At 36.7% G+C, this 72089-nt stretch overlaps 1 protein-coding gene across 1 annotated transcript; it reads left to right on the top strand.

Annotated features, from left to right (window-relative positions):
- Positions 1-36960: 36960 nt before the first annotated feature.
- On the top strand, positions 36961-38309 carry LOC113355739 (enoyl-CoA delta isomerase 2, peroxisomal-like). The gene has a single exon (XM_026598677.1). The coding sequence runs from the start codon at positions 37417-37419 to the stop codon at positions 38137-38139; it is 723 nt and encodes a 240-aa protein (XP_026454462.1). The 5' UTR covers positions 36961-37416; the 3' UTR covers positions 38140-38309.
- The last annotated feature ends 33780 nt before the right edge of the window (positions 38310-72089 follow it).

Raw genomic sequence — 72089 nt, 5'->3', positions numbered from 1 at the left:
CCTTCTCTTCACGGCCAAGTTGCGACAATTTCTTGTTTTAGGATTTCTACGCGTTTCTGCGCTTTCCTTTTTATTCTAAACTCTTCCTTAGATAGATACAAATCTTTGGGAAGGTTTACAGCGTTTTAATCACTCTAAAATTCCCTAAAACAGGTCACACACCTGACTTTCCATATTTTCTTGTTGTGAGAAAAATCCGTCATTTGAGCCCAATCTAATCGATTTAAACACCCATATCAGATTCCTAGACCCATAAGGAGTCTATCCTATGAAAATCATAGGTTTTATCGACCTCAAACTCCTCCAAATCACGATTGTCAAAACTGCCCTTTAACTACATTTTTTTCTCGCCAAAACCTGATTTTTGAATGTTGAAGATGGTTTCCCCTTATCCAGAGTAGGGGTGCGATTAGCAGATGCCTGGAAATGGAATGCCTCTTAGTAATTAGGTTACCCCTTATCCAAAGTGAGGGTCCGAATAGCAAATTTCCTCCCATGAACGCAAAAAACACTTTTCGAGCCAATTTCGCCGCAAAATCTTATTTTTCCAAAAACACCTACAAAGACATAAAAAACCAAAATAAATACAAAATCGGACACTAACAATATATACAATTGAGATTATATCAGACACAAAAATGTGTCTATCACGAGACGAGGCAAATAAGATCAAGAGCAAGGCAGCAGCTTACGAGCTACGAGAAAGCATCATATACAGAAGGTCATATCTTGGGACACTACTGAGATGCTTGAGAAAGGAAGAAGGACACTCGATCCTGAATGAGTTACACTATGGTTCCGTGGGAAATCACAGCTCGGGTCGAAGCCTATCGGCCAGAGCTAAGACCATGGGGGTATTTCTGGCCCTATATGAATGAGGACGCGAAGCACATGACATTAATTTGTGATGAGTGTCAAAAGTTCGGAAAAAAGATACATGCACCATCTTTTTTATTAAATTCAGTGGTGAGACCATGGCCCTTCACCAAGTGGGGCATCGATATTGTAGGACCATTACATGTCGGGTCGTGATACAGAAAGTACTTAATAATAGCAACAGACTATTTCACCAAATGGGTCGAATATGCACCATTGAGACATATTCGGGACAAGGACGTATTTCGGTTCACCTTTGAGCATATCATTTGTCGCTTCGGCATTCCCGCAGCAATCGTCTCGGACAATGGGAAACAACTACAAAGAAAGAACATTGATTTATTGTTCAACACCTATAACATCAGAAAAACCAAGGCCACACCCATTTACCCACAAAGTAATGGGAAGGTTGAGATCACCGACAAGACAATAGTAGATAATTTGAAGAAAAAATTAGACGGGGGTATGGTTAATGGTGTGAAGAACTGCACAATGTATTGTGGGCTTATGAAACCACCCGAAGAGAAGTTACATGCCTCTCACCCTTCATGCTCACATATGGGACTGAGGAAATTCTTCCAACCGAGGCCATGATACCCACAACCCGAACTGAAGCATAGAAGCGCAATCTGATGACTGATCTGATCCTTGCCAAACTCGATAATTTGGAAGATACCAGAGAAATGGCTCTGCAAAATATGGAGAACTATCAGAGACGACTGCAACGTGAGTGCAACAAAAAAGTTCGTCCGGTAGAATTTCATCCGGGAGAACTAGTATTGAAAGAACTACCCATCTACGAACGTGATAAAAAAGGAGGAAAATTGGAATCCAGATGGGGTGGGTCGTACACCATTGTTTCAAAAGCGGGTGACGGAGCATATAAGATACTAAATCCTGATGGGACACCAGAACCTACGCCGTAACACGCGAGATATTTGAAACTATACCACCCGTGATAGGTGTATAAGCAGGTATGATACTTTGTCATCTGAATCCTTTTGATATCCATGAGAGATAGAAAGGGTTATGGCATATGCGTCTAATGGTCATTCGTACTCGAGGCGATGGTAGTGTGCAAGTGCCGAGGCGACTTACACTCAAATGGTTGTTTCGAACCCGGGGAGATGGCATTTTGCAAGTGCCGGGGATGCTTACACTCGACGGGATATTCAAACTCGAGGCGGTGGAAGTGTGCAAGTGTCGAGGTAGTCCAAGGGTTCTGGTGGTTGGAAGCCAGTAACCGGTTATCAAGGCATGAGTACTTGATAATCGAGCATACAATATTTCTTCCATCGCAAGTGACCAGATTCACTTGCCCGGGATAGTTGGTTGATAACTAACCTGGGGTAATCGAGACATAGAATCTAGGAATGACCTAATACACTTCCATTGGGTCACAGCACCAATGATGAGATACCTCAGTCGGGACACGGAAGTGGGCCCGATGACCCTCCCTATTGAGTGTGTTCGACAGAATATGAATTTCTACTAACTTATGAATGTTGATACAAAATGCAGAAAAATGAAAGGCTACCAGTTATGAACTTCCAAGCTTAATATAAACACAATGAAAGACATCGTCAAAGAGTAATAAAATCCTGAAGCAACAAACCGACTGGTGACGCAACACCCCATAATGTAAGCTGAAGTTGCTCAAAAAGTAGGTGTTCAAGAGAAAAAAATTTACAGCCCGATACAAGGGGCAAAATAGTAGCGCAGCACTACAAAAGGCATGAACTACTCAGGTGGAGGGATCGATCCCGCGCCAGACTTCTTGGCTGTAACCATGGCCCTATTATTATCAATGAAATCCTTCACCCCTTCCTTGATCTTTGAAGTAAGCTCGACTTCGTACTTCTCTTTCGCCTCATCAAGTTGGCGGGTTAACTCGGTAGTAGCAGCATCGGCAGTGGCGATCTTCGCGTTCAGTCGACCATCATTGCCCTTCAATTGGTCAACCTTTTCCTCCAAGAGTTTAACCTTTTCTTGCTCGGCTATAGAGACACATATAACCTCATGATTAGTACAATAACCCGCGGACACAAAAGAGCAAGAAGACATATAGGAAAACGAAAGGCATACACAAAAACCTGAAAGCACGGGCAAAAATAATTTTAATATTTCTTCGGACTTAGAAAGAATGATTTCGAGGGCGGACATCTTTGACACCAAGTCAGTATACTGTTGCTCATTGAAATCATTAGTGGGACAATGTTGCTTATCTTTACTCCAAGAGGTTTTCTGTCGATCATGTGCTGACTGAATACCCGATAATTGGGCCCGAGTCCATTCCAAATCTCGCAAAACTTGGTCAAGCCCGAGAAGCCTCTCCCCTAGCTTCTGAATAGATTTCTCGGCATTATCCCTTGATTGAGATAAGCGTCTACGATCGACATGGAGATCCAAGTTTTGGCGCCTCAAACTACTACACTGGCTTCTTAAAGAATCGATCAACAACTTCCTATCTCCTGCAATTCTCTGCACCCGAGAAAGGTCGGCTCGAAGATTGTCTATCTCCTCGGGAACATACTCGAATATATGGTACCGCAGAAGTTCGGATCGAAGACCTTTAATCTCGGTGGCTTGACGGTCAATCTTATCATCCTTGTTGTAAATATTCTGTTGAAGAGTAGCGATGTGCTCTTTCTCAATGTTCAACTTCTTGGACATAGTACGGTACTCAGAAATAAAGTCCCGATCTAAACTAGATATCTCGGCTAGGAAGACAATACTAGACTCAGGATATTGGAACTACATCATCAATCAACAATAACAAGGTTACAGAAAAATACCTTTAGCATCAGCCAGCTGCCTCTCAAGCCCTCGAACACGCTCCTTCTCCCCCTGAAGCTGGGTCCGAAGATCAGCCAAATCCGCAAGCTCCTTTTCGTGGAGAGCAGCTTCAAGAAGCCTCATAGCGGAGCCATACATGGGCACGGCCTTCATCATCGCGGCAGGATAGAGGGAACTGAAACTAGGAGAAGTAAGAGCACCCAAGGAATCACACAGGGGACCCGAGAAAGTAAAGTAGGAACTCCCTACTGTTCCCTCGTTCGGAGGATTCTGGTTCAACAACTCGTCTTGGGTAGAGGTATTATCATCAGGGTCAGGAACCTTGGGTTCCTTCAGCTCCTCCCCTCCATCCGACGTATTGGTATCGTCTTCAGAACCGAAGACCTCATCATCATCATCATCATCGGACATCACCACAACTACATTGACACCAGAAAGAGTAACTTCTTTCTCAGCAGTAGAGACATTAGACGACGGGGACACATTCCTCTTCTTCCATGTAGCTCCTTTACCACCGGATTGTTCACCTACAATGGTAGATGAGACGTCAGAATCCTTCTTCTTCACCAAATTTTTGGGTATAAATTGGGATAAAGGCAACCGATCAACAAGATCCTCACCATCCTTCCCAGCCGAGCTCTCCACACCTTCCTCACCAGTCTTGGATTTCTGCAAACTAAACTTCGTCAGATCCATTCAAGGAAACAAATAGGGGAAAGTACATGTACTGAGAATAAAGTAGTATATTTGTTACGTTCACTGGCTCCTCCTCAGTCCTGGTACTAGAGCCTCTCTTTTGAGTATTGGGAACCTTCGGCTGACTACTCTGAGCCTTAGATTGATTACCTTGAGACTTTGGCTACAGAGAAATGGAGTAGTCAAAAACTTTGAAAACTTTCCTAAATACCCGATATAATAGAGATGATAAACCCGAAGAAGACAATAGCCTTACCTGATCAACATTAACTACCCAGAATGGATAGGGCTCGGCAGGAAAGTCTGGAGGGGGAAATTTTCCTCTCAAAATGGGGTCGCGGATAGCAAGTGGAACCCGATCCCAAACAGAATCATTGGTGTGTCGGGCATGCTTGTTAGTATTAGTGCTAGCCTCGGGGTCTTCATCAAGCATAAATTTTTCGAATCCACCAGTTGGAACCTTGAGGCGATGATGACTAGCAGCGAAACCAGCCAACGATCCGAGAGAAGAAGTCCCGCTGCGATAATTCCCAACAAAGCTAGCCGACGTATATTTTCTCACGTCCGAAGGATCATAGGTCGACCAAGAAGTCGGGTAACACTCGCTTTTTTCTCGCCTCTCCCAATCATCCATAAGACGAAAGGTGTTTCTATTCCATTGAGCCAAGGCCCGAGAAGGCTGAAGCTGCGACATCACTTCATAAGTAACGGGACGGATCGGGTCGTATAAAGGGAATCGTAACCCAAGTTCCAGCTGACCTTTGGTGATGATGGTCGCCTTAGGGGAATGGGTGAAACCCTCAACCAACTCTCTTCTCAGTTGGCCGTTCTGGCCAACCAACAGTTCCGAATCATACTCATGGAGATTATATTCATCCTTCAGTTGGTCAATAAACTGAGCATTAGTGAGATTGTTGTACTTATAGGTCTTCTTCTCAGTCCTACATGAAAAAATAGAAGAATCATCAGAAAAGAGCGAGTCAAGAGAACGACGACCATGATGGGAAGGGCTATCAACGATAAACAACGCATCTAATGGAACATTATCTTCATCAGAAAAAGTATAACTTACACACCTTTTTTCAGTCATGGAAGGAGTTGAGGAAGCCATCAGAAAATAACAAGGGGTTCGAAAAACGGAGAAACAATGAGGAATAACGGAGGACAAAAACATCAGCAGCAAAACAAGAGAAAGGAAGTTAAGAAAAAAGAGAAGAACGAAGAGTTGCAGAGGCGGAGAAGTAGATAATGTTTGTTCTTAAGAGAAGGGAATAAATAAAGAAAAAAAACCAAGGGCTTATCACTCACATTTATAGTCCAGACAGTTACAACTGGCAAGAGAGGTAAAGGGTCATAAAGGTAGAAGTAATGGGGGAACATCAAACCGGAAAACGCGGCATGTCCATAGTCGTGGGAGACGAAGCAGTTTCTTCCCCTCGTATCGGGCGCACGAGTGAAAGAAGGGGAAAAATGTAGGTGTAAATAAATTACAGATATAGGTGGAGCAATCCCGAGCCATGATACACTGAATTAAAGAATGATGCACATCACCAAATCATCCTCTATGACTCTGTAGGTATAAATAAATGACATATATAGGTGGAGCAATCCCGAGCCATGACACACTGAAGTAAAGAACGATGCACATCACCGAATCATCCTCTATGACCCAAGCACGAAAAAAGAGATACCAACCAAGTGTACATGAAACAAGCACGTGTAAATAAGATACTCGGACGTGATGGAAAGATACTCATTGGGAACAAGGACGATAAGTATCCTGGCAAAGCACGTGGGTGGAACAAAAGAGATCAGTCAAAGTGGGGTCCAGGGAATCATGCTAACAGGTCGGATCGGGAAAGAAGGAGATGTCGGGCCAAAGAGTACCAGAGCACCAATATCGGGAATAAGTGTATTAAGAACAATATCCATCGGGATCATGATAGGATCGACTGATAGATATCGGAAGGGACATCACTCTTCACCCGACGAGACCATCCAGTAGGATGAACTGTGCCTCACATTGTAACTTTGTCGTATGAACATGTTCGCCTATAAATAGAGAGATTTGTCAAGAGAGAAAGACAAGCAAGTTGTGAGTTAGTGAGAACATATAAAGAGAGTGTTATTGAGTATTGTAGAGAAAAAAACATACCTTGTATCTTTGTGAGAAGTAATAATATTAACTTTTCTTCCCGTGGACGTAAGTAATCATGCGGAACCACGTAAACTTTGTGTTCTTATGAATCCTTACTTATTTATGTTTGCTTATAATTTATGTGAGGGGTTGGATGCAGTGGTAGGATTTTCTACATCTACAATTTTAATTACCTATATGCTATATAAATGATGATGATCTATAATAATTACAGAGTGACTTCAATCACCATCAAATTAGATTGTGAGTTGCTAAGTGTTCAAGAACGGGAAGGAAGAAAGATTGTTCTTGGGATAAAACGATGTACGCAAAATTTTTGCATTTTTTTCTTCTTTTTTTGCTAGTTACTAAATACTCCCTCCGTTCCATTTTAGATGATGTTTTAGGGTTATTTTTTTGTTCCATAATACTTGAAAGTTATCATATTTTTCCACAAAACTACCACTAATACCCTAAAATTTTGTCTTGGAAGTATAAGTTTGTTTTAAATGCATTGATAACAATTAATAATTGAAGACTTTTTATAAGGGTATAATTGGAAAATCTTCATATCTCTCTCCATTTCTTAATCTGCGTAAAAACTCCAAGAACATCATCTAAAGTGGAATGGAGGGAATATTTATCATGAACCAATAAATTTATTTTCATTTTGTATTATGCCCCTTAATCTCTTAGTAATATGTCCAATATTTCATTTCTAATCACGTTATAGACCAAAAAGAAATTTTTATAACATAAAAACCCTCTGGACAAAACCAATTCTGCTGCCCCCATAATCGTGATGCCCCGAATAAAGGCTTTGCTTTCCTTCCGTCAGGGCCGGCCCTGTGAATATCGATTTGAAATGATTCTCGAATTCAATGGTTCAATGGGTTATTAAAGCAGTTAGAAGGCATGGGTCATGACTGAAATTGAGTTTTCAAAACATGAAATGAATTGAGACATTTTTCATTGTTCTTGGTGATCAATTTAGTGGGGCTTTGGTTGCTGTTTCCATTTAGTATAATCACTTTCTTTTACCAACTCATTTACGTATGATTGATTTAAATTATCTCTGGATGAACCCACATCAATTCCTACATTTTCTGATTTTTTTTTTGATAGTTGGTATAGTGGTCCATACACTACTCCGAAATCGCATTCGTTAGGAATTTTAGCAATTACAAAAGTTCGAATCCTGACCTCCGCAGTGGGAGGGAACATGAAAACCATCGGACCACTTGATAGTTCTCCATTTTTCTGAAATTTGGTGATCGGGTTTGTGATCCTTTCTCAACGGTGGTTGATAACTTGGATTTAGGAATTTGGGATTAGAAGTTTTTGCTGGTTAAGTGTGTAAATAATAATAAATTTAAGAGTATAATTGTAAAACCCTAAAATTTATTATAAAATCTGAATTAATACCTAGTCAAACGAAGATTTTGACGGTCAACTGCTACCAACCCTTAATATTTTAAAGGGAATAGTGATAAACTGCCCCATTCTCAATTTCGGTTTAATAAATTGTCCCCGTTTTTTCCAACTTTTCAAAACTGCCCCACTGTTAACTTTTCCATCTAATTTAGTTTTCCATCCAATTTTTTACTTATTTACCCTTCACTTGTCACGTTTATCTTCTATTTCATTTCTTCAGGTTCGTCGAGCTCGGTTCATGGATTTAGGGTTCGGGAATTCAGGGTTAGGGGTTTAAGGTTCAGGGTTCAAAGTTCATGGTTCTGGGTTCATGGTTCACGATTAGTTCAGGGTTCAGGGTTAGGGGTTTAGGGTTCATAGTTCAGGCTTCCTTGTTCATGGTTCAGGGTTCATGGTTCACGATATAGTTCAGGGTTAGGGATTTAGGATTCATAGTTCACGACATAGTTCAGGGGTAAATATGACTTTTTAACAGGTGAAATAACTGCCACCTTACATTTAACGGGATGGAAAACATTATTTGAAAAAAATGGGGCAGTTTAGAAAAGTGCAAAAAAGCGGGGGCACTTTTTTTATCGTAATTCAAAACTAGGTCATTTTATCAAAATTCTCGTTTTAAATGTTCGCTATCAAATCTATGCATTGGACATATGTTGGGTACCTAACGCTAAATAGCAATCTGATTCTAGTTCCCTTCTTGTTGATTATAGTCTCTCATGATAGGTGTTGATTCATTTTGCTATATTGATCTTTTAAAATGAATATTTCTAGTGAAAATTGTACTCCTTTAAAATGATTATAGTCTCTTTTTTAGTTCATTGTATTCTCAATTTTACTTCTTATCGAATCTTATTTATCTGATTCAAAGACAGTATTTGGTTTAAGTCTCATCTGTTAGCTTACTAAAAAAAATCGTTTTCTCTTCTAGCTCCATTTTGATAGCCTGTTAGTTTCTGTTTTTAATTTTGGTTCCTTTAACTTTTTTAGTTTGTTTGATGTACTTCTGTTATTTTAACGTGAGTTCCATATTCAAGTCCCTTTTCCGGTGTGATTTTTTCAACTCTGCTAGTTGCATTGTCTTCTTTCTTCTTATTGCGGAGTTAAGCTTGTTGATTTTTTTTTTTAATATAAACTGGAGATTGTTGTGTTTTTATTTTTGTCTTTCACCTTGGTTTTTCTATTCTATTCTCTCGTGAAAATCTTAACATGGAATGTCCAGTGCGTAGGGACTCCATTGATTAGGGATAATCTAAACTATTTGTGTCAGGTTTACAAACCTGACATAATTTTCTTAGCTGAGACTAAGACCCATTTGTCCCACATGGATATGCTTTTAAAAAAAATCTCATTTTCACGACGGGTTCATAGTGCCTTCCGTGAAAATAACGAAAGGACTAGCCATAGCTTGGCACAACAACATATAGATGAAGTTAATTGATTCGATATTTAATGTGCGTCACTTTGAAATGTCTCTAGAGAATAAGAAGATTTTAATTACTTGCGTTTATGGAGCAATAGAATCCGACGATAAAATCGAACAATGGTCATATATTGTTGATTTTGTTCTTCAGGTAAGTAACCCTTGGTTATTAATTGGAGATCTAAATGTCGTGTTAGAACCGTAAGAAAAGCAAAGAGGAAATAAAGCGTCTTCGAGCAGCAAATCTTTTATAGTTAAAACAATCGTGATAGAATTGATACCAAGGAGCACCTTTCACCTGGTCAAACAACAGACATAGAGAAGCAAACATCTGTGAAAAATTGATAGATCTTTAATCTCCTACCAATGGATACAGAACTTTCCAGACACGAAGGTATCTCACTTACCTAGAGTGGATTCAAATCATACTCAAATCATACTCCTGTTTTTTTTAGATTCTAACTCTGAAAAGAGGAAACTACAAAAACCATTCAGATGCATTGGATCTTGGTTAACCCACCCAACTTTAACATCAGTAGTATCGTCTTTTTAGAGACTCCACTCTGATAGCCATTCCAATACTAATATCCATTTGAATCTTAAACTCCTTTCTTCGGGTTTAGCTCATTGGAATCCTGATGTTTTTGGAAATATACACAAAAATATAAAAACCCTAAACAACAAAATAGAAAGTATTCACAGAGCGGTAACTTTTCTACAAACTTAGAAAAAAAAATTGCACGATGAGCTAGGAAAATGGTACGAAATAAAAAACGATTACTATCACTAGATTTCTAGGGATAAATTCTTTAGTGAATATGACCAAAACAACGAATACTTCCATGCGTCAGCATCAAATAAGAAAAGGATCAATTCAATCAATTCTCTTTGGGAGCCATCAGTGCTATGGTTATCTGATAGAGACCAAATCTACTCTCTTCTTATTAATCATTTTACCCAGATCAGTACCTCTCAAATCAACACTTATGATCTAGATCTTTCCGACATAATTGATCCTTGCATTTCTAAAGAAAAAAATCCTCTCTATGTGAAATTTCATCAAAGGAAAAAATTTAGGCTACTATTTTTAATATGAATCAATGGGGAGCCCCTGGTCACGATGGTTTTCAACCCGTTTTTTTAAAAACTAACTGCGACATTATGGGAAAAGATATCACTTCCGCAATACAAGATTTCTTTAAAACAAGTATTTTAAATCCAGAATTCAATCATTATTTTATCACTCTAATCCCAAAGATTACCACTCTTCAAACCCCGACGGATTTTAGGCCCATAAGCTTAAGCAAAACTACTTACAAGATAATTTCTAAGATTTTAGCTAACATGATTAAACCTATCCTAAACAAGATTATACTCCCCAACCAATCAACATTTATTTCGGTTTAGAAAAATTAAAAATAACATTATCATAGCCCACGAGCTACTTCACTCAATGAGATTTTCAAAAGCTAAGAAAGATTACCTAGATCTTAAACTAGATCTTTCTAAAGCTTTCAATAGAGGAAAGTGGGAATTCAGTAATAAAGCTCTTTTGTATTTTGATTTCAACCCCACTTGGGAAAATCTTATCCTACAATGCATTTCCACCACTTCTTTCTCCATTATCCTAAATGATTCTCCAGGAACAACTTTTATTCAACGGGTTTAAGACAAGGAGCCCCGCTCTCCCATTATCTATCCCAATATGTATGGAAATTCTATCTAGACTTCTGGAAAAAGCAATTTCGGAAAGAAAAAAAAAATCTCTGGCCTTAAAATCAATAAAGACACTCCAAATATTTCTCAGTTTTTTTTTACGCAGATAACTATTTTCTTTTCACAAGAGCAGATTTAGGAGAAGAAAATTTTTTATGAGACATTTTATCTTCTGTAGGAGACATAACGGGAAAAATGGTTAATCTTCAAAATTCGGGGATTTCTTTTAGCCTCCGCATTCATCCGTGACATTAAGAAATAATTGTTAAAATTTTAAAAGTCCAATATGTGACCAAAAATGAAAGGTACCTGGAGACTCCTCTATTTTTTGATAAGAATAGGAAGGAGAATTTTGAACCCCTTCTACAAAGATATTATTCAACTCTTCAAGGTTGGAAATTGAAACTCCTTTCTCAGGCAGGGAGGACATTGCTAATAAAATCTATTCTTCAAGCTTACCCTGCCTATCAAATGCAAGTTCTGGCTCTTCCAAAAAAGACGTTAGATCAATTGGACATGATTCAAAGAAATTTTTTGGTGGAACAAAGATGTGGTTAAAAGACAAGGTGGTTTATTAAAAGCTTGGACTGTTAGGAATTAAAAACCCTTACTGGTTCAATTTGGCTCTTCTCACTAAATTGGCCAGTAGACTAATCTCTAAACCAGATCAATTACGGGTCAAACTTCTAAAAGCTAAATACTTTCCAAATTCAAACCCTCTAGAAGTATCTAGAACTTCTAACCTTTCTTGGATTTGGACTAGCATCCAAAAAGGATTGAATCTTATATAAAGTAATTTTGTGTAGCAAATTAAAAATGGGGAGTCATCGAAAATTTAGGAAGACATATGGATTACCAATAAAGATATTATTCAAAAACTATCCGACAGAGGAGATATAATCCCAAAAATGGTAAAAGAGCTAATCACACCAGAAAATACTTGGGATATTGAAAAATTAGCAGATTATTTCACTACGGTCATTAAAGAAAAAATCCTTGTTATCTCAACTCAAAGTGGAGATGAAGATAAGATCAAGTGGGGGCATCACTCTTTGGGAACTTTTTTAGTGAAACATACCTATAATTTTCTCATCAATTAGGAACAAGAAATCGACACTATGGATAATTTTCCATGAAAAAATTATGGAAGATTAAAGCAATTCCAATAATTAAATTATTCATCTGAAAATTAGTTCAGAAAGCTCTACCAACTTAAAGTAGACTAGCTGCCATATGAACAACATCTATGCGGACTGTTAAATGTGTAACTCTCAAGTTCAAGGAGACGAACAACATCTTTTCATATCTTTCCCATTCGCGAGAGCCATTGGTTTGGTTTATGTTTAAGCCAGATTAACAACACTCCCTTCACCGACTCAATAAGTAAATGGGTCAAAAACTGGTTAGAGGATCCGAACACTACTCAAATATCAGATAAAATTGCTACCATACTATGGGTTATTTGGAGACACAGATGCTCAGTCGTTTTTGAAAGAAAGGATCCAAACCCGATATTGTTAGTAGAGCAAATAAACAAATTTTTATGCTCAACATCTTCAATCACAATCCCGAAAAATACTTCACATATAAATGGATTTTTATCAACTCCAAGTTGGACATCCTTAACCACGGACGCGATAATTTTCATAGATGCATCTTTCAAGAAAGAAAATCTATCAATGGTGTTAGAGTACTGCTCAGTCGAACTCGCAAGTATTCCTACTTCTGATAGTAACAGTGATACCAAGTATTCCTACTTCTGATAGTAAACTTCAAGTTCAAATTAAAACTAAAACTGAGATGATAATGATTCTGGTTCTTTTGCAGAAAAACATGAACCAATAATGACTGTTACTCCACTTCTTCATGCTGCTTCAAGCAATCAAACTCTTCGAGAATTTTTTGAGATTGTTCAATATACTTAAGAGGTGGTTATAAGAGAAATAATCAACATCACTAAGAACACACACTTGTAAGAAAAAGACTTATTAATACAAGGATAACACTTCTGGACATAACATGGAATATATGTATATGAGTCGAGGCATATGAAATAAAAGTGACTAAGACACATATTTTGTTAAAACAGTAGGTAGTACACACTTGATTGATAAGTGACTAAGACCCAAAGGTCTAATAAATCAATCTCACTAAAAAGATTATCATAAGCCAGATATTAATAGAGAAGGATAAAAAAATAGAGAGAAGAAGAAAAAGAAAGAAATATTATTCATGTGTGTATGTTTATAAAAGTTTAAGGATCTATTTACAGAGTTAGGTACTTGGTGCCCAAATAATAGGATCCCACGAAAACTACATGGTAAACTTTCGTTTATAACAAAATTGCGTTGTTAAAATATGAGACATATTTTTTAATTAAGTTAGTATTAACATAGCGGTTATATTAAGAAAACATGAATACCTTATTCGGTTTTGTTATCAAAAACTATATATTAACAAGGATACTACTAGCAAATATTTATGTGCAAAAAAGAAACGGTAAAACATAAAAGAAAATTAATATACAATAGTTCTCCACCGTACTCCATTTTAACAACAAAATTATCCTGCAAAAATACGACAATATACATTGTCTTAGAATATTATATTGCTCATTTAAGCACGATGGATCATTAAAAAAACGTTGCTATAGAATGACTAAATATAAAAAAGATTCACATAGAAAAGCATATGCAAGTAAGAACTCATCATGACTTTTATAATTAGATCTTGGAATAAGAAGGTTACTGAGATATATCTAGGTTGAATTATATAGTCTTCCAAATATAAGTCTGATTCTCGCAATAATCTACCAAAAAAAAAAAAAAATAATATAACTGAATTAACAAAAAATTTGAGTGAAAAAAGCCAAAAGAAAAGAAAGAACATATGATTATAAAAAATGGTGAGTTAATTTTTGGCTCCCAATTAAGGTTTTTCTGATTTTTCTTAAAACTGGGTCATTTTTCAACCAAATTGTCCCTTCGTTTTTTTTTTTTTGCAAGCTGGTTCTAGTTTTTTCGCTTCTCTACAATCTAACGGTTGATGACCTAATCACCGTCCGTTTTATTTTCATAGGCATATAAATTTTTTAATTCTCTAGGGTTTCGTATCCTTTTAGCTGCCAAAAAATTTCACTCTCTAGTTATTTGTATTTTTTCGCTGCGCTACTCATTTTTATTAAACTTCGGGTAATTTGAAAATTCTCTTTGTATAATAAGATTTAAATTTCTTTCTGTTTTTTGTTGTAGGATTTTTTGAAATCGGTTTCGATTGTACATCAATTTATCAGATCAGGTGGAAGTGAAGTTGATTTCATTCGCGATTTTGTGAATACTTTTCCAACACAAATGTGCATTTCTTCCAGACATTGTTCCATCCGAGAACCTTGAGGTGTAGTGAGACTGCAATACAAAATCAAGTATACAAATGAAATTATTTCTAAATATTATCCACATATGAAGATGAAAACCCAAATCACCACATCACCAAATTTCTCATTCCCTTACCTTCAGACTACATGGAATCAAAGTCATTTCTTGTTCCCTTACCTTCTTTCATCAGTCTCTCCTCAGCTTCTTGGTTTGTATTTCTCATTCTGAAAGGTGGAGTTTACTTCATCAACAACTTAATGGGGGGAAATCGCAGTCCAAGATATGTGGTAAGACCGTAAAACTATCTATCAAATTATTTCTATTTTTTTCCTAGATGATAATAATGAATTACACAAAAATCATTTGAATTTTTATAATAAAAATGAGAATATTTGAATTGGTTAAAAACGAAAGCTAAAACTAACTAAAAATTAATAACAAAAAAGTGAAGCAGGTATTTGAAAATTACTGAGGTGGCGACAGTAGTGATAGTATTACTGCATGCGGTATTTATGGAGTTGGTGGTGATGCACAAACTATAATCAGTTTAGACAACAAAATAAGAAGAAAAGAAGTTTTGGGACGACAGTATTTGTGTATCAAATAAGATAAATATGGAGAAGTAGAAAAAATTTGGCTAAAGGGAGAGAAAATAGAGAGGTAGAAGATACTAGAGTTTAGAAAATTGATAATGATATATGTTAGAGGGAAAACTGACTTTGGGTGGACTTTAAAAAATAAATTTTTCATCTAAAGCACGGAGTACTTGTTTTTAAGGAAGTGAGTTCGATGACACTAATTTTTATTTTATTTTATGCTAGAAAAAATAAATCATCGAAAAAATTGACCATCATAGTCAAGCAGAGAGTCAGTTTAGGATAAATCTGGGTATTCGCCAAGATCCTAGTTCTTCTGCAGTACTTTGTCGCAATATCATCCATAATAATGAAGTTTCTTTTAGAAATTCAACCTTGACATAACTAAATCCATTATAAATAAATTGAAAATCATTTATAATGGAACTATTGTACTAATATAATTGGTTATTTCTGAGACACGTAGTATGACTGATGAACACTGCAAAATTTTAAGCAATATATAACGTATCGCATAATAGGTTGGGAGCAATTTATTGTTCGACATATCGCATTTGCATTTTGAGTTCATAAGGAGTCGTCAAGCTAGTACGTTCACAAACTGATTTGCTCAGTTCACGAACTTGAACTTGTTAGAGCATTGCTCGGTTGAACCCGCCAAGCTTTGTTATGTCAAGTTTGGTTGTCATATTTTAGTTCCCAAACTCAAGGTCGCTTGATTAAATTACTACAGTCAACGCAAATTCGTTCGGTTAGACTAGGAAGTCTAAAAATGTTGAGACAAACTCGTGAAACTGAAGAACCTGAAGACATATTGACATCAACGAATACATCATCATTTTGTTAGAGGTTAGTAATACAAGACTTGACTTGTTTCCATTATATCTACGTTGTTTTCAATTCGTTTATATTGTTCACATAACATGCGAAGTTATATTTGAGAAACTCTTGTATTAGAGACTTGATCATTTCTTTATGATCAAAGTCTCAAGAAAGAATATACAATCTTAACTTTGATATACTGAATTACGAAGTACAACGTTATCTTTTGAACTTCGAAATTGCGACATATACACGATCGTTGTAACTTGTTGTTATATTGTGTAATGAACTTAGGATTAATTCCACGCCTAGAAAACTATGTTCAACTATATAAGTTTAAGGAAGGAAACTTACGAAACTTGTTTCGTAGTAAAAAGAAATCAATGAGATTTGTGGTCTGATTCCTATTAGGGATCTTTAGCGGGACCGACCCCTATTTAAGATCTATAGCAAGACCGGTCCCTATTGGGAATCTCTTGCAGGACGGTCTCAATAGCAATCTTGTATTTCCGGTTTACATATACTTTAGGGCTTACATGAATATCAGAATATAAGTTGCTATTAAGGAAAGTTTAAGATGTCGATATAATGTGTAATTTGAACATGTGGTAAAATCTTATTCTTTTATTGTTCAAAGATATTCCTTGATACTCAAGTTGAGATCCAAAACCGAAATATTTAAGAATCTTTTTATTGATATTTTTGAATTTGTATATTTTATTCTCCCAGTAAGTAAAATGATGAGTGCTAAAAAGTGCATATTTCTATATATTTTTCTTGGCATTTAACTCATCTTTTATGCATTAATTCTAGATTTTATCCCATATTCTGTATTTTCATTGTTTTCAAGAATAAATATTTTTCTTACTTAATTTTGCATTTTTAGGTAATAAATAAAGTCTGGATGACTTGCGGAGCGGAAAAGAGCTGAAGAGTAGTGAAAAGCCGGAAGAAATTACGCAAGGAAGCCGCAAAGAATGGTGCGCACAAGACCAAAAAGCTAGGAATGGGCTCAATAAGGAAGAATTGTTCTTAAAGAAGATATGGGCTTGGCATACCCAAGGCCCAAAACCCTTACCCAAACCCATTTTCTATATCCATACCCGCCTCCATTCTCAGCCGTTAGATTGGATCCATCTCATCATCCAATGGTCGCTTCTTCATCGTGCATCAAAATCTGAAGTCCCTGCAAAACACCATAGTTCCTAAATTCCAAGCCTTCAGATTAGATCACATTTAGATCCTACGGTCGCTTCTTTGCCTGTGCATCAAATCTCGATACTTCCGCTTAACACTACAACACCTAACTCCATCTGGTGTCGTTAATTTTGTTGTATTGTATAATCCAACGGTCTCTGCAGGATCCACTTCATCTCACCGTCAGATTGATCTTTCATCTCCACATCCCACGGTCGAGATTCGCCAAACATCAAAAATCCTTATCCTCGCTCAACACCCTAGCACCTAAGTTTATATCCCACAAAACAAACACGCCCTAGCCATCGAGCCCACCTTCTTCTTCTCCCTTCTTCCCTCTGCAGAGAACAGCTCTGCCATCACCATCACCTTCTTCCATCGCCATCATCCCTACCAGCCACTACAACCACCCTACATCAAATACAACCAAAACCCATCCTTCCCCCATCATCCTATGCTACCTATTTCACTGATTTCACACTCCCTCTCTCTGTTAGGGTTTTGAAATCGATGAACTAGGTTGATAGGCAGAGGAAGCTCGAGCTGGAGCGTAGCAGCATGGAAGACATGAAGCGGAGCAGGAAGAAGAGCAGCAGGAGTATGGGTGAGAATTGTCATGTCAATTTCTTTAATTTCAAAAACCCTAATTCACTGTTTTGGGAATTTGGGGGAAAGTGTAACCCTAATTCGAATTGTATAAATAGGAGCTGTGAGGGTGTTGTTGAGGTTATGTTTGGACTAGCCTGCATCCAGAACTTTCAAGTTCTGTTAAATGATCATTTGTTTGTGCTGTTAATGTTGTGTTCATGTGTAAATGTAACATCCTGTTGTGTTCTGTGTGTGATTGTATTATCCATGTTATGTTTGTGTTAATTAGTTTGTGTGTTTTGTTTCTACACATGATCCTGTAAGTCCCCTGTTTAACTCACATGTTCTTATTCTGAGTCTTAATGCTTGACAACCATGAGGACTCTTAACTGCAACATGTTCTGATTCCCCACTAGGGTGAGAAAACAACTGAACCATGATGGTTAGCTATTAGGATGGTTTTTGCTGAACTTAAAATAGCTTAGGCTAGTTAGAATCCTAAAAGCCCAACTGATTTGTGATTAGTGGTGCTGTAAGAAGACCACTAATGCTAGGGGTCAGTGGTGGCTCTAAGGAATTAATCAGCTACATTAGTTAGTAAGCCACTGCCTAGTTAGTCTGTGATTGGTTATGCCTTAAACAGACAGCCAATACTAGGGGTTAGCTAAGGCTGTAAGGTTGGTTAACTAGACATTTGACAAAAACTTAACCTAGGTGAACTGGCTAGGTAAAGGGAATTCTCACCCATCTCCTTGCACTCCCCATCCACAATTTCTTTCCCATGTTTTGTTTTGATTAAATTGTTCTTGAATTGTCTTTGTTTACTTCTCCTTCACTGCCTGTCACTAGCTCAGACTAGCTAGAAAACTTCAATAGCTCCCTCCAAGTCCCTGTGGACAAACCTTTTCTTCCCATCACTAACTACGATTGACCCTGTGCACTTGCAGGTCAGTTTGTAGGTTTCTTTCAAAACCCACCAAGTTTTTGGCGCCGCTGCCGGGGACTTGGCTGCCGTGTTTTTGAAGTTTTTCTTGCTGTTCTTTGCATGCTCATACCTGCTGTGTAGTTCTGATAAGCATCTTAGTGTACTCATCTTGCATATTGCATCTGTAGCTGTAACTTAGTACCACCTCTAGTGCATCTGCATCATTTGCATAATCTCTTCTCCTTTGCTTCAACTGCATCATTCTGGGAACTGAACCTCTTCTCTGAGTTGCCAGGTGCTTGTGGTGCTGCTGTTGCAGCCTGTTGCTGCTGAATTGCTCCTGTTGCTGAAGCTGTTGCCCCTGCTGTTGTTGCTGTGACCTTGCTGTGAGGCTGAGAACAAACCTCTGGTGCTGATGTGCTGCTGTGAAGTCCAAATAGAGCTGAGCTGCTTCTCCTGCTGCTGCTCCTGATCCTGCTGTTGTGCCTCAGCTGTTGCTGCTGTGCAAAGGCAAGCTGCTGCTACCCCCTGCTGGTCCTGCTGTTGCTATGATCCAAAGCCCAACTGGGCTGATTCCAAGCAGCTGAAAAAGAACAAAGCCCAACTGGGCTTTGCAACTGAAATACCCAACTGGGCCTCAGAAAAGCCAAAGCTTAGGATGATCTAAAGCCCAACTGGGCTTTTGCAACCAAACTGAGCAGCTGGGCTGTGCTTCAAAGGTAAGCCTAAACCCATTAAGAGAACCCAACCTGTGGGCTTCCATTTTTAATTTGTGGGCTTGTAATTTAAGTTAACTTTTGGGTTTGTATTTGAGCATTAACTGTGGGATTGTCCCTATCAAAATTTTGGGTTTCAAAAACCCAACAAACAACCTAAACAAGGTTAACTGAACCTACCAACTCAGCTGGGCTTCATTAGTTTCTGGGCTTGCTGAAGTCGTTAGTGGGCCGTGTACCCAAACTCTAGGCCGAAAGTTGGGCTCTGTTTCACAACAGTTCCCCAAACCCATTGCCTCACCAAAGCACAACCAAAACAGTGGGCTTATCCCCATAAAAACCAAATGTTTCCCATCAAAAACCAAATGTTTTTCATTCCCATAAAAACCAATTTTTTCCCAAAAATCCAAACCCATTAAAAACCAAATTTTGGGCTTTGTAATATAGTTACTTAGCTTTTGAGCCCAATCATGTCTAGATCTTGGTCTACAGTTGGGGAATACAACAAATCCCTTAGAGAACTTGCGTGTGGACATACTTCACGTTATGAACCTCCCATAGACCATGATGTCAATAGTCATAGGAATTATTATGGACATTTCAAAGTCCCGAGCCTCAATACTTGAACCCTAATGACTATTCACACATGCATCATTCGCCACAACGTGAAAATGAACATTTTGCTAGTGCCTCACCCCACAATCATCTCTGATCGATCAATTAGAAGCTCGAATCGCAGCTTTAGAAATGCAATCACATGAGGAATCTGTCACATCTAATTTTCTTAGGCAACCTGAAATCTATGCATGTCCCGCATGTGATGGCTTAGACCACACTATTGCGAATTGCTATATTTTCCATGAATTTAGGCGGACTGGAGAAATTCCAAGGTTTGTAGAACCTACAGATTATTATGATGGTGGTTATTGGGACCATAATCAACCTTTTCAAGGTTGCGATCAACCATTTATAGACCCTAACGACCATGCACCCATGTATCAATCACCACAAGGGGAGGACGAACAATTTCACATGAGCCCTTGTATGCAATCTATAATGGAAAACATCAATCTCCTCAAACAAAACACTGCTAGTTTAGAAATGCATACATTGAATGATCATAGCAGCATTTTTATCCCTAATGAAATTAATTATCAAAATAGTGTTTTTAACCCTACTCATGATAGTCATATTGAACATGAACCTAATCTAGAGGTAAATGAGTGGAATAGAAACACTATAGTTTTTAGGGAAGGACACTCTTGTTTTGTTGAGGATGATAATAATTATGACATTATATTAGAACAACATGTCTATACTGATGATGTTATGGAACCTTTGGGTTCAAATACATTAGGCTTCTCTGCCCAGACCTTAATGAATGATATCTCTTCTAGTATTCCATATGATGTTTCCATTGAATTGCCGATGCATGAGGACAAATCTGTTGATGATGTTGATGATTCTGATTGTGGACTTGCTAATTTGATTGATGATTGTGAGCATGATGTGACATGTGTAGATGATTTAGGAGATTTTGATTTGATTGATAATGACGTGCCTATTCTCCTACATGAGTCACAATCTGATGACCTTCCACCCAACCTAGATTTGGTTTGTACCAATATTGTAAAACCAATTTTTCTGAGAATGCCTAATCTAGGTTTGGAACTGTGTGCTTCCCAAGTCCTCTTGGACTATTTTGCTTCTAAGTATAATACATTTGAGGAACCACAGTTGGAAATTGCATGTTTGCCCGTCCCTAGCACAGTTCACTTTGAGCTAGACCTTTTGCATGATGAACCCCCGAAACTGCGCGATTTTGTTTTCAAAATTATATCTTCTGTAAAATCCAGGTTTGGGGGTAGCTCATTTTGTTTCACAGCTTCACTTGCATGCCTACCATATTATTATGTGTGAAGTTTTGAAACCTCTACACTTTGTCTTTTGGGTTGATCCTCAACTCTTTAGATTGTTAGTGTATGGTGAATTTTTGTATATAATCCAGTAGATAAAATTTCTTAAAAACCTTTTTGTTCCTTGTATATATTTTGCTAATCCAATATGATCTCGGCTGAAATATGTTGGATTTTTTTTTTCCTTGAATAACGGAGTTCTAATATTGCTTTCGCCGAAATCGGGTATTTTCTTTCCTTTTTCTCTACTCAACATGATCCTCTTCATATATTGTTTTATAATTCTTTCCATATTTTGAAACATTGAGGACAATGTTTAGTTTAGGTTTAGGGGTGAAAAGTAGATACTTCGATAATATGCCATAATTGAAAACAAAACTCCTTCTTCTTTTTGAAAAAATTGAAAAATTCCAAAAAAATTGACAAATCAAAATTCAAAAAATTGAAAAATTGAAAAAAAAAAAAAATCATAAAAAATGGAGCTCATTTACCTTGAAATGTTGACTCTTGTGCAAAAATGTATTTTTATTAGGAGTCTTAGTCTAGATATTTAGGCACCCTGATTCTAGCACAATTCACATAGTGATAAGAAATTTGCACGCGCACGATCTACCAATACATGTATGGCCTCGATCTTCAAGGTGTTTGATAGGAAGTTACGATTTCCAATCACTTTAGAATACTGAACGAAACTTGACTAGCTTGTTCTTTGGTTGGTTGGGATAGAAGGTGGAGGTTACATTAAGAAAAACAACCATCGAATTTAACTGGGTGCATCAAAAAGGGCTACCTCTTGCAAAGTGTCATGTAATTTTTTGTTTCTTTTTGTTATGTATCAAAAGTGCTACCTTATGTAAAAATCAGTATCATTTGTCAAAAAAAAAAAAAAAAAAAAAAAAAAAAAAAAAAAACGATGTATATTCAGAAAAAAATATCAAAAAAAAAAAAAAAATCAAGTATTTATCAATTCCATCCTCTCTTGTTCCAAAAATAAAAAGAGATAGTCAATGTAAATAAGAGTCATGTAAATAGTCATTTTGTTGTTTCATTGTAATAAGCAAGGAGGGTGTATGTCATTGATGTACAACGCGAGTAATTGTGAAATACCTCCAACTCATTCACAATTCTCGTAAAGTCCGGACAGCTAGCTAGATTTCGACCTTGGTTCTTAGCTTAGCCTGAGAAACTATCTCTTGGTGATTAGTAGTCATAACTTCAGATCTTTCTTTACACATGTGTAGATACACTTTACACTCTTATCACATGTCTTTTTTTTGTTATCAGTGCTAGGATTGTGCCTTCGATAGCTAGATTGACATCTCCATTTTGCTGTGAGCTTAAACTGTTTTGCACATGTCACATTTGATGGAATCTGAGCTTATATTTTGACCTAGAACTTTGTAGGTACGTTCTAAGCAAACCTTCACGAGACTTCAACTCGTCCACTAGGGACACTTAGTGGTTTAAAAGGCTTAGTGCATATGCTAAATGCATTCGAGAGACCAGCGACAGTGGTATAGGTAGGATTTCCTTAGTTTTGTTTTACTTGAGGACAAGTAAAATTCAGGTTTGGGGGTATTTGATGAGTGCTAAAAAGTGCATATTTCTATATATTTTTCTTGGCATTTACCTCATCTTTTATGCATTAATTCTACATTTTATCCCATATTCTGTATTTTCATTGTTTTCAAGAATAAATATTTTTCTTACTTAATTTTGCATTTTTAGGTAATAAATAAAGTCTGGATGACTTGCGGAGCGGAAAAGAGCTGAAGAGTAGTGAAAAGCCGGAAGAAATTACGCAAGGAAGCCGCAAAGAATGGAGCGCACGTCCAAAAAGCTAGGAATGGGCTCAAGAAGGAAGAATTGTTCTTAAAGAAGATATGGGCTTGGCATACCCAAGGCCCAAAACCCTTACCCAAACCCATTTTCTATATCCATCCCCGCCTCCATTCTCAGCCGTTAGATTGGATCCATCTCATCATCCAATGGTCGCTTCTTCATCGTGCATCAAAATCTGAAGTCCCTGCAAAACACCATAGTTCCTAAATTCCAAGCCTTCAGATTAGATCACATTTAGATCCTACGGTCGCTTCTTTGCCTGTGCATCAAATCTCGATACTTCCGCTTAACACTACAACACCTACCTCCATCTGGTGTCGTTAATTTTGTTGTATTGTATAATCCAACGGTCTCTGCAGGATCCACTTCATCTCACCGTCAGATTGATCTTTCATCTCCACATCCCACGGTCGAGATTCGCCAAACATCAAAAATCCTTATCCTCGCTCAACACCCTAGCACCTAAGTTTATATCCCACAAAACAAACACGCCCTAGCCATCGAGCCCACCTTCTTCTTCTCCCTTCTTCCCTCTGCAGAGAACAGCTCTGCCATCACCATCACCTTCTGCCATCGCCATCATCCCTACCAGCCACTACAACCACCCTACATCAAATACAACCAAAACCCATCCTTCCCCCATCATCCTATGCTACCTATTTCACTGATTTCACACTCCCTCTCTCTGTTAGGGTTTTGAAATCAATGAACTAGGTTGATAGGCAGAGGAAGCTCGAGCTGGAGCGTAGCAGCATGGAAGACATGAAGCGGAGCAGGAAGAAGAGCAGCAGGAGTATGGGTGAGAATTGTCATGTCAATTTCTTTAATTTCAAAAACCCTAATTCACTGTTTTGGGAATTTGGGGGAAAGTGTAACCCTAATTCGAATTGTATAAATAGGAGCTGTGAGGGTGTTGTTGAGGTTATGTTTGGACTAGCCTGCATCCAGAACTTTCAAGTTCTGTTAAATGATCATTTGTTTGTGCTGTTAATGTTGTGTTCATGTGTAAATGTAACATCCTGTTGTGTTCTGTGTGTGATTGTATTATCCATGTTATGTTTGTGTTAATTAGTTTGTGTGTTTTGTTTCTACACATGATCCTGTAAGTCCCCTGTTTAACTCACATGTTCTTATTCTGAGTCTTAATGCTTGACAACCATGAGGACTCTTAACTGCAACATGTTCTGATTCCCCACTAGGGTGAGAAAACAACTGAACCATGATGGTTAGCTATTAGGATGGTTTTTGCTGAACTTAAAATAGCTTAGGCTAGTTAGAATCCTAAAAGCCCAACTGATTTGTGATTAGTGGTGCTGTAAGAAGACCACTAATGCTAGGGGTCAGTGGTGGCTCTAAGGAATTAATCAGCTACATTAGTTAGTAAGCCACTGCCTAGTTAGTCTGTGATTGGTTATGCCTTAAACAGACAGCCAATACTAGGGGTTAGCTAAGGCTGTAAGGTTGGTTAACTAGACATTTGACAAAAACTTAACCTAGGTGAACTGGCTAGGTAAAGGGAATTCTCACCCATCTCCTTGCACTCCCCATCCACAATTTCTTTCCCATGTTTTGTTTTGATTAAATTGTTCTTGAATTGTCTTTGTTTACTTCTCCTTCACTGCCTGTCACTAGCTCAGACTAGCTAGAAAACTTCAATAGCTCCCTCCAAGTCCCTGTGGACAAACCTTTTCTTCCCATCACTAACTACAATTGACCCTGTGCACTTGCAGGTCAGTTTGTAGGTTTCTTTCAAAACCCACCATAAAACATATCTCTGGAAGATATATTAGTAAATTATACTTGTATACTAGCTAATATTGAGTTGCCATCCATGAGGTTTTTCAGTATATTAGTTGGATATTAGATGGAATTAGACAAAATCGAAAATTGATGTTTATTGCATATCTTTTGATATCTTCGGTTATGGAAATTCGTGTCAAACTACCTTGGTCTATAAATAATGAAGTTTGTTATTCATACAAACTTATCTTGACAGGTACTTAATAAAAATGATGGGGTACCAAATACACCACCAACTTATTCGTACGGCAACCTGTATGGACAAAACCTAATACAATTGCAAGTATACCAACTTAATGATGCTTGACAGTATGTATATAGAGTTTATAACTCTATATATTCTCAATCAGAGAATGTATATAGGCAAGGAGTCTGTGAACCTGATTGTTAAGCAGACTACTTGGACGATCTCAAAAATCAATATCCAAGATCAATCTAGTCGTATCCAAATAATCCAATTGGAATTCTGCCATGTTATTAAACTTATTATCTATATTTCAAGATACGAATTATACAAGAAACTAGTCTCGCAATAGATTATAATTAAGAGGACTTATATACGTAGATTGAATACGTGCAAACCTGTGTAAATCCAATTATAAAGATAAAAATATAATGCGAAAAAGGAAAAACATAAACACTAGAAATTTTGTTAACGAGGAAATCACAATAGCAGAAAAACCCTAGGACTTCGTCCAAATTGAACACCACACTGTATTAAGCCGCTGCAAACACTAGCCTACTATCATACTTCAGACCATACTGTAGTTGAGACCTCAGTTACAATATCGCTCCTCACGTATCTTGAACCTCGCGGTTCTACGCACTTGATTCTTGGCTGACGTCCTTTACAACCTAAGAGTTGCGTCAGCCGAAGTGAAGACTTTTGATACCAATCTGCCTCTAACAGATAAGCCTATTTGATTTCCGTTTAGATCAAAGATCAAGGTGTCGAAATCTGTTTGCAATAGCAAGATAGCAAACCTCACAAATATGGAACTTACGAATCCCGAAGAGCAGCCTAGATTCTTAACCACCACTCACGAACAATCGTCGAAAGATCAATTAAAATCAGTCTTTAGATATCTATATTGAGGAATCACAAAGTCTGGGACGAAGAGAACTTTGTGACTAATATATATCTTGCCCGAAAGAGATTACGAAAAGCTCGATGACGGAAAAACAAGATCAGGATTCACGAACTATCAAGGTAAAGATAGTTGTACCAAGCTTCACGAATTCCAAAGCGAAGTCTTTTTAGTCGTAGACCTAAAATGTCAATTGATAGACGCATTTATGTGTCTATTTTTTTCTCAATATTCTGTATTGTTAGACTCGATTAAGTACTTATTGTGTTATTTTGTGTTTTTGTAGATGTTTTTAGAGAAATAAGCCCTTGCGGCGAAATGGGCTCAAAAAGTGGTGTTTTACACCCCGGAGAAAATTACTAAAGGCACCCCAGAAATGCATCGGAAACGCCCCAGAAATGTGCTTGAGGAACCCAGAAAAATTACTATTTCCACCCCAATTGCTATTCGCACCCCAGCTCTGGTTAAGGGGCACCCTTCTTCTCATCAAAAATAAATTTTGGCGGGAAATTTTCTTTATACACTGGTAGATTTTCCAATCGATTTTTGAAGGTGTTATAAGGAGATTAAATCGCTGAAACTTAATGGGTATATGTGATATGGATATAAGAAGATATTGTGGTGGTTGGGATCGATCAAATTTTGCCAGATAATCGATTCTCGATTAAAGCAGGAAAGAAGAGATATCGGTTAAACTTGGAAAGAAAATTACGTAAAGATGTTGCATGGGTTGTGGAAGTTAAGTGCAGATATTCTCCTAGGTTGCATATCAACAGATTTTGGAAATTATCAAGACAATTAACGCATGCAGAGAAAGAAAATAAGAAATTATTCCCAAGAATAATTTTCCTTTACTGTGAAAATTTTGAGGAATTAATGGCGAGATTTGATGCGCCTGGAATGTATAAATAGGAGATACATGAGTCCTAGAAGGGTTGTCGAGAGTTTGGGGAGTCGATAGGAGGGCCAGAGAAGCAGAAATCAAGAGTTGATGAAACTCTGTTGCTGCTGCTGCTGCTGATGAAGAACACCAAGAACACGAAGAACGGACTCGCAAGGACAGTTGTTTATGAACAGTGTCTAACACGCACAGCCGTGGATCGCAGCACAGTCTAAACAGCAGCAGCACTTGTCATTTATCGTTCATTCTGTGACGCTTTTTGTGCGTCGCAGATTACAGTTTACACCATTTTCTCTTCTTCTCATCATTTGTAAACCATTTTTGAGCCATAATAAATTATTTTGAGAGCATTTATACTATGATGAGCTAATTCCCTCGTAACCAAGGCAATGGAGGAAGCTATTCATGCAACATAAATGGGTAACTATTTCATTTAATTATATAATTCACCTAATCGCTGCTTTTGCAGAGTTTTAAATTGTTTGAATGATTGTCTTAATTATTTGTTATTCAGTTTGATAGGTTATGCTTGGTTTAATCTCTTGATAATCTATGCTTAAGGTTTGCAAATAATGTTTGAGAATCTGTATGATTGATAGTGAATTAAAGATAAAAAAGGACTTAAGAATTGAATAGAGTTTTGAAGTATTTATCATTCAATTTTGCATAATAGTGGAATCTAGTGTCTTTGTTACCTCTCGCACCCATTGTTAATAATTTTGTATATAATTTTATTAAATCTTTAAATTTAATCTTCACAAGTCCGAGAGTTTGAACCTCATTACTACAACCACGAAAAATCTTTTATCATTTTGGCGTCGCCGACGCGGATTTGTGCTTAGGTAGAACTTTTAGGTTTTTATTATTTTATTTTTTTTACTATTATTTGTTCCTTTTTACGTTTCTTTTTGTGTCTTTGATTTACAGTTTCGAAGTAGAATACTAAGGACTTGGGAACAAAAAGCTTAAAGCTAAAAGCTAAAAGAGAAGTAAAAAAAGACATAATTTTTTTTTAGGATTTGTAAATAGGCTTTATTTTTCATAATTTTTGGACTTTTTATTTGGACTTTATTCTGGACAGTCGGACTTTATTCTTTTTTTAACCCTACGGAAGGGTATTATTAAAAAAAATAAATAAATTAAATAAACTGTGTGCAGGGAAGGACGACGATTACTATATCGTCTCAGCCCCTCGGGTTCGTACACGGCATAGGAGTCGTGGCCCGAGTCGACGACAACGGTTCATCCCCCGTCTGGTACGGGAGGTAAGTCCAATCGAAACACTCGCGAATACCCTGCAAGCGAGTTACTGTATGCCTTAAGGTGATAATTGTTTGAGGACGAACCTGACTGTCTTTATTTTCCTAGTAAAGGGCAAGGCCTGGCCTAAACAAGATAAGGGTTCGGATTTCATCACCGTTCCCTTCTTGCCCGTTTTAGGAAAACAAAACCTAACACGAACCCAAGCTTTAAAATCTGATTAGAAAGAGACCTATAGGGTATCGAGCTTGTTAGGAAATTTTTTCGAAGGATATTGGTTACCTTTTAAGCAACTTCAAAGTTCATGGTGACTTCTGGGAGTTGAAACAAGCCGCCTTGTAACGCCGGTGAGGCCTTGGGTATCAAAGCTCCATTGAGATTCCCTCGCCTCAGTTTCATCTCACATTAGCTCGGATTGATCCAGAGGGGTTGCTCAAACTGTAACGAATTCCCCTTCGAGAGATAGAAGCTGGTCTAGAAAAAATCTAAGTGGAGCCATCATGCTTTTTGTTTGCTAGAAATCTTTAGGTTTGCTTTGGTGGAGTCGAGTCGGCCTTGTTTTTGATTGTATAGAATCTCTCTGTAGTTTATATTTCTTTGGTGATGAATCCTTTTAAGGAGACGCCACCTGCGATGACGTTGCGAGAATATATGTCTATAAATTCTCGTTATCAAGAGACGTCTTCGGAAATGACTCTTGGTGAATATATGCGTGGGCAGCGATATATGGATACTCCAACTTTTATTGAGGAATCACCTCTAACGATCTATGAGAAATATTATAAACATAGACCATGTAGTTGGGAACAAAGCTTGAGAATTCGTGAATATCAAAAATTATATTGTGATGATGATGAGGAGGAGGATGGTGATGATGATGATCATAATGATATTTCTAGTTCAAATCCAAATAATTTTAATAATTATTTACATATTCAAAAGGACGAGGATTTGACTAGAAATACCCCCGTTTTAGACGATGATTACGAAAGCGATGATGGTTTAGAGGAACCAGTTTATCTTGAGAGTACTGTTTTCGAGTCAAACGATTTAGAAACAATAGTCTTAGAAGAAATCGTAGAGATTAGCGGGGATGAACCTGACTTAGAAAAATCAATCGCCCACTTTCAGGAATCTGATGACCTAGAAATTAGGGATATTATGGCCAGTCTACCTAGAGACGCCGAAAACTCTAAGTTTGGGGGTGATTATCATTCTCCATGTTCTTTAACTCTTAAAAATATCCCTCACTTGGGACTTGACATCAATGCCTCACCCATCTTACGAGACTATCTTCGTACTCGTTTTCCCGAACTTAATAATATTCAACACGAGTCTCAACTGTTAGAAACGCATCCTCTGGTTGATGAGGTTAGCTCAGGCAATAATACCAAGATTGACTTTGTTTTCCCACCAAAAACGTTTCTACCAATTGTGGGAACTTTTGATTTTAAGATGTGTCGGTTATTAAGTTTTGAGACTAAACCTAATCACTTTAGGATATTAGGGTCGACACATTTTCTTAAGGAAGACCACCTCTTTCATTGTGGTCAGCTGTGTGAATCAAATCTGATTGACTTAGAGGATCCCCAGTTATTCAGGTTGTTGTTATATGCTTATAAGTTCTTAGTTGAGTTTTTCCAGACTCTAATACCTGAACGGGATCTTAGCTTTGAGGAAATCCGACCGATGAAAACCTTTTATTTAGACCCTTTTATAGAGCCTGAACCTGAACCACAACTAGATGTAGTTTTCTTAAGCAAGGGTATGTTCGGTATCTTCTTGGTCTGTTGCAGTTTCCTCTTCTTGTGGGTAACACTTTTTGATCCAGATGACCCACAGTTATTCCGGCTACTACTATATGATTCTACGTGGTGACTAATCCTTGCTTAGTCTGGCTGAAGACTTTAAACTTAGCACTTCTTGGGAGGTAACCCAATATTCATGCGACATGGTAATATCTTTCCTTATCTCTTTTGCTTCATTGGTAACAGTTTCTCCTTGTTCATGCTTTTAATTTTATCTTTAGAACATCGAGGACAATGTTAGATTTAAGTTTGGGGGTATGGGAGAAACATTTTAGTCGCATTTTTGAAACTTCTAGCGTCACATAGTACCCGGTTAGCTAAGTTTACATATTGTTTCTCACCGAAAAGATAGAAATTGGAATGCTAGAGATAACAACCTATTGAGACATTAGAGAAAAAGACATTGAGATCCTTGAAATTCAGGAGAGAACTTGTTCCTTTTAGAGGGTAACCGTGATGGACCTAACCATCCATGATGGAAAGGCAATTAGGTCAGAAGGAAATGCCAGAAAGACAGAGCAACCTCACAATGTAGTCTTAGTTACTGGATTACGACTCTCTCTCAGTAGAAACTTATCATCATCAACAAGCGGAGTGACATCAAAATTTATGAAAAAGTCGAAGACGTTTAAGGTTTATAAGTTACAATAGAAAAGAATAATTCAAAAATCAAAGTTGAAGACTTAGTTACAAGAAGTTACAAGAGCAAATGATATAAGTTGTTGAAGTTCATGATACCAAGACATCACAAGTTGTGAAGATCCAAGTTCTAAAGTCCTTCTATCATGGCCATGTAAATTTTTGTCTTGTAAAAAAACAAAAACAAAAAAAATGAAAAAAAAATGAAAAAAATGAAAAAAGAAAAAAAAAACATCATTACGTTCTTTTTGTTCAATAAGGCCATAGGGAAGAAGAAATTTATAAGTCAAGCAAGAAATCGAAGAGAAGAGTTAATTGTCAAGGTTCTATGAGGTTCGAGAGTTTATCATCAACAGTTGAAGACCGAAGAAGACGTCATTTCTACTGAGCACTGTGAGAGAGTCGAAGAAAAATGCATTTTGGTTGCTTTGTTAGTCTGCTTTCAATCTGGCACAAGATCTTTCTAGCACTGGTTTAACTCATCACACGTAATTATTCCAGCTGTGTAGCAGATGTCCCTCTCATCTTTATCTCTCTCCTAATCTTATCCAGCTGTAAAGCAACGGACGCATCTTACAATGTTTATCTAGCTGTGTAGCGGATATCTCTTTATCTAGCAGTCGTGCGGATGTGTCTCCCCTTTTCTTCAGTCAACTTTAGAGCTGACACCTTTAATTTCTATGGCATTCTAGTTACTTGGAGATAGGTTGAGAATATGTATGTCCTCGTAGCTCTTTGGATACTTGTGACCAATTAGAAGTCATGGTTTTTGTGGGTACACCTCTGTTAAACCCACCCGAGATTAACTCGGTTTTATTTTTTAGTTTTGCTCGAGGACTAGCAAATAATAAGTTTGGGGGTATTTGATAGACGCATTTATGTGTCTATTTTGTTCTCAATATTCTGTATTGTTAGACTCGATTAAGTACTTATTGTGTTATTTTGTGTTTTTGTAGATGTTTTTAGAGAAATAAGCCCTTGCGAGGAAATGGGCTCAAAAAGTGGTGTTTTACACCCCGGAGAAAATTACTAAAGGCACCCCAGAAATGCACCGGAAACGCCCCAGAAATGTGCTTGAGGAACCCAGAAAAATTACTATTTCCACCCCAATTGCTATTCGCACCCCAGCTCTGGTTAAGGGGCACCCTTCTTCTCAAATTCAAAAATAAATTTTGGCGGGAAATTTTCTTTATACACTGGTAGAATTTCCAATCGATTTTTGAAGGTGCTATAAGGAGATTAAATCGTTGAAACTTAATGGGTATATGTGATATGGATATAAGAAGATATTGTGGTGGTTGGGATCAATCAAATTTTGCCAGATAATCGATTCTCGATTAAAGCAGGAAAGAAGAGATATCGGTTAAACTTGGAAAGAAAATTACGTAAAGATGTTGCATGGGTTGTGGAAGTTAAGTGCAGATATTCTCCTAGGTTGCATATCAACAGATTTTGGAAATTATCAAGACAATTAATGCATGCAGAGAAAGAATATAAGAAATTATTCCCAAGAATAATTTTCCTTTACTGTGAAAATTTTGAGGAATTAATGGCGAGATTTGATGCGCCTGGAATGTATAAATAGGAGATACATGAGTCCTAGAAGGGTTGTCGAGAATTTGGGGAGTCGATAGGAGGGCCAGAGAAGCAAAAATCAAGAGTTGATGAAACTCTGTTGCTGCTGCTGCTGATGATGAAGAACACCAAGAACACGAAGAACGGACTCGCAAGGACAGTCGTTTATGAACAGTGTCTAAGACGCACAGACGTGGGTCGCAGCACAGTCTAAACAGCAGCAACACTTGTCATTTATCGTTCATTCTGTGACGCTTTTTGTGCGTCGCAGATTACAGTTTACACCATTTTCTCTTCTTCTCATCATTTGTAAACCATTTTTGAGCCACAATAAATTATTTTGAGAGCATTTATACTATGATGATCTAATTCCCTCGTAACCAAGGCAATGGAGGAAGCTATTCATGCAACATAAATGGGTAACTATTTCATTTAATTATATAATTCACCTAATCGCTGCTTTTGCAGAGTTTTAAATTGTTTGAATGATTGTCTTAATTATTTGTTATTCAGTTTGATAGGTTATGCTTGGTTTAATCTCTTGATATTATATGCTCAAGGTTTGCAAATAATGTTTGAGAATCTGTATGATTGATAGTGAATTAAAGATAAAAAAGGACTTAAGAATTCAATAGAGTTTTGAAATATTTATCATTCAATTTTGCATAATAGTGGAATGTAGTGTCTTTGTTACCTCTCGCACCCATTGTTAATAATTTTGTATATAATTTTATTAAATTTTTAAGTTTAATCTTCACAAGTCCGAGAGTTTGAACCTAATTACTACAACCACGAAAAATCTTTAATCATCAATAGAGGCGACTCTAGAATCAACTAGGACATAAAAGTGTCAGGCATTGATTTTCCAATTGACAGAGATGCTCTATTTATAGTTTTAAAAGGCCAGAGTTAGCTTAGAATTCAAGCTAAGATAACTTGATAATGAAGCAAACAAAATAGGTTTTCAAACTACAATAGAATACTACACATATATGTTCGGTTAGACCGAGTTAGGTAACCGTGTATAATGACTGTTCGGTTTGGCAAGTTATTCAAATAATTAAAAGTTATTTGATGTTCATTTAAACATCTAAGAAATTAATCATGATTCAAACACCTAAGTGTTTTAACAAATTAACGAAGTCTTAGAAGTGTTTGAGAGAGTTCCAGAAATACTAAACATATTAAAATAATAAGTCTTTGAGCATCTACTAAATCTTGTCAGGACAGCTGGTACAACGGTTCGCCAACCGTACGTGGGGGTTGTTCACAAATCATGGTGCAACGGTTCATGAACCGAGTTCTCCAACCCTACTATACTCCGTAACTCAGTTGACCACAATTCGTGAACTGGGTTCGCCAACTGCTAGCTAGTTAATCCAACCTATAAAATTCAGTTCACCAAGGCTCGCCAACCAGGTTCGTGAACTGTTCCCAACTGAACTTATGGTTTGTGAACTGGTTCACTAAACAAGATTGAAAAACATCTTCTTTGTTAATCTACTATAAGTCATACGCCATAGTATAAATAGATAGAATGATGGTATAGTGAGTAAAATATAATGGTTCAGTCTTTACATACTTGATACAGAAGTTCTCCAAAATGTCTTCATCGATATTCAATCTTCATGGGTGATCTCTGAGACTGAACTACAATTCTAACCTATCCGAAACTTGACTTAGAAGACTAGAAATCCAGATATAGTTTTGATCACCTAATATTGACAACAAGCTTGAGATAGAAAAACTTGTAGGTTCAACTTAGTAATGCTCTAAGAATTTTATAATGATAAACAACATAATGCGAAAATGAAAAAACACAAGACACCAGAAGTTTTGTTAAAGAGTAAACCGCAACTGAAGAAAAACCTCGGGACCTCATCCAGATTTTAACACCAAATTGTATTAAGACGCTAAAGACACTATCTTACTATCAGACTTCAGACTGGAATGTAGTTGAGACCGTATCCACTTTCCAAGATTCAGTTACAGTCGCGTTCCTTACGTCTCTTGAACTTCACAAAGTTTTATACAATTGATTCCCTTAGATGACGTCCTTCACATCCTAAAATTTGCTTCAAACTCAGTGAAGACTTTTGATAACAATCCATCTCTAACAAATAAGCATATTTGATTTCCCTCTAGATCAAAGATCAAGGATTGGTAATCTGTTTGCAATAGAAGAAGCTAAAAAACCTCACAATCTAAAATATTTACACTCATTTAGATGAGAATCCTGGATCTTTTACCACCTCTCAAGAAAAATCTTCAAAAAATCACTAACATGATTTTCAGATATCTATCTCGCGGAATCACAAAGTCTGAGACAAACCGAACTTTGTGATTTCTATCTATCTTGTTTGAAAGAGATAAGATAACCTCGATAACAGAAAAACAAGATTATGATAAACGAACTATCAAATTCTAACATACAATGGAAGATCGAAATTCTAACCTTCATTAATCGGAACTATCAAATTCTGCCAAGAATTAATCTGGAAATACAATGGAAGAATATACACAGTGGTCAGGTTACATAACCATGTATAATAATTGTTCGGTTTGGAAAATATGCCACATAAACAATAAGCTAGTTGATTAAACACTCAATAGTTTAATCATGATGCATACACATAAGTGTTTTAGTGAACAATGAAGTATTAGAAGTGTTTAAGAGACTCATAGCAATGCTAAATATATTTTAAAAAATAAATCTTTGACCATCTTCTAAATTCTACTAGGAAGTTCACGAATCAGGGAGCTACGGTTCGTGAAACGGGTTCGCCAACCCTACTCGGCTCGAGAACTCAGATGTACATTGTTTGCGAACTGGGTTCGCCAACCATAACTGGTTTATGAACTCGGATGGACACAATTCGCCAACTCGGTTCACCAACCTTAAGCTTTTTTCCTACACCAAAATATTTAGTTCACCACAGTTCATGAACTATTCTCAACTGTACTTGTGGTTTGCTAACTGGTTCGCCAACCTTCCATGTATTTCTGAAATCATATATCTATGATTTGCAAACTGGTTTGCCAGCGTATCCTGAGCAGAAATATTAAAAGTTTATGAATTTCTCTCTTATGATGTTTGAAACATTCCCAAATGATAAAATCACTTATATGGGCGATTTTCACTTGATCTACAAATTAATTCTCGAATAATATATTGTTTCAAAATAATATTGGTAAGGACCTTTGAACATCTATGCTTGAATCATATTTCGAGATTTTTAATAAGACAAGCTTGTCTCAACAGATAGAATGGAAAGATAGTGAGTAAAATAGAATGGTTCAGACTTCACATACCTGATAAAATAAGTTCTCCAAATGTATTCGTCGATCTTCAGTCTTCGAGGGTGATGTCTTATAGTCAACTACCAAATTCTAACCTATTCCGACACTTGACTTAGTATACCAGAAATCAAGAAATAGTTTTGATCATCTAATATTGAGATAACAAAACTTGTGGGTTCAACCGAGTATTGCTCTAACACTTCATATTTTTTTTGTAATCATTGTGGTAGCCGACTAATAGTATTACTTGTAATACTATTTTGGAAAGGACAGTAACCTAATTAGGCGAAATCTCTTATGTCAACTAGTTTAAAGACTTATGTTGGATCAAGAAGCGTCTAGATGGTACCTTTGGTGGGAAACTAGAAATCGAATTGTTATTTAGCTTTTTACTATTGATTTGATTGACCAATGACGATTGAACCTTGATTACACCTAGTATGATTATTCTTGAGAGCCTTCTCTTCTGACATAAGGTCACTCAAGTTAGAAGGATTGACATAGTTCAAAGATGACTTTAGCTTTTATCATTAACTTGGTTGTTTATCCGATCTTATCATTTTATTTTTACTTTTTTCCACGCGCTAATTGGTTGTTTATCAAACTTTACCATCCAGCCACCCAATTAAAACAATCATAAAAGCTTCGTCGAGAATTCCTAAAATCCGTAAGAAAAATGATAATACTTTTCGGGAAAAAAAAAAGAAAAAAAAAAGAAGAGAAGAAATCACAAGTATGTGCACACTATAGAAACAGAAAAATATCTTTATCCCAACTCTAATTGGAGAAGACGAACATCTTCTAGGTCTTCCCCTAATTTCAACACTCTGAATTACTCTCAATCAAATCAAAACCAAAGAAAAACCGTATAAGTTCTAATTACAACAACCTAAGGAAAATTTACAGTTTCAACATCCCTATTACAAAAACACAAGAGGAGGCAATGCTAGGAACAAATCTAGAAATTCGTACCCTTATAGGGAGGCAATTGTGCACATATTTCCACATTAAATGAATAATTTTTGGAGGTAAAATAGCTTTCCAAAACCTAGTCCAAGGAAAATTGAGTTTTGCAACATGATAACTACACTGCTAATGGTCTTGTACACAATTTTCACCGGAAAACTCTATTGTAAGGAGTCCATCTCAAAAATTACCTCTGTCAATGAAATTCTGAGCTTACAAATATCCCTGACAGTACCACAATCTCAACATTCCAAGTATCTGTTACGGGTATATTGAGTTGGTCAACATCATTCATTTCATTAGATCTAAACTCAGAAGAAACTAACTTTGTCCTACTCGGTATCCATCTATCATCCCATGTAAGATATCAACTTTTAACCCCCACCCCTTAATAGTAATGTTCTTTCATTATTTATTTATTTATTTATTCATATTTTTTTTCTGATCGGTAAAAAATTTGGTGCTGGCGAGTTTCGAGCTCGGCTCACTAGCATCATCACTAGTGACTTCACTACCGTATTAGAGTGACAGCGGCGTAAATCCCTTTATATGACCAAAAGCCATTTTTAGTAGCAGTCTGGAGAGGATCGCTGCTAGCAAATCGTACTCCTAGAAGCATCCGGTTCACATAACATTCTCCGCACCAACTTAACTAAGAGCACTGCATTTAGATCAGCAGCCTTCTTTACGTTAAAACCTCCTAACACTTTATGCATAGCAATAGCACCCAACCTCTCAAACAAATCAGCAGTCTTCTTTAGCGGTTTACTCACTTGTGACCTAACCCATTACATCATTTGCCATGGTTGTTTATCTGATCTGATCTGATCTGATCTGATCTTTTCATTTTATTTTTACTTTTTCCACGGAATTGGTTGTCTATCTATCTAACTCTGCCGTCCAGTCACCCAATTAAATCAGTCATAAAAGCCAGCTTCCTCGAGAATATGAATTCCTAATCCGTAAGAAAAACGATAATACACCAGTCCAGAATTGAGAGGTTCGAAAGAAGAAAAAAAATCCCAAAGATGTGTACACTAGAGAAACGCGGCAATCTCTTCATCCTAACTCTAACCGGAGAAGACGACCATCGTCTAGGTCTTCCCCTGATTTCGACACTCCGAGCAACTCTCGATCAAATCAGAACCGAAGCAAAACCAGGATCAGTTCTAATCACCACAGCACATGGAAAATTCTTCTCCAACGGTTTCGATCTAGCTTACGCTGCTGATAAAAATGGATCAATAAACATTCCCCGGCTTCGTGAAATGGTCGACGGCTTCAAACCGGTCATTTCAGATTTCCTAACTCTTCCTCTTCCGACTATAGCCGTTGTCTCCGGTCACGCTGCAGCTGCTGGATTCATGTTAGCTTTGGTTCATGATTATGTTTTGATGAGAAAAGATAGAGGAGTTTTGTACATGAGTGAGATTAATATTGGGTTGACTTTTCCTGATTATTTCATGGCTTTGATGAAATCGAAGATCACGTCGCCGATTGCGCGAAGAGATGTTGTTCTCAGAGCTGCGAAATTGACTGCCGAGAAAGCTGTGGAGTATGGGATTATTGATTCTGCTCATCAGAATTTGGAAGAGACGATGAAAGCTGGTTTGAAATTAGGGGAAGAATTAGGGTCTAAGAAATGGAAAGGTGAGATTTATGCTGATATCAGGATGAATTCTTATTCTGAGATTTCTGAATTGCTGGGATTGGTTGAGAATTTCAAATCTGTTATTCCTGCTAAACTTTGATCATCTTCTGAGTGAAGAAATTGCTGGGAATCTTGGGTTGGAGTTATCTTTTAATTTTCCTATCTTATCATGTATCTTTCTCTATATAGAATAAAGGAAAATTGTTCTCAGAAATGGCTTTTTGTTACTAGCTTGATTATTCCAGGTAAAATAGGAAATTTAGCTGTGGTTTGAAAAATTGGTTCTGCACCCATTTCCATTTAAAGAACTTTTACTGTCTAAAGATGTAAATACTCAATTGCCTACTGCTTCAACTATGTTAGGTGTTAGTCATTTTCTGTTTCAATTGCATAATTTCTTAAGTTGGAGTCTTTTCTATGACCCCTCATGTGGTACCATTGGCACTCTTTATACACAATCTGGGTCCAACTCTATAGTTTACTCTTCTACAATAGTGTTGTTCTTGGAGAGCAATTGGCTGAAGTAGTGAAGTTGCATAATAGTACCCATTGCAGACGGATGTACTTATTTGGAGGCCAAGTGTTCTATCTCCAGGTATTTCAGACTTCCAATCCGTGAGCCCATCAGTAGCGTATACATGTTCTTAATATCAGTTGTGCATCCATACACACCAAGAAATTATGATTATGGCTAACTCACTTCGTTGACATTCTATGTTTTTTTTTTGTTTTTGTAGTAAATCATCAATTCAGTTGCTTAAAGCGAGAATTTATGTATAGCGAGGAAAAGCAATGCGATGCAGAAGTTTTTGAAGAAAAAACGTCTTGCGAATAACCTTGAAACTAATGCTTATGGCAGGGTAATTTCTCTTAGATTATTTTTCTTGCTTTTTTTGGATCTTTAGATTTGTGGCTCTCATGGTTGAACTTACAAAGTATGTGAGTGAAATGTGATAACTTAGTGCTGCTAATGTATGTGGTTTAGGAATTTGCCTCCTTTTTTTCAGCTCTTATTTGATTGTCACCGACACCGTTATCTTTATATCATGTTTCTGAAGATAAAAGCAATTTCTGTATCTTTTTTTTTTAGTCTTATTTCCATCTCTTGGTACTGCCTTGGAGTTCTTGCTTCCTATCTAGCTTCAGTATTGGCTTTATTTTGTATTAGTAATCTCTGTATTCGTGGATTGTATGAATTGGCACTATCAATCTAGCTCTCTATTCTCCTCTTGTCTGCCAAAATCTGAATACATACACACAATTTGTGATTTTATACTTTACATACTATGATGTGAAGTGTATGTATCTCCCTAAAAAGGCATAAAGAGCATATGTTTGTTATGATTGTTCACTGTCCCAATTCAATTCAGTAATACTTCAATGAATAATTTGATGACTTTGTGCGAGTTCGTGCCTCGTGGAAGCTTAGAGAATCATCTGATCAGAGAAAGCTTTTCGCGCGCTGATTCTATGTTACCATTTCCTTGATGGTTTTGAGCTATTTCTTTGCAGCAGGATCCTACTTCCAACCACTTCTGGGGAATCGGCCGAAGGTTGCTCTTGGAACAGCTACGGGACTTGTATTTCTTCATAATGCAGAAACACGAGTCATTTTAAGGACTTAAAAAGTTCGGGTATCCTGCTTGACTTGGTGCACAACTCCTCCTTCACAATGCAGTTTCAGCTCTCACACCTATGGTGATTACTTTTGTGTTTTGTGTTTTGGTCTATAACAATTTCTATATTACATTGTTAAAACTCAGACTTTATTCGCAAAGCTTTTGTATTTCGGTTTGGCAAAAGGTGATCCTACTACCATTCTCTCTACAGCTAGAGCCTAGAGGAGAGGGTATTGGCTTTGATAACTATATTTTGAAGGTTGGTCAGAAAATAGGACATGTGAGTCTCTTTCCAAAACCAATTTTCCAAGTTTGATAATGTTGGCCACCTATAATTTTTATATTCACAAGTCATAACAATCAATAGCATGTGAATAATGTAAAACTACTGTGTTTCTTTGGTTATGCAGCGCTGAGTTGACGGGCATCTAAAGTTGGACTCTCGGTGCCTCTTTCTACTGGGTATTCAAATGAGATTTTGCAACAATGATACACCTTTGAATTTTGACAGTGGCATACAACCATACATGACAAGTAGCATGTTAAGATGAAAGCTAAATCTTACGTTGTACCGAGTCATCCCACATTTCTATGAAAGAGTTGTCGGAAAATTGTGACAAGGCATTTTCTGTGAAATACTCACGTGTTAGTATGTCTGTACATACATAGTTGTTTTAAGATTCCTGATGATACTGTGGGAGTTATGTCACATTAATCTTACGTGTTTGAACCGTGAATAACGCAATATTAAGGATATCCAATTCTTCTAAAAGAGGAATCTCAAAAGTAGAATTCAAAACCAAAAGAAGAAACCAAATTCTCAACTATGTAAACGTATTTGTTTCAACTCTCTCTGGATTTCTCTCATGCAATGGAAACAGGGACAGACCCAGAAATTTTTCTTGGGGTAGGGCTAGAATATCGCTCATTTCTAGGCCGCACAACCGACCCAACCCACCAACCCATTCTAGGGCCGCACAACCGACCCAACCCACCAACCCAATCCGCACCCACCAAAAAAATATCCACACCTAACCTAACCTGCCTAGGAGCGGGTAGACTATGGGTGACAACATTAGAACCGATTATGGGTGACAACATTAGAACCCACCGTATGATGGATCGGGTGCGGACCCACCGTATGATGGGTCGGGTGCGGGTAGCAACTTTTGTCACCCGACCCAACCCGCCACCCGCCTAAATATTTCTAAGCAATTTTAACTTTTAGATTACCTGTCCCAGAATGAATCACAACCGTTTGAAGTAATGATATGTAAGTCCTAACCCTAATCTCGTCGCTAACTTTCACTTCACTTCTCTTTAGCCTCTTCTCTCCCTCACAGACTCGGACTAAGTTTCTTTTTTCTCACTCTTCTTTTTATAGATCAAATTTAACGCAGCACCAGAAGAAGTGGAGTTTGGTCCATGTCAACAACAAGGATTTGTGTTGTTTGTTTTTGATGGCCGTGATGCTATGTATTTGTTAGAAGTTGATAAGAATTGTTGGAACGGGATTTTAGAGCGAGGACTGAGACAATTGGAGAAAGAAATAACGTTATTGCAGGAAGAATTGGTGGAGGTAAATGAAGTGTGTTGTCGTGTTTGATTTGAGATGATTGAATGAATGTTTATACAATTATTATTATATTAGAAGTTGGGTAGGATATATAGTGGTGTTATAAATCACCAATAAGTTCATGCCTAAATTATTAACAGATTTATAGGACGATGTAATCAAGCTTCAATTGAAACAACAATGGATCTGTTTTGGGGTGTTTTTGAAGTTAAATGAAATTGATTTGTTATTGAGATGAAACGTATAGAGATTAGGCGGTCTGAATCGATGGGTGCTTGGAATTCTCGAAAGAAGTGGAATCGAATAAGAAAAATAAGAAGCTGGTTTTGACGGGTATACCCGTCCCCCGCCCGACCCAACCTGCCGTAGTGTGGGTCGGATGAAAACCGATCCACTGTAATGTTGGGTTGGTTGCGGGTGACAACTCCTATTACCCACTATCAGCGGGTTGGGTGGTGGATGAATCCAAAACCGACCCAATCCAATCCATGTGCAGCCCTACTCATTTCCAATACGACCGTAGGGCTGCGAACCGCATAAATAGTGCAAAGTCAAGATTCTCTAAGATACTAAACAAATAAAGTAGTGCTAAGTCAAGATTTTCCTATAAGATACTAAACAAATAAAGATCAAAACGAAGAAAATTAATAAAAAAAACATGATTTGAGAAAAATAAATGAAAATGATGTAAGAAAAAAAATAATCATGTTTTAAACGATGTTTTTGTTTAAATTTTAGGAGAAATTAGGCGCAGGCCCAAAAAAGATAATATTGTCGTTGTCAGGTCCAAGATTATTTTTAGATTCCGTGACACCCATAATTATATAAAATTTTGAACATTGACTGCATAACGGGTTATGCATCCTAATTTTTCAGGGATATAATTGGCATCGCAATTTGGATATAACTTATCTAAAAAACCGCGCCTAGGAATTTTACAAATCTTATATCATTGGAAAGCTTTTAAAGAGAGCTACACAACGAGTACAAACAACAATATCAAATTTTTGTTTTTCATGAAAAAATCAGAGGTGATCATATTTTTAGGCAAAATTTTCGAAAACTTAATACATAACCATTATGCAGCCACCAAAAAAGATGCATAACGCATTACGCACACACAACAAAAAGATGCATAAAACGTTATGCAACCATATTTTGATTCATACGTTTACTAATTTACTTATGCAACCACTAAAACGATATATTCGCCTAAAAAATCCTCGCGTTTTTAGGGGCCACCCGAAAGGATTTAGGGGCCATCAATTTATACCCAGCCAAAGACTCTAGTTAAGGGGTACCCTATATGATATTGAAGTTACATAAATTCCCTTCTGGTAAAACTGTATAAAAACCAAATCAAAAAAAAATTCTACTCATTTCAACTCTTCTTCTTCCAGTTTCGTATTATCTTCTGATTGTGGAAGAAAAAAAAACTTTCCCTCGTTCTTGTGTTCAACCGAAACATCGCCGCGAATCGTAAAATCAAAACATCGTCGATTCGTTTATAAAACAATGGATAAGGGAAATGAAACCCACAGACCTAGAACCAAAAACGTTGCTCGGGGTATCGATCCAAAGATTGAGATTTTAGCAAGAAATAAAGAAATTGTTGCTGCAAATGAAGAAGAACGCGAAGAACGCGAAGAAGAAATACCCGTCGATGTAGTCGGTGGTTGCGATTCCGATAGTCAAACACTTCGTCAACTTCAACTGGCCCCAATTAGGTAAGAATCTATCATTTTGGGGGTTTATTTCGCTTTAATTCGACGAATCGAGAAAAAAAAATTCAAGGGTTTTCAGTTATTTATCCAGATTCGGGCAATATTCATGCTTATTTACTTCCGAATGTAGTCGTGTTCTTCATTTCTCAAGAACATCGACAGTATTCGGGAGAAATATTTGATGGTTATCGGCCGAATATTGTTGGCCATATCTTCCTGGATACAAACTGGTAATAATCGGTAGTTTAATGAATTTTTTGGCTCCCGAATATGTTTAAGTAGACACACAGTATTCGGAAGTACACTCACTACCGAATATATATATATATATATATTGAAAAAATCTCAAAATTTCTGATATAGGAAAAATCTCATTTTGGGGCCAGTATTTATTCGGAAGACAATATAATGTTTTATACCTCCGATTGTGTAGGATAAAATTTTAGAGTTTCTGAACTCCAGTTGATGAATATTCGATTGTAAACATGTTTATTTATATTCCGATTGTTTTTCATTCGGGAAAAATATGTGTCTTCTTACTTCCGAATTTGTTCATTCGGGTTATAGTTGTGTACTTTTTCTTCCGATTGTGTAGGATGAAAAATTTAGAGCTTCTGAACTCCAATTGATGCATATTCGGTTGTAAATATGTTTAGTTAGCTTTCGATTGTTTTGTATTCGGGAACAGTATGTGTCTTCTTACGTCCGAATGTGTACATTCGGGTTATATTTCCATACTTTGTCTTCCGATTGTATAGTTTGTAAATATTGTTCCTTTCTTTGTTGTTTAGACAAAGTCGAGAAAGGAGGAAGAAAGTGACAGCTAGTGCTAGGAGGGAAAGGAGTTCCAAAGATAATTCAAGTGCTCAACAAAGCTTACAAGAACAAAGCAGTCAACAAGGAGTGCAACCAAGTGCTGAACAAAGTGTAGAACAACAAGGCAGTGAACAAGGGGTGCAACCAAGTGTTGAACAAGCCGCTCAACAAAGTGCAGAACCAACTGCTCCACAAGTTACCCCACCATGAAATTGAACCAGTTGATCCAGTGCCAAGAGTAGAAGAAGAAGGACAACCAAGTGGTACCCAAAAAGCCAAAAAAGGAAAAATGGTGTAAAGAAGGATATTGCTAAGAAAGCATCACATCTTGTCCCTCAGCACTTGAAGAAGAAGGGTATTCCAGCAGGCACAATCCTTGGGCTACCGGCGGATGGAGGAAAATTGCTATTTGGATACAAAGACTCATGGGCCAGAGAAATATACGAAACCGAGGTAATAAAACTATTTTTTTTAATGTATTGTCTATGTGTTATATCGTAATATTTGTATTAAGGATTTTTTTATGTACTTTAATAGGATCATCAAGATGCGGTCCGTCTACTCAAACCTACCGCCGCACCAACAAAAATGCTTGCGTGGCCTTTATCCGGTGAATGTGAAAGGTTCAAGTCAATTGTTGCCAACTCGGGGTTAGCTAATGCCGCCGAGAATTCATTGTTGGAACATGATCGTGTGGCCATATCGGCGTTCGTGGAGAGAATGTATCCTGAGACCGATACTTTCCATATGCCGTTTGGGGAGATGACGATTACTCCGGATGATGTTGTGCAGATTCTTAACCTTCCCGACCAAGGCACAGCTGTGAGAGTTTAACTACACAAAGCAGTTAAGTTGGGCACAACTTTATGCTCTAACTAAAAAGTGCTTAGGTTGGGATGAAGAGACAACAACAACAGAGTTTAGGAGGCATGCAAGTTACAGAACAAGACAGATCAACATTACAGCTTTGATGAATATGTTCCGAGGCACCTTGGAGAAGGAAAAGAATGGAACGTTAACTGATGAGCAAGTGAACCACGCTGCCACGCATATCTCCTTTGTGTATTGGGATGTGTCATATTCCCCAATACTTCTGGCAACCGGATCGACGCCAACCTTATACAACTTTTGGATCCTCTCCATGAAGTCGGTGACTATTCTTGGGGCACGGCATGCCTAGCATTCTTGATGGAAGAGTTGAGAAAGGCTTCGAGGCTAGGAACCTGCCAAGTTGCCGGGAACGTGGCTCTATTGCAGGTTTTTTCTTTAACTCTATAACTCACTCTATAGTTATTCGGTAGACAATACATATGATGCATATTCATAACTCCAAATGACGCATATTCGGTAGGAAATGATCCATCTCTTTTTCCGAATGTTGGTTATTCGGTGGCTAGGTACTTATTTTGTTTTCCGATTATATAATCGGAAATATTCTTTTGATATTAGAACCGAATATACAGGCCAGAAAAACTATAGGTTACTGAACTCCAAATGACGCATATTCGGTAGGAAATGATCCATCTCTTTTTCCGAATGTTGGTTATTCGGTGGCTAGGTACTTAGTTTTATTTCCGATTATATATAATCGGAAATATTCTTTTGATATTACTACCGAATATACAGGCCAGAAAAACTATAGGTTACTGAACTCCAAATGACGCATATTCGTTAGGAAATGATCCAATTATTTCCGAATGTTGGTATTCGGATAGGTACTCAGTTTTATTTCCGATTATATATAATCGGAAATAATGTTTGGAAATTACTACCGAATATACACAATCTATTTACTAAAACTTGGTTTCTTATGTATATAGGCATGGATCTATGACCACTTCCCTATCCTGAAGTTGGCCGGAGAGAACCCGGGGTGGTGCAAAGGTACTCCTAGAGGAACAAAGTATATATTTGAAGACAACCGTTCTAGGACAAAAGAGCAGCAGTTGATTCGCATGAGGGAGATTTTGGACCAATTGAAGGCCTCGGACGTATGCTTTGATCCATACAAGGAAGATCGAGCCAGTGGGCATATAAATGTTCGGTCGGACTTGTCCCTTTATTTTGGACCATTGTGGCACCCCACAGGATATGTGATGTATAACCCCTCTAGGGTGATGCGACAACACGGGTATATACAACATCAACCTGTGGAGAAAATGGGGGATTACTACAAATTGGAGTTGGAGTTGTGCTCTTCTAGTGGTGATAATCTCACGATTGTTCACACAGGCCCACCTACTGTTCTTGATAACTGGGATAAGAGGAATGACTTCATTATCGACACTGGTAGACGAACCACCCGAGGTGATGAAAATTCTCCAGACTATATGAGTTGGTATAACAAGGTATCACATCCTTTGGTTATCCGTGAAATCAAATCCAACACTACTTCGGCGGGTTCAAGTTATAATTGTATCATCAAAGAAAAACCAGCTGGTTATGATAGACTGGTGCGTGTTCTTATATTTTTGTTCATTTTATATTATTCCTATAAATCTTAGGTAATTACCGTTTGATTTTATGTCATTACGTATAAAAAACAGGTGAATAGGTTCAAGCGTGTTTCCAAAATGTTAACTGCATGCCTGAAGAGCGGAGATCCCATGCCAGCTGAGAAGATCAAAGAGGCTAGATATCTAGTTGATAATATGGATAACGAAGATTATGCTGCCCAGTTTGGGGAGAAAGTCACGAAGAGGCATCCGCCCAAGGTGCCAGTATCAAAGACGGGTAAAAGAACTCGAGCTTCATCGAGCGCTGAAGGTGCTCCAACTGAAGGTTCTCAAACCCGTGGTCGTGAAGGACTGAGAGGTAGTCACGGTCGTAAAGTAAAGAAGAGCAGATAAATGACAATGATTTGTGTTGTACATTCGGAAGTTTGGGTAACTAAGTTAGACAAGTTCAAATGACAATGATTTGTGTTGTTAGACAACCCATATTCGGAAGTTTGGGTAACTAAGTTAACTTCCGATTATTTCAAGTTCAAAATTTGAAAAGTATCAGTTTTTCCCAAATTCTGATTTTTGGGCCATCGTACATTCGGGACTTTACAAAAAAAAATTATCCTCCAAATATTACAAGTTCAAAACAAACCATGCCATGGCTCTAGGTGGTTCCAAGGGCCAATATAGAAGGTTAGACAACCCATATTCGGAAGTTTGGGTAACTAAGTTAACTTCCGATTATTTCAAGTTCAAAATTTCAAAAGTATCAGTTTTTCCCAAATTCTGATTTTTGGGCCATCGTACATTCGGAACTTTACAAAAGAAAATTATCCTCCGAATATTACAAGTTCAAAACAAACCATGCCATGGATCTAGGTGGTTCCAAGGGCCAATATAGAAGGTTAGACAACCCATATTCGGAAGTTTGGGTAACTAAGTTAACTTATGATTATTTCAAGTTCAAAATTTGAAAAGTATCAGTTTTTCCCAAATTCTGATTTTTGGGCCATCGTACATTCGGGACTTTACAAAAGAAAATTATCCTCCGAATATTACAAGTTCAAAACAAACCATGCCATGGCTCTAGGTGGTTCCAAGGGCCAATATAGAAGGTTAGACAACCCATATTCGGAAGTTTGGGTAACTAAGTTAACTTCCGATTATTTCAAGTTCAAAATTTTAAAAGTATCAGTTTTTCCCAAATTCTGATTTTTGGGCCATCGTACGTTCGGTACTTTACAAAAAAAAATTATCCTCCGAATAATATAGTCGTGTATAGAAATACCAACCTAATCGGTAGATAAAAATTTAAGTTCGCTACCGAATGTCTTATTTGGAGGGAATACGTGTATCGTTAGCAACCGATTGTAGTGCATCATTGATACGAAACCTCAACGACCATATTTTCAGAAACCTCAACGACCATATTTTCAAAAATTAGAGCCGTTGGAACTCTAATCTATATAAGGAGGGTAACCCCTCTCAGTTATTATTGAGTAAAAATTCAGAATGAAAAACCTTTTCAATGGCAAGTCCATCATCAATCGACAACATACTTTGAAGATGCAAGCGAACAACTACATCAATTGCAGCAATGGAAGAAGAAATACAAAAAAGGAACAAACAACCCAAAAAAATTAAACCATCGTTAGTGGCAACGAAGGAGGAGGAAGAGGAAATCAAGGCTAAGAAGCGAGGTGAAGAACAATTCCATCATAGAGAAAGATTAAAACAAGTTGAGGAAGAGACCGAATGGATAAAAAATTATTACATTGTGAAAGATCTACCCAAAGAACAGCAGGACGATCGTATATTTTGGATTAACGTTTCATTGGGTCCTTTTGTTGGTAAGTACAAGAAGCCACGCCACAATTATGAACCATCCCATGTTTCTTCAAGGGTGCACCATGTTATAAAATTGTGCACCGATTACAACCGTATTCTTGCTAGGCACATATACGACAGGTTTGCGGCACAAGATGCTTATTCCAAGTGGAGAGGAGAGTCGTTTCTACATTTCGAAGCCGCGTTGATTGTTGCATCTCGGACTGGGAAAAAGAATAACATGTGATGTTTGAGTGCTGTAAATTCAAATTTTTAATATTAATCGGCGGTTTGATAAAATATGAAATTCCCGAATATGATTAATCGGATTGAAGTGTTATAATACTGTTGTTCCGATTACATAGTTTCAAAAAAGATTATAGACGTGCCTCGAAATACCCACCAAATCGGTAGATAGATATTTAAGAGTTCTACCGATTATAATATTCAGAATCAAAACGTGTATCATTACCAACCGATTATAATATTCGGAATCAAATAAGACAAGTTGTCGGGGTCGTCCGCCTTTATTTTACTTAAGATCGCACTCGCTTTTCGGATCCGCATAGACCTCACCGTCTGCATTTGATGTGGTTTTAACTTGGCAACCATTACATGTCCAATTAAATCCAACGGATCATCATGGTTGTGACAACCGTTATTGTTATAGTGTTGAAAGTGGTAGTAAAAGTTCGTTGCTCGGACTTGTAAAGATTTAAAAATAAAAATATGTACACAATATTTGTCACAATGGGCGAGAGGTACTGGGACTAATGATTCGGCCAATTTTCATAACATAGGTCTCAATGATTTATTCTCAACAATAATCGCTCAAAACATAAATTATATTGGACTCTTATTTTGCCAAAGTAGATTTTCAAAACATTGATTGTAAGTCCTAAGCATGATGTATCAAAACACCTAAGCCAAGCATACATCATCAAATTAAATAACAACCAATTAATTCAAATCATATTTCAATTTTAAATTAATGCAAAAGTCTTAAAAAGAATTAATGAAATTACCCCAAGTATGAAGTTTGGCCTCCTCCGTCGTCCCAGTGTTGGGTTTTAGATCATCATAGTAAAAATGCTCTCAAAATAATTATTTATTGCTCAAAAAGTGGTTTACAAATGATGAAAAGGTGTAAAACAATTGAACAGAAAAATCGCAACAGAAATAACTGTTGCAAAGGCGCTGTTCAGCTGTTACAAGAAGAACGATAAATGATAACTGTTGTTGTACGACGAACTACGACCCACGAGTGTGCGTCTTAGACACTGTTGATAAACGACTGCTGCTGCGAGTCCGTTCTTCGTGTTCTTCATCTTCATCAATGGCAGCAGCAGCAGCAGAGAGAAATCATGGTTCTCGATTCTGCAGCGTTCCTTCTTTCCTCCCAACTCTCGACAGCCCTTCTAATCGACCCAAGGAGTCCTTTTATACCCAACAGGCGCGTTTAATCTCGCCATAACTCGAGATAATCTTCATTATTGCCGCTGTCCAAAAATAGGGAATAATTGCCAAAAATAGAAGATTCTGACGTACTCTTGCTTCCTGCACACTCCCAATTGCCTTATACACGCCTCAGAACTCGTCCAATGCTAGTAGAACTCCTCCATGCACGCTATAACTCCAGTTTTTCTTGCTTACAGTGCGTGTTGCTCTGTTTTGGTTTGGTGAATCATCACGCGTTTTCCAGCCAATTCCGATCAAACCCACTGCCCAAAATGTCTTCCTTAGGATATATCACATCTTCCTACCAAGTTTGAGACATTTAATCGCACCACAACACCTTCATTTTGTCGATTGAAATTCTGCCAGTTGATGAACCAATTTTCCCGCCAAAATCGAAATTCAAATGAAGAAGAGGGTGTCATGGGGGTGCCCCTTAGTAATTAGGTTACCCCTTATCCAAAAGCGAGAGTCCGAATAACACTTGTCTTCCGGGTGCCAAAATCAACTTTTCGAGCCAAATTTTCCAAAAATGTTTATTTCCTAAAAATACATAAAAACACAATATTAGTACAAATATAGAGTTCCAACAATGCGGACATTGAGGACAAATTAGACACAAAAATGTGTCTATCAAATACCCCCAAACTTATTATTTGCTAATCCTCGAGCAAAAATTATTCTTGAAAAGTGACCGAGTTAATCTCGGGTGGGTTTATCAGAGGTGTACCCACAAAAACCAATACTCCAGTCCCTAGCTATCTACGTAGAACCTTGGAAAGCACTAAAGAACCTCCTTGGTTGGCATACAATTATTGACTCTAAGAGGAAGAACCCTGATGCGAAATTCCAATTGTTGTACACGAGTTTGCACTCAAGCATACTAAAATTCATATAAGTGACAGAGCTCTACTAAGATAGTTTCATGATGGACATCATACTCGGAGTCAGACTAATCATATGAAAAGATTAAGAAGATGGAAAAAGAAAAATGTAGATGGTTGAAAAGTGAACGGTGTTTCCCATATCTGTCTGAAGGCCTCTGCCAAGGTGAACCTAACCTAAATGATTGAGATACCGGTCTGACTAATATTAACACACTTGCATATACAAGGGAACCAGTGGTAAATAACTTAAATCTAGATCAACAAACTGGCAAATACAAGGGAACCAGCAGTTGACTACACATAACAATAACCATTTTTTTTTTTAACTCAACGGCATGAATAGATCTTTTGGATCCAAGCGCATGCTTCTTGTCAGCAGATTACACGATAGTTCCCACAGGTCCTGCATTCCACGCTTGCTTAGGCGACGGAAACAGGGAGAACACACGCATATTGCTATCCAAGTGTTAATACTTATTCTGATTGGTCTAACTGGTCCGGTCTTTCTTTTTTTTTTTTTTTTTTTTTTTTTGAAAAAGGTAACTCAGTCACTCTATTTCACCCTAGCAAAGGTAACAACTTGAATCGTGTGCCCCACCAAATCACTTGAAACAAAAGAAAACTAAAAATAGAAAGTGAAAAGGACTCGACAAGATATGGCGAAACTATCATGTTATTTCTAACACCTGAGCTCTGTGCTTTTATGAATAGACTCTATAGATGTTTCCATCTAGTCAGATTGGTTCCTCAACTCCTAAAACAAAAATGTTTCCATCCACTTAGATTGGTTAGTGTTATCCTTAATACGCATAAATTTCTAGGCTCTGGAGTTTATTTATTGCAACTAAAAAGTTTCTCCCATACCCCCAAACTTAAATCTAACATTGCCCTCAATGTTCTAAAGATGAAACTAAAAGCATGAACAAGGAGAAATTGTTACCACTTGAAGCAAAAGAGATAAGGAAGGATATTACCGTGTCGCAAGAATATTGGGTTACCTCCCAAGAAGTGCTAAGTTTAAAGTCTTTAGCCAGACGTAGGAAAGGTTTAGTCAACTCGAACCGTATAACAGTAGCCGGAATAACTGTGGGTCTTTAAAACCAAAAAGAGCTGACAAAAGGAAACTGCAGTGAACCAACGAAATGAACAACACTAGCATGCCCTTACCTAGTTTCCTGATAACTATCGCTAATTGTGGTTCAGGTTCAGGATCTATGAAAGGGTCTAAATAGAATATTTTCATTGGCTGCCTTTCTTCATAGGTTGGATCCAAATTATTAGGTCCTAGAGTCTGGAAAAACTCAAATAAGAACTTGGAATCACAAAGTAATAACCTAAATAATTGCGGATCCTCTAAGTCAATCAGATATGACTTACAAAATTGACCACAGTGAGAATAGTGGTCATTCTTAAGCAAATGTATCGATTCTAATTTCCTAAGGCATTTAGGTTTAGTCTCACAACTTAATATTCGACACATTTGGAATATAAACGTTCCCACAGTTGGAAGAAAACTATTTGGTGGGAAAACAAAATCAATCTTGGTATTATTGCCTGGGTTAACCACATCAACCAGAGGATGGGTTTCTAACATTTGAGACTCTTGTTGGATATCATTAGGTTCTGGAAAACGATTATGAAGATAATCTTGTAAGATGGTTGAGGCATTGATGTCAAGTCCCAAGTGAGGGACCTTACTAAGAGTTAAAGCACATGGAGAATGATACTCACCCCCAAACTTACAGTTTTCGGCGTCTCTAGATAGACTGGTCATAACCTCCCTAATTTCTAGGTCGGCAATTGATTTTTCTAAGTCAGGTTCATCCTCGCTAATCTCTACGAGTTCATCTAAGACTATTGTTTCTAAATCGTTTGACTCGATCTCAAGATAAACTGGTTCCTCTAAACCATCATCGGTTTCGTAAACATGACATACTACATCGTCTGAAACGGGGGTATCTCTAGTCAAATCCTCGTCCTTTTGAATAGGTGAATAATTTTTAAAATTATTAGGATCTGAACCAGAAATAATATAATCATTATAAGGCTCAACTGGGGTAACAAATTCCTGATCACTATTCCCACATATTTCAGATTCTTCATCATCACTATCCTCATCATCATGATACAATTTTTGAAATTCAAGAATTCTCAATCTTTGTTCCAAACTACATGGTCTATGTTTATAATATTTCTCATAGATCGTTAGAGGTGATTCCTCAATAAAAGTTGGAGTATCCATATATCGCTGCCCACGCATATATTCACCAAGAGTCATTTCCGAAGACGTCTCTTGATAACGAGAATTTCTAGACATATATTCTCGCAACGTCATCGCAGGTGGCGTCTCCACAAAAGGATTCATCACCGAAGAAATATAAACTACAGAGGGATTCTATACAATCACAAACAAGGCCGACTCGACTCCACCAAAGCAAACCTAAAGATTTCTAGCAAACAAAAAGCATGATGGCTCCACTTAGATTGTTTCTAGACCAGCTTCTATCTTTCGAAAGGGAATTCGTTGCAATTTGAGCAAACCCCTCTGGAATCAATCCGAGTCAAAGTAAGTTGAATTGAGGCGAGGGAAGCTCAGTGGAGCTTTGATACTCAAGGCCTCACCGCTATCACAAGGCGGCGCAGTCACGCATTCAACTCACAGAAACCATCATGAACTTTGGAGTGTGCTTAAAGAGCAACCAATATTTTTCGAACGAGTTTCCTATTAAGCTCGTTACCCTATCGGTCTCGTTCTATTCCAAATTTTAAGCTTGGGTTCGCGTTAGGTTTCGTTTTCCTAAGGCGGGCAAGAAGGGAACGGTGATGAAATCCGAACCCTTATCTTGTTTAGGCCAGGCCTTGCCCTTTACTAGGAAAATAAAGACAGTCTGGTTCGTCCTCAAACAATTGTCACCTTAAGGCAGACAGTAACCCGCTTGCAGGAGATTCGCGGGTGTTTCGATTGGACTTACCTCCCGTACCAGACGGGCGATGAACCGTTGTCGTCGACTCGGGCCACGACTCCTATGCCGTGTGCGAACCCGAGGGGCCGAGACGATATAGTAATCTTCGTCCTTCCCTGCACACAGTTTATATAATAATCTTTTTTTTTTTTAAATAATACCCTTCCGTAGGGTTAAAAAAATAATAATAAAGTCCAAGAGTCCAGTGCAAAAGAAAAAGAAAAATAACCTAAAAAAAAAAAATCTCTCTTTTTTTTTTCTCTCTTTTCTATATATAAAACAAAAAAAGAAAATTCCTCTTTCGCTCCTTTCGCTTTAAGCTTTTCCTTCCATGGTCCTTAGTACTCCACTTCGAACCTTCAAATCAAAGACAAAAAGAAACGTAAAAAGGAAAAAAAATAAAAATAATAAACCTAAAAAAAATTCTACCTAAGCACAGGTCCGCGTCGGTGGCGCCAAAAAGATTAAAGATTTAATGTGGGTTGTAGTTGTAGTGGTAAGGGGTATCGTTCAAACTCGGACTTGTGAAGGTGAAGGATTTTTAGATTTATAAAAATTATATACACAAAAATATTAACAATGGTGCAAGAGGTACTGGGGTTTAGGATTCCACCGAATTCATTTCTTAAGGTTCAAATAATGATTCTTTTAACAATTATAGCTCAGTAAATATATAAAATATATTGACTCTTATTTTGCCAAGATAAATTCTCCAAATATTAGATGTAAATGTTATGCATGAGGCATCAAATCATCTAAGCTAAGCATGCCGCATCAAATCAAATGACAACTAATTTTTTCAAATCATAATTTCAATTAAAATTAGTGCAAAAATCATGAGAAGAATTAAATATAATTACCCAAGTGTGAAATAAGGCTTCCTCCATCACCCCAGTGTTGGGGTTTAGCTCCTCATATTAATCATAATCTCAAAATATATTATTATTGCTCCAAAGTTGATTACAAATGTGTAAACAATGCAACAGAGAAATCGCAACAGCAGTTCCTGTTGCGAAGACGATGTTGGACTGTTACAGAGAAACAAATGGTGACGGAAAATAAAGTTATGTGGCTGAATATGCTGTTGCGAAGATGAAGAAACTGTTGCGATTTGGATGAAGAAACCGTGGCCGATTCCTTGTTCTTCAGAGCAGCAGCAGCAGCAGTTTCTCTGTCAATTTTTCTCTCAATTCCTATGGATTCTACACTCCTCCTCTCGACCCAAAACTCTCGAAATCCCTTCTAATCGACCCAAGGAGTCCTTTTATACCCAACAGGCGCGTTTAATCTCGCCATAACTCGAGATAATCTTCATTATTGCCGCTGTCCAAAAATAGGGAATAATTGCCAAAAATAGAAGATTCTGACGTACTCTTGCTTCCTGAACACTCAAAATTGCCTTATACACGCCTCAGAACTCGTCCAGTGCTAGTAGAACTCCTCCATGCACGCTATAACTCCGGTTTTGCTTGCTTACAGTGCGTGTTGCTCTGTTTTGGTTTGGTGAATCATCACGCGTTTTCCAGCCAATTACGATCAAACACACTGCCCAAAATGTCTTCCTTAGGATATATCACATCTTCCTACCAAGTTTGAGACATTTAATCGCACCACAACACCTTCATTTTGTCGATTGAAATTCTGCCAGTTGATGAACCAATTTTCCCGCCAAAATCGAAATTCAAATGAAGAAGAGGGTGTCTTGGGGGTGCCCCTTAGTAATTAGGTTACCCCTTATCCAAAAGCGAGAGTCCGAATAACACTTGTCCTCCGGGTGCCAAAATCAACTTTTCGAGCCAAATTTTCCAAAAATGTTTATTTACTAAAAATACATAAAAACACAATATTAGTACAAAAATAGAGATCCAACAATACGGACATTGAGGATAAATTAGACACAAAAATGTGTCTATCAGTTATCAACTTTATACATTTTATACTCTTTACCTTTAATACCATCGGGCTTATAGAAGACAATCTTAAATGGGCATCCTATCTTCTTGGTATTGCTTCAGTATTTCCTATTCGTCTTCCGTACGTACTTACTATTCTTTCCCTCGTGACTCTTTCGCGTCCCACCTCGCTCACAAATCATTTCAAATCGAGTGTCACTAACATGATTATTTTGAACTACCACGCACATGTTATCTTTTGCCTTGTTCATAAGCCATTCCTTTGCCTCCTTCTTACTTCTAAATGTCTAAACGTGCATAAAACAAAACAAATCTAATAAGCATAGCCATTTAACATATAAATTTTGAAAAAAAGAAAAGTAGTAATGAGTATACCAAATCGTTTGCATAGTATAGGGAAGTGTCGGGCCTCAAATAGAAATCATCAACAAACTCTTCAACGGCCTGCATATGAAAGCAACAAATTATTATACAATAATCGGAGGTTATTAAATAAGTCAAACTGCCGAATATACTATTTCGGAATCCTATCGGTTACCCAAAACACCCGATTTATGCAAATGAATGTACACAGTATTCTGAGTGCAAAAAATGATATAATCGGAATCTAAAATATATAGTAAAACAGCCGAATATAAATAACCGGGAGATAACTTTAATCGATAAACATCCGATTTTCAAGTTTTCGGAAATTTTATTTTGAGGCCACTGTTATATTCGACAGTCAAATAATGTTAAACTATTACCGATTGTAAAGGATAAGAATACCGAGTTTTGAAATTTTTTGAGGAATTCGTTTTTGGGGCCATTCGGAGGTAAATAACTCTACATAACTACCGAATGTAGATTTTTTTGGAAAACCAGTTTGGGTTTTTTTCTCATATTCGGCAGTAAACTACTATCTTGGAACTACCGAATATACATATTTGGTACTCAGTGTGTTATATTCGTAAGTTTATTCGAGAAATTATCTACCGAATCTGGGTAATTCATGGCATTCAATGCATGCAATAATCGGTTTTTCTTGTTTACAAAAGCACACAAACGCATGCAAATCGAGTATTTGAGTTTCTTAACACAATATCTGTGTTTTACATGCATCGTTAGCTTCAATATCAGGCGATTCTCCATTTTCTTCCATGAAAGGGTCGTCTAGGTTTTCCTCTCCACAAAAGTTTGGATCATTCAACATATACCCCAAATCGTCTTCGCCATGATTCTCACCTTCTTCTTCATATCCATCCATTTTTGTAGTGATAAATTGGGTTTTCCCTTTTTTTCCTTCACCTTCTTCTCTATAACTCTAACAACTCAAAAAAGAAAAAGAAATGGAAAAAATGAAACAGAAATCATTCTAATACTGCGCCGACTACAATCGGAAGTCTGGGTAATTTTTTGTCTTCCCATTGAAATCGGAGGATAAAAATGTTATCATATCCTCCGAATATATAAGGGTAATTTTGCCATTACGAATTACGCGAGATAAGGGCTGGCTACATTTTCCCTTTGGGTGACCTTTTTTGTTTTATTGTTGGCCCCTAAATCCTTTTGAGTGGCCCCTAAAAACGCAAGGAAAAAAATAACATCACAAAAAAAAAAGACACATAATGAATTATGCAATAATTTTCTCGACTGCATAACAAGTTATGCATCCATTGTTTTGGTTAATTTCAATGCTTACAAAAAAAGTTGATGCATAATGTATTATGCAGCCATGTTTTCGAATGCATATCAAGTTATGAGTCAATTTTTTTATTTCACTGCTTACAAAAAAGTGGTTTCGTAATGTTTTATGCATCAATTTTCATGACTGCATAAAATGTTATGCAGATATTATTGTAGATGCATGAAAAGTTATGTAGTCTTTTTTTGTGTTGGTTCCAATGGTAACAAAAAAGTTATTGCATAACGTGTTACGCAATTGTTTTCTGGACTGCATAACAAGTTATGCAACAACTTTTGTAGTGCATAACAGAATATGCAACCAATTTCATAGCTGCATAACATATTATTCAACGATTATGATCAACCGAAATATATGCCTTTAAAAAATGACATCACAAAAAAGAAGAAGATGCATAACCAGTTATGCAATCATTTTCTCGAATACATAGCCGGACTGATGGGGGTAGAACTTGTTTCACTAGAATTATTATTTTATGACAAAGTAAGTACTAATGATTCATAATGATATAGACAGTAACAATCACAAGTAGGCCATTCAATACGCGTTCATATCCCGACTGCATTCAAAGATACACAGCAAGGAAAGTATCAATGAAGTTTAAAAAAAAAAAAAGTATACAGATAATGGGTACAGGATGAGCTCAATTATTCAACAACTAATGCAAAGGAGAATTCACCATATAAGCAAAGGCTTGTTTTTACTGTGCTTTCTTCAACAGAAAAAGGAAAGGATAACAGTACCAAACAATACCAAAATTAAGCTTAGAGTGCAATATGCTTAATTTGAAATGAGTGCAATTACATCAGCAAAGATAAATAGAGATGAAAGTTACATACTTTCGTGCAAACCTCTTTCTCTTTTGTCGAAAAGGTTGTGGGAGCCTTGTTATTGGTAAAGAGATAGCCCTTTGTTAGTTGTTTTTTCTTCTTATATAGCTTCTCTTCGACCTGCAAACTCGAATTGAGGAGGAACCTAACAAATCCAGTCATACACAAATTCTAAATTATTCACCGCACAAATTCGAATTGAGGAGGAACCTAACAAATCCAGTCATACACAAATTCTAAATTATTCACCGCACTAAATGACCGGAAACAACACCCTATTCTTGTTATTTTGTAGCTTCAGAAAGTATTGTATCCTTGTTGTTCTGATTTTCAATTCCAACAGCAACCCAACCTTTGTGTTTGCGTTAACTTCTAAAGACCCTATTAATTTTTCTTGAATTTAAAGCGAACCCAATCTTTCTAATGCCACAATGATTTTGAAATCAATTTGAATCTTCTTCCAAAATTCTTCTCACGAAGCAACATGATCATCCTCGATTTATGTCTCCTTGTTCTCTCGGCAAAAAGAAGAAAATCACAAAAGGAAGATTTTAAAAGAAGAACCGAAGGATATCACAAAACAAAAGCAAAGGAAGAAAAAGAAGCGAAACACTAATTTTAATAAATATGGGTGTGGAAATTTTTTTATCAGATAATGGGTGCGCGCTTGAACTTTTCTGGACGTGGATTTCTTAGTGTATAAAATCTGGAAAATGGATGTCACAATAGTTTTCACTAAAACTAAATTTTATCTTGTTATAGGCTAAAAAATATTTGGGCCAGAAACTTCATTAGCTAATTCCAATTTTAGGCGGGCTGGACACAAATTCAGCCGAATTTTCTATACCAATTTTTATTTGAGCAAAAATTGGGACAGGCTGTAGCCCGGGTTAGCCCCTTGCTAGGCCCGTCCCTGAATGGAAACAACATCAGGAACACCACCAGTGCCAAAGGCAGCATCATGACTTGTGTTTGTGTTTTCGTACGGATACATAAATTTTGTCACGAAAAGAAATCTCTAGCTTTCTGCATATGTGAACTGAACACGTAATAGTATAACTTGTGGAAAATCAACACCAGAGCTCAGTGGCACATCTTTTTAGCAGAAAATCTGTCATCAAGGCTGGTTAAATTGTTCCCTTAATTATTTTATGCGACGACTAATTTTTTTTATGGAAACTAACTTTAGGAACAAGTTTTCCTAACTTGGATTCTAAGTTCTTAAACTTTAGGAACAAGCTTGCACAAGATAGAATTTGACTTTTGGTCAAACTCATCATTGACTAAATCTCACAAATCACCACCTCGGATTATGCTTTCAAGCATGAGACAATCAAATAAAATATCACCTTCCGGTTGCACACTATCTCTGTATAACAAAAGAATTACTTTTGAAGCTCAAATCCAAACTTTCATCTTCAACTATTTCTTCGACCAGAACACCATGACATTGATAAAAGTCGTCAAACCATCTTATTAAAAAAAAAACTTATGAAACTAGTCACGTTTCACATTGAAAATCTTCAATCACCATCAACAATTCCTTTGCACAGACTCCACCACTGATCACCAAGAGAACCATCTAGAAGAATCACCGCTGGCTCCACCTAACCAGTAAGCTCAAAACATATTGAACTCTAACCCAAAAACGAAGAATTAACTTAAGCAACGTACTCCATCACATGTCATTATTACCATGTATCTGAAGAAAAAAAACCATTAGATATCTCCACTGTTTAACAGGCTTAATCCGTTGAGAGATTCCTAAAGCCATCACCAATATGACATACTTTTTACCACCATCACACCCAACATACTCGCTCAGAATATATACCATGTGAATGCCCATATTACTATGCTTTCGAGACCGGGAATATTATTGATATTACATGCAAGTCATCAAGAATACTTTAACATAGACTTAAGAACATGAATCTGTAACATATCGTGCATACCTTCGAAGCGTTGCTGGACTTGCTTCTACATGATAGCCCCATCATTTCTACAAACTTTGTAACTCATTCTTTATAGTATATGGTTACTAATACCCTTCAAGAAGTATATATGTATTCCACCTCATTCGTCCTTTTTCTGCATCCCGAACCACATCATTATACCAAATAAAAAACATAAGATTCTACCAAGTTGAACCTCCTCGATTTGTGAATCACATCACAAGTCCATCTTTGAGTACACACCAGTTGAAACATTATCTTCAAAACATATTTCTCCACTCAAACAATAACCATCGTTCAAAATTCCAGGTTCAATAGCACTAGCCAGTCCAGAGGATCTGATACCAATTGTTAGGAAAAAAAAATTTCCCGAGCGCAACGCAACACATGATCACAAAGGACAATTGGCGATTTGAATCAAACATGAGAGAAATAATTATAAAGAGACAGAAGATAAAGAAGCACACAACTACAACACAAGATATACGTGGTTCACCTTTGCAAGCTACATTCACATATATTATATATACTAACATTAGCAACCTCTTGTTCATGTATGGTACAAGGCTATATTATATATAATTGAGTAGATGGGTGGTTTTTCACATAAATTTTCGATCAACGATCAATTATACCATGTGACTTTTTTATGATTAAATATTTTTTATTTATGGGTTGATAGCACATGTTCATTTTAATTTTTCATTTCCATTCTGGACTAACAAACTATGGATGAGTTGATAACGAAATTGTCGATAATAAGTAAGAATTAATTTTAAGATCATACTTTGTTCATTTGATACCACGAATTCATAACAACAAGTTGGACAAATATCAAATTTGAATGTAGAGATCGTATAAAAGACTCGTCGGGCTGGGGTATATCAAAACTAATTGGGGGCTAGGTAGAAAAACAAAATATGATTATTTTAAAGTAAAATAAAGGACCCCTACCTCATGAATTCTGTAATGTGCTGTAAGGTGCTACAATTCGTTATCAGAAGGAAAGCTGATTATTGATGTCAAGATAAAGTAAAATATTCTTTTACAAACCATTCACAGAAGAAATCATCCAGCTTATATCATTACTCCATCATTTCTTTCGACTCTCCACCGACTCATCCTATCTTATGTGTGGTTTTTTCCATTGCACAATCATCTGCCACCATTTTCCTCCTTGTTACTGGGACCAGAGAAGATTCTTGAGAAGGGTATTCGTTTCCCAATGCTAATCATGATATGTTCCTGCCACCAATAATCTACAAGGATGTTTTATATTGCATGGATTCTAACAAGGCTTTAGGAACTTATGATTTGCGGAGATATGATGACCTCGTAGTGTTCTAAAGAAGCCGAGAAAAGTATTTAACGATGATATGAATCCAATCTTTATCTTAGGAAAAAACAATTGATGGAATTATATACCTGAAACCCATGATTTTGGATTATGGTATTCATGATTCTTACTCATGATTTTATCCCTTCTTTTATTGTTGGTAATATTGAAAATAACATGAACAAGGTGGTTTAAGTTTGGTGTCTTCTAATAATATGGTATTCATGATTTTAGCCCTTCTTTTGTTCGTAATATTTAAAATTACATGAACAAGTGGGTTTAAGTTTGGTGTCTTCTAATAATATGGTATTCATGAACTCATGATTTTAACCCCTTTTTTTTCGTAATATTAAAAATAATATGAACAAGTGGTGTAAGTTTTGTGTTTTCTAATAGTAATACCCTGAAATCATGGATTTAAGAAAAATTAAAAGAATTTATGTTCTTAGTGATAAAGTTGTAGAAAAATATTAGCCCATCTTCTCAATTCCTTCACAAAAATTCAATACTGAAATCATAGAAAAAAGTCGAGGAATTTAATTTATCTGGGAGAATCAAAAGCATTATCAATACAAGCACACTAAGGCAAGTAAATGGTGAAGGTACTGCATGAATCAAATCCAAGTGATTACAGAGATGATGATTATAAACCAGAGGCATTAGTTGGGAGAACCAGAGGCATTAGTTGTTATTCTAGATTTGGTTACTGTTGATTCGTGGAACTAATATTCCTACTTTTAGATTTACATGTATGGATGAAGGAAATTATTAAACTTGGTACTTAGTTTCTATACTTTTCCATCTTCATCTTCAATGAAAATGATCACGGGAGAAATTAAAACAGAAAATTTAACCTTGAAAGAGCAGAGAGAATATGACCTTGAAACATGTGTTATTTTTTTTCCCAAAACAAATTCTTGAAGTAAAATAAAATTTTAAACCAGCAGAGTCTCAGTTAAGTCCGTCCAGTAGGGAGTGGAGGAATGTGCACCTTCGGGTGCACAAAGTTGCACTCATAAGAACATCTTCAAAGTTAGGGGTGAAGGTATTTAAAAGACAAGACACATAGAATTTAACATTTTTTTAGTCTAAAGGTTATCTCCAATGCTTGTGTGAAGGTTAATAAAAGATGATGACATGGCTTCCATCTCATAAAAAAGGGTAAACCAGAAAATCATATCTTCACTTTCTCTACGACCCCAGGTATAATGACACATCATCGTTTCTTATTCCATTTTTTTTCGTAAATATAAAATATTTATATTCTATGATAATCTCGAAGCCTGTATCGTTTTCTTCCTTTGCTATCAAAATCGTGTTCCTCATTTTCAATCAATATCTCTTTCTTTACTGTTAATCATCTTCGTTACAGATATTAAAGCTTCTAGCTAAGGTAACATCTTAATCATGTTTTTCCGTATTCATGTTCTTTTTTATGCTTGATTAATTTATTAACTGCCATGTTTAATCTAATGGCTAGCTTGAATATGTAATCTTTATTTGATTTGCATGTAAAATCATGTTAGTATTAATGGATTTTTCTTAATTTTAATAGAAATGTTTATGTTAATAATCGATCTAGGGAGCTCAACTCTTGGGAATTTTCTTCTCGCCACATCCATGAGATGATCTAGTAGTCTCCGTATGAGACTAGTCAAGGCAATGAGTTTGTTGTGTTGAGCGCTTCGTATCCCGAGTTATTACCGAAAGAAATAAATGAGTGTATATACGGTAGGAATCGTCATCATGCAAATTTGGGAAAAGAAGACAAAGTGCTAAAGCTTGAAAAGTTGGGAAGGATTATAAATCGAAAAAACGTCTAATATCTGAGAGTAGATCTTAATTTCCAACACACTACAAACATAACTCAATAAGCCTTCCCAACTCAATCAGGGTTTTGCAATCAATGTTACCTTGGTAACAAAGCATTCAATATTCATCGTAAGATAAAAACCTGATTAGACTCAAGATAATATCTTTCAACTGTTCGATCGAACTTAGCTTGTTACACACAAGTGAAAAGTGACTTCCTTTAGATATGAGTAACCGTACCTAAACGTGTACACCTTGTAGGCTCAACAATAGTTAACTGAAGTTAGCCATATGAACACTTTCATATCAACCATAACTAGTTCTAGAGTTGTTCAAATGTTTATATTCTCATAGAAGTATACAAGACATAATTGAAGCAAAATCGATTTTGATTCATTTGAATCAATTCATGAACATTATAGCCACGGTTTGCAAAAGATTGCATTCCTTAATATATAAATATATTAGGTCATGAACAAACCTATTTTAGAACATAACCTACTCAAGTATGCAATCGGATACGCATACCTAAGTAACCAGACTTGGACTGTGTTCTCCAGTATGAAAACGGGTACGCATATTTTCGTTCACATCCGAACTCAGTTGAATATAGTGCACATACGGGTACGCATACCAAGATTCCTGGACTTCAGCTGACTTTGTCAGTACGCATACGGGTATGCATACTATAGCTTCCGTACTTCACCTGACCAACCAGTACGCATACGAGTATGCATACTAGATTCCGGTCTTGGACTACACATATGCAAATACGCATACTGTGTTTATATACAATCATGGTTAATCGTTCTAAACTCCCATTTCAATCATTGAAACATTCTTAGAAGACGACATTAGCTGTCTCGCACAAACTATTAGCTTCAAAGCAATTTTCAAGTGATCGAATGATCAATACGAAATATTCCAAGTCTACATCAAATGAATGTCTCACACAAACCATGTAAGATGTTACAAGGCGATTTTCACATGATAATCTTTTGACTTTCGTCAAGAATATAAGATGAACTTGGTTAAAGCGAAAGCTTACCAACACATATTTTGAGAAATATGTAAGCGAGTTAAACTCAGCTCGAAATATCAAGTGTGTATAATCGAAGTCTATATAGCTGTAAGAGCAGTGCTCGGTCGAAATCGCAAGCTTTGCTATCTCAAGCTTGTTTGTCAAGTTTAGTTTCCAAAACTATAAGTCTTGATTTCTAGTCTACTTATAGCTAAATCTCATATTAGGATAGAAAGTTTAGTTGAGCATTAGACTTCACGACTTTCATCGATTGAACATGAAGAACTACTAAGGGGAGCTTTTAGAACTTCATCAACAAAAGGTATGTAGAGTCTTAAACTCATCTATCACTCAAAATTCTATCTACTCTATCTCGTATTTGAGACAAAAGTCTTATAGCTATATAGACTTCAATTATGCACAAATATTTCGAGTTGAGTTTAACTCACTTACATATTTCTCGAAATATGTGTCGGTAAGCTTTTGCTTTAACTAAGTTCATCTTATATTCTTGACGAAAGTCAAAAGATGATCATATGAAAATCGCCTGGTAACATCTTACATGATTTGTGTGAGACAGTCATTTGATGTAGTCTCAGAATATTTCGTATTGATCATTCGATCACTTGAAAATTGCTTTGAAGCTAATAGTTTGTGCGAGTCAGCTATTGTCGTCTTCTGAGAATGTTTCAATGGTTGAAATGAGAGTTTAGAAAAATTGGATATAAGCACAATATGCGTACTTTCATATGTGCAATCCAAGTCTGGGAAACATGGTATGCATACCCGTATGCGTACAGATTGGTTTAGTAGAGGTCCGGGAACTAAGTACGCATACCGGTACACGTACTGGCGTGAGGTTCAAGTTCCGGGACTTTACTGAGTTTGGTGGTATGCGTACCCGTTCGCATACTGGCGCACCCAAACTTAGTCCGGCCACTAAGGTATGCGTACCCGTTTGCATACATGTGTGGGTTATGTTCTAAAATCAGTTTGTTCATGAACTATAATGTTCATGACTTGATTCGAGTGAATCAAAACTGATGTTGCTTAAATTGTGTCTTGTATACATCTATGAGAATATTAACAATTTAACAACTCCAGAACTAGTTTCATTTGAGTCATTTGAACTAGTTATGGTTAAGATGAATAAGGTTGATATGAAACTGTTCATATAGATAACTTCGGTTAACTATTGTTGAGACAAAAAAGGTGTAGAGGTTTAGGTATGGTTACTCATATCTAAATGAAGTCACTTTTCATTTGTGTGTAACAAGCTAAGTTCGATCTAACAGTTGAAAGATATTAGCTTGAGTCTAATCAGATTTTCATCTAACGGTGAATATTGAATGATTTGTTACCAAGGTAACATTGATTGCAAACCTTGATTTAAAGACTATATAAAGGAGAACTCTAACAACTGGTAAACCTAATCCCCACACCTCATGTGTGACACTAGTTGTGACTAGAGTCGATTCTCCTTTAACCTTGGGTTTTTCCAAAACCATGTAAGTTAACGACCGGAAGACTTCATTGGGATTGTGAAGCCAGACCCAACTATTTTCTCTGTAGTACGTGTTCTGATCTTGCTGTTTTCTATCGTGATTTAGTATTATTTTGTCTAAGATTTGCTCGATATTTAATCTCCGATAGGCATGATAAAAAGTAGTCACAAAAATCTTCGTCTCATCGTTTGTGATTCCACAATATCTTGTTTCGCTACCATACGATTAAAATTATTGTGAGGTGATTGATATTTCTAGGTTGTTCTTCGGGAATATATGTCTGGTATACAAATTGGTTCATGTTAACCTTAATTTATCAAAAGACGGAACAAAACTCATAGGTATATCTGTGGGAGACAGATTTATCTATCCAATAGGCTTTTCTGTGTGAGACAGATTGGTTTATCAAGTCTTCGACTTTGGGTCGTATCAACTCTTAGTTGAGAGTCCTTCTGAGATCAGAGACGTAAGGAGCGCAATTGTACCTTGATCATTGTGAGATTGGTTATGGCTCAACTACATTCCAGTCTGAAGTTAACTTGGAGTAGGCTAGTGTCTGTAAAGGCATAATACAATGTGGTGTTCAAATCTGGACCAGGTATTGGGGTTTTCTGGATTTGCAGTTTCCTCGTTAACAAAACTTATGGTGTCTGTGTTATTTCTTTTCCGCATTATATCTGTTTATATAATTGAAATATCACAGGTTGTACGTAAGTTCAATCAATAGTGAATCCAACCTTTAGTTGTTTATTAAATTGATTGACACTTGGATATTGGTTTTTGATACCGTCCAAGTTATTTCTTATATTCAATCGGGCTCGCAAATTCCTATTTGTTTGATTGCAGATTGAATTGAGAAATTGAGATATAAATCTTTGATATGCTTTTCTTAAGATTGAGTCTGACTGTCTAGTTGATTCTCTTGAAAGTATATTGGAGTTAGTCCATACAGACTGCTAAGCGAAATATTGGGTGTGGTTGTTAGACCCCCGCTTTTTCAATTGCTATACGACTTTTTTCTCAAATAGGAGATAGAGTAGATAGACTTTTGAGTGATAGATGAGTTCAAGTCTCCACATACCTTTTGTTGATGAAGTTCCACAATCTCTCCTTAGTAGTTCTTCGTCTTCAACCGATGAACGTCGTGAATTCTAATGCTCAACTAAACTTACTATCCTAATCCGAGACTTAGCTATAAGTATACTAGAAATCAAGACTTATAGTTTGGAAACTAAACTTGACAAACAAGCTTGAGATAGCAAAGCTTGCGAGTTCGACCGAGCAGTGCTTTAACAATCTCCCTCTTTATCAATTCTAGTGGCAAATCTATCAATACATATGGATTACAAAATAAATAAACTTTGTAGCTTCTCATCCAAATGCTTGGTTTCCTTGGTTCTTCAACATTACTCGAAATCTTCATCACTTCCAAGTACTCGAGTGATTCTGAACGTGTTCAACTGAGAATCATTTTTCTTGAAGATCTGTAGCTATAACAATATATAAAAACAAGATGTTTTCATATTGTTATACAGTTTCATAGTATTATTGCACAGCATCAAAGTCCAATTGTATCACAACTTTGACAACAATCCTATGGTGATATGTATCACTCCCCCTTAATCAATACTTCATCTCGCATGTGAAAAAGCGGGGGTCTAACAACCTCACCCAATATTTCGCTTAGAAATCTGTATGGACAAACTCCAATATACTTTCTAGAGAATCAACTAGACAGACTCAATCTAGATAAAAGTATATCAAAGAGTTAATATCTCAATCTCTCGATTTGATCTATACTCAAGCAAATAGAAATCTGTGAGTCTTTATCAAATACTAGAGAGATAACTTGGATGGTACCAAAGACCAATATCCAAGTGTCAATCAATTTAAATCAACAACCAAAGGTTGGATATTCTAATTGATTGAACCTAACGCATACCTGTGATATTTCAATTATAAAGCTAAACAATATAATGCTGAAATAGAAATAACACAGACACATAATTTTGTTAACGAGGAAACCGCAAATGCAGAAAAACCCCAGGACCTAGTCCAAATTGAACACACACTGTATTAAGCCACTATAGACACTAGCCTACTTCAAACTAACTTCGGTCTATACTGTAGTTGAACCCCAATCAATCTCACATCGATCCAAGGTACAGTTGCGCTCCTTATGTCTCTAATCCCAGCAGGATACTACACACTTGATTCCCTTAGTTGATCTCACCCACAACTAAGAGTTGCTACGACCCAAAGTTGAAGACTTTAATAAACAAATCTGTATCACACAAAAAAGTCTATAGAAATAGATAAATTTTCCTCCCACGTAAATACCTACGAGTTTTGTTCCGTCTTTTGATAAATCAAGGTGAACATGAACCAATTGACAAACCAGACTTATATTCCCAAAGAACAGATCAGTATTATCAATCACCTCACAATAATCTTAATCGACGCGACGAAAGAAGATATCGTGGAATCATAAACGATGAGACGAAGATGTTTGTTATTAATTTTATATATTTCCTATCGGAGATATTAATCTCAAGCCAATCTTTGGGATTGTACTCGTATGATAGCATATGCAAGATCAGATCACACAACTACGAGAAAGTAGTATCGGTATGGCTTCACAATCCCAATGAAGTCTTTATGTTGTTAACCTGGTTTAGAAGAAGAAACCAAAGGTTAAATGAGAATCGACTATAGCTATGCAACTAGTATCACACAGAAGGTGTGGGGATTAGGTTTCCCAGTTGCTAGAGTTCTCCCTTATATACTCTTTAAAATCATGGTTTGCAATCAATGTTAGCTTGGTAACAAAGCATTAAATATTCACCGTTAGATGAAAACCTGATTTAGATTCAAGCTAATATCTTTCAACCGTTAGATCGAAAAATCTAGATTGTTACACACAAATGAAATGTACGATTTTAGGTTTGTGTAACCGTACCCAAACATGTACATTTGTTGGTTCAACAGTAGTTAACCAAATGGTTAGCCATACGAGCACTTTCATATCAACCAATCTGTTCTTCACCATAACTAGTTCAAATGACTCAGATGAACTAGTTACATAGTTGTTCAATTGCAAGGAAATCTTATGTAACTACACAAGACACAATCGAAGCAAAAACGATTTGATTCACTCGAATCGGTTTATGAACTTTATACCCACGGTTTGCAAACTTTCATTCCTTAGTTTATATAAACATGAGTTCACAAACAATCGTCTTTAGATATAACCTAACTCAAGTTCGCGGAATGGGTTCCAGACTCAAGTTCCCGGAAGGAGTTCTCAAACTCCAGCAGATTTTCTTGGGTCGAGAACTTCCGCCAGTTTGCGGACTGAGTTCGCGGACTGAGTTCACGGCTATTGTTCTGGTTCTCTTGATCAACAAATTTCGAAAACTTCAGTTCAAGGAATAAGGACTTATACATATATCTGTTTCCACAACAATGCTTATATCCAACAATGGTTATATAATCTAAACTCTCATTTCAATCATTGAAACATTCTTCTATAATGTTATAATAGTTGTTAGACATAAAGAATCGACTATCGTCATCAAAGCCATTTTCAAAGTGATTGAAACATAACATGACTTTCGTCACTAGGTAAAGATGATTTTGGCCAAAGAGAAAGCTTACCAACACATATTTCGAGAAATAGATAGGCGAGTTAAACTCGGCTCGAAATAGCAAATGTGTATAATCAAAGTCTATATAGCACAACAACTTTTGTCTCAAGATAGGAGATAGAGTAGATAGACTTTTGAGTGATAGATAAGTTCAAGTCTCCACATACCTTTTAGCCGATGAAGATCCACCAGTTCCTTGAGCAGTCCTTCGTCTTGTATGATGATCGCCATGGAGTTCTTGAGCTCCACTACACTTTCTATCCTAGTACGAGACATTAGCTATAGTAGACTAGAAATCAAGACTTATAGTTTTGATCACTAACATTGACAAACATGCTTGAGATAGCAACGCATGCGAGGTTGTCCGAGAAATGCTCTAAAAATCTCCCCATTTGTCAATTTTAGTGACAAAACTATTAATACATATGGAATACAAAAATAAATACATAAACTTTTGTAGCTCCCATTCCACATGCCTAATCTTCAACATTACTCGAAATCTTCGTCACTTCCAATGATCCCAAAGGTTGTAAGTTCAACATCGTCGTTGTTGAAAATCCGTAGCTATAACAATGAGAAAACAAAGTTCTCGATCATTGTTATACAATGTCATAGTATCATTACACAATATCAAAGTTCAATTGTATCACAACTTTGACAATAATACTATGGTGATATTATCACCCCCCCTAGATCAATACTCCATCTTACATGGAAACCACTCCCCCTTACATAATGATCCGAAAACCATATGTATTTGTAGTGTGAACTACATATTAATTCTCCCCCTTTTTGTCAATAAAATTGGCAAAGGTACAAGAACGGGATCCTAATGAAATTTCCGCAAGAGACATTTCATGACCAAAGGAAGCACATATCAACTTGTTTAGATGCAATCATAAAGCCGAAGCTAAATGTTTTCATAAAGGAGTCTATAAAGATACAAGATAACCCCTATAATATTCCACAGCCGCACTCCCCACAAAGATTGGCAATTAAGCACAAGTTCAAAAGAACTCTCCCCCATTTGATGTCATTCCCGAAAGAATAACAAGAGCGACCTTAATTTCGAAAAAAAAGAAGGATTTCTTTGGACATAACAAATCACATACGAGTATGAATTTGAATCCAAAAATACTCAATTAAATTAACCAAAAGGGAACCTATGATTAATTTAATCGGAAGTGCTCAACATAAGCGAACTTATGGAGACTCAAAAATGCTCAATTAGATTAATCACAAGAGAACCCATAATTAATCTAATCAGAATACACAACCAAATTAACCACAAAAAGTGATGATTTTGATTGGAAATGATCGACATAAGAGAACTTACGGAGCAACAACTAAATTGACCACACAAGTATGATCAATTCAATTGGTCATGCTCAATCTTTAAGGATTCTCACGGAGCAACAATAAAGTTAATCATAAAAATATAATCAACTCAGTCGATAATGCTCAACATATGAAAACTTACGGAGCCTCACAGTAATACATAAAAGATTATGGATCAGGGAAGATCAATACTGCAGAATACACAAGGATTCATTCTATTTTCCATCACTATTTGCACAATGACATACAATAGACATAATCCTTGTAAACAAAAGATTTTAACCTATCTTCCATCAATAATTGACATAATGGGATTAACTTTTGTATTTGTCAAAAGTCCATTCATTCTTTTATCAATACGTGAATATCGACTTACAAAAGACTTTACTTTTGACAAAGTATGAGACAATCATAGTTCACGGACGCAAACACACATATCGCATAACACATTGCGGTATATAAAACCATAAAGATTAATACTGCAACAATCATCTTCCAAACAATTTTTTTGAATTTAAACAAATAAACCTAAAAGCATGAAGATGAAAACGTTGGGAATATCTATGTGTAATCACAATAATGGCTATTCCAAACTCTAGTTATTCTTCTAAATAAAACAAGAAAAATAGAAGATTTACTAAGCAATATAGAGATTTCTCAAGGCATCTACTTAGAATTCCTTCTCATTATTAAAGAACCCATTGATTATGGGATCATTCAATTCCTCTAAATCTTCAGGAATATCAGTTAACTCATTGAGTTCTCTTTTCAAATCATGCAAGGTGTTCTTGGTTAGAGACAACATTTCTTCATAGTGAGTTATCTTTTCTAAAGAGGAAATGATTCGAGATTTTAAATCATTTCTCTTGTTGATGAAATATTTCACCATGCCTCTAAAATTATTATCAAAATGACAAACAGATAAGAGACTGTTAGAGGAAGAACCTTCTCCATTATTTGTAGCCTTCACTTTCTCCACTCTTGAGGAAGAGATTCCTTTACATGGATACACATTAACTGCTTCAACTGAAACCTTGCTTGTGGTGCCTCTAGTTACAGGAGCCATGAAACTGTATTTTTTGATAAGAGGTGAGAAAGGGAGGATACAAAACCAAAAAAGATTTATGAACACAAAACCCTAGAAAGCATTGAATAATCCTTTTAGGATATGTTATTCTCCTTCCATCTTCTTAGGAGAGTATTTTTTTAATAATATGAGAAATAGATTTACAAGGAAAACAACAGCTTGAGCCACTTTTAGTGCAAACCTCATTTTCCCCAAGCTAAAAAATGAGGATGCGGACGTCACCAGCACTAGTTGGTGACTGAGTGAGCCGTATTCTCACACCTCTTATTTCTTCGTGGCTTAGCATTGTTTGTTGAGTAAACAGATTTCTTACCTTGTCTAGATCTGGATTTCTTTTCTGAGTCCAGATTTATTTTCTGCATGTTCTCTTGAAGTTTGGTGATTCTCTTATTGCTCCTTCTGAATCTCAAACAAGTGTTCTGATCATGCTTTGAATGTCCACAAAAAGATCAAGTCAATAAAGATTTTTTGTCTTTAGGTGGCACTTTATGTTTAACACAACAATCAACAATCGTTGCTCCTTGATTAGTTGGTACAAACAGCTTCGAGCTTTGAGTTTTGCTTTTGAATCCTAAACCATTAGTGTTTCCAAAAGATCTCTGACCAAATAA

Source organism: Papaver somniferum, chromosome 3 (assembly GCF_003573695.1).
Source record: "Papaver somniferum cultivar HN1 chromosome 3, ASM357369v1, whole genome shotgun sequence".
Lineage (NCBI taxonomy): Eukaryota > Viridiplantae > Streptophyta > Magnoliopsida > Ranunculales > Papaveraceae > Papaver > Papaver somniferum.
The sequence above is the reverse complement of the archived record's forward strand: the minus strand, read 5'-3'. Positions and strand labels throughout refer to the sequence as shown.

What these genes read in the sequence shown, in the direction of transcription:
- LOC113355739 (XM_026598677.1), top strand. Translation starts at nt 37,417, where the DNA reads ATGTGTACACTAGAGAAACGCGGCAATCTCTTCATCCTAACTCTAACC.